Here is a 70334-nt window from a genome sequence, read left to right on the forward strand (position 1 = left end):
TTGAATTCAAGTTATTAATCAAAGTGGTCCCAAGGTGTTGAGCTACCATTGTAGACCTTTTGTCACTACTTGTTAGATTGGGTTGGACTCCCATTAAAGAAGACAAGACGTGCCTTGTTGACCCAGCAAAATTATGAGTGGATTAACTAAGATTATCATTTTCCTAAAGTCTTTATCGTGCAAGTGATCCCAAAACTATTATGGCAAATGAGGAGTCTTCACGAATGGGGAATGCTTTTGTTTGTTGAAAAAGGAGTCTTTAATGTACTTTCTCTCTATGGAGTGATTCTTGTTTGCTGTTATGGAGGGGCGGACGCAGGGAGGTGCAAGTGCGGCCGGGGCCTTTCATACTTCCTAATTATCTTACTAAACTAGACTACACTTTTAGATTAATTTGAAAAAACTATATAGGATCGGCCCCTGCAAGTCTATTAAGTGGGAATAAAAAGTTGATAAGATTTTTATATATGTGTAAAAAAAAAAAAAAAAACTCAATAATTTTTGCAACAATAAACTTTCTATGCATCTCGTCTGTCCAAAAAGAAAAAGAAATTAAAGAACTTTCCATGCATCATTGCATTAGGTGGAAAGGGTAGAATAAAAATCGTGATGGATCAAATAGGTCAAGATCTATATATAGTGAATTGTCTAGGGCAAATTAACTTTGATGGACTTTTTAGGGGCAATTTAAATCTTCAATAGGGTCTCGGGGGCAAGTTTATTATTTGTAAGGTCAAATTGCTATATGAGTATATTTTTATAAATCATTTGGATCAATTAAATACTTAGGGAGAATGGCGGTTGGCCTAATGGTGAAGGTCTGTGCTAAGACTAGTAACAAGAATCTCGGGCTTTAGATCCTCGAATATTTATAAGTTTTCTCTCTCTTAAGGTCTTAGGTTCAAAACCTCAAATTCTATCAATATTTTCGGGTTAGTTCATACGGTGCATTTGTTCCGATTTCAAAATGAATGAGTTTGCGATTCTTCAAGATTGATTGATGCCACATCCAGGACAGTTGTCCTAGCGGTCGTGTAGTTGTACTGCATACCGTGAGGTTGCGAGTTCAAATCCTCTAAAGAGGAGTTTGATATCTATTGTGATTGATTGGATTCGGGTAAAAACAGGGTTTTCTATCTATCATATGACCAATATATTAATTAAAATATGCATAAACTTACCGAAAACCTAATTACTACTCTCCAAAGAGAAATACTAAGTGTAAAAAAAATACTCTAAAAGTGTACATGAACGGCGTGAATTTGAGCCGTTCATGTACATTTTACGATTTTTTTTTTTGTCCATAGCACAGCCCCTCCCCAAAATATCATGTGTCGACGCAAATATCATGTGTCGACGCTGAGAAGTAGACGAGTCATTGGCTCATTGGCGTCCAAGAGAAGGCAGGGCATATGGATAGCAGTCGGTAGGGGACCAGCCTTCCCATCAGGACACGTGGTGCGACGAAATTTTTTTATCGCTCTGTGGGGTCCGCAGGTTTGGCTCCAAGAGCAGCGGGGACCACCCTTACGACTTTCTACACGTAAGGGGACCACGTAGCACGCGCGAAAATCCCCTTCGCCTTAGCCGCCGCCGCAGAAGAAGATGTCGACAACCCGCGTGTGTACAGTGTACTAATATGAGATTTTAAATTCTTTCTGCCTGTCGGTGAAAACAGTAGATTTTTCACCACCGTACATCGTGGATTTCACCGTACGTTTATTGTTAAAATTTAAATCGTTCTTGTTATAGGGTTACTAGTGTAATATATTAACATGCAAAGTTAATTTGATTAGATATCGATAGATTAATTAAAAATTAAATTTTAATTTATAAAACGGACGATCTAATCTTGACAAGTTAAACTGTTCATAACTATTTGTTTTTATCAACCAAAATTTAATTTTAATTTTGATATATCCATTGATGTCCGGTAAAGCTAATTTTTTAAATGAGAATATTACTCTACGGGTCGTACAAGATGATTAGTTAGGAGTGGCAATTACCGCACCATGGAACCCAAAATGATGGTTGTGGAAAACCCATAGTTTCTCCCGCTAGTGGAAGAAACTTTAATCCCTAGTAATGTATATACACATTTTTTTTAGGCAATTCATTTTGACACTTCACGAATTAATCTTTCATACTATTAGAACTTTGGGTGTTTTGATCAGTATACGTGAACTCCGATCTGTATATGAGTAATCCATCTCAAAGTAATTTGGGGGCCATTTGAAGTCGGGTCTAATATAACAATATCCCGTGTGATGCAGAAAAATATAGTAATGTATAGGTTATTGGTAATGCCAAAACAATACTCTCAGACCCTCATATGTAAGAGAACCTTGTTGTTGAGAAATCTTTACTTGCATACAAAATATAAAAAAGGATTAAAAAGGTGTGATCTAACAATATTTGTTTGAAAATAAATAATCAAAACGTCGAACATTTATTTTTCAACCTAGAAATATGATTCGTGTGGATGATAACGATCTCCGAATCAACTGACTTTTCGCATTGACGATTCGACATATGTATCAACATCTACAAATTAAAAAAAAAAATCTACGAATTAAATTAACTGTTAAAGGAATCATTCAAATAGAGTCACTAGATCCCAATTGACATTATATGTGAAGTCATGCTAGGAATCATCTCGTTAAATATTTCGAGTGAGGTACAAAGTTTGGATTGATAAATGAGAAAAATGAGACGATCAACGAATTGTTCAAACTTAAATTTATTTATTAAGCGAGTCGTTAACTTCATTTATTAAGCGAGTCGATGTTAACTGCTTTGTAATCGAAGAAACTTTTACTAAATATGCATTTCCATTGAGCCAAATGGTAATTTATTCAAATTTTGGTTTTAAAATTGTATAAGCTATCTAGTTTATATGTTACAAATGATCTTAAAAGTATATAATGTTTAAAGAACTAGCTAGTTAAAACGAAATCAGATTCGAATAACTTGATTTGTGTATGAGGAATCAACCCCTTAGAAGGAGTTGATTGTTTTTGTGAGTTCTTTTCGGGTTGTCATTAATGATTAGATCCGTTTCACATGTCGATGAGTCCATGATAAAAACACATTTGTATGGAGATAATAGCTCCGATTCCATGTGTGTTTATCACTTTTTGAAGATGAACACTTTTTAAAATCATGCCAAACGATATCTGACTGATATAATTTTCGTGACGTTTTTGATAGCCATAAAAGTAAAGAGTAATTCTTTACAGAAAAATCTCTTTACGGCTGTTACCGTAAATAGTATTTACGGTGCTTAATCGCGTGCATTCAAATACATTTTGAACGGTTCAAATTAAAATCAAACACATTTTAATAATTAATTGTGTAAATGAACGAATAAAATGGTGCGAAATCGCGAACTCACGACTCCGTCGTCGTGAATAAAAGTTACTTCCAGAAAGACCACAAATGATGGAAGGAGAGTTGTGGAGAGGGAGAGAGAGACAGGAATAGTTGCGGGGGTCCCCACAAGGAAGTCGATGTTTTTGGCTGATTGGGTGAGTGATGGCGCGTGCTCCGACGTGGTCCCCTGATTGTGGTCCATGAAATCTGGGGCTGCCGCGTGGCACGTGTACGGATACGAAGTCGTTGTCTGCGGGCTGGTCGAGCTGCAAAAGGAGTCTACGTCACAGGTGCGTAATCGCCTGTTCCGGGGTCTCTCTCACGTGTTCCTAGGTTCGGCTGTCGTGTTCACTCGAATTCCTCTCCGATGACGTTCTCCTCAAATGCCTCAAGTCACTTTTGAAGCAAGAAGCTTGTTCTTGCTTTGATCTTTATTCAACTTTTTTTTTTTTTTTGAAATTGTTGGCTTTGGTTAAAATTTTGTGAAATATTTTTATCGTGAGAGAAATAAAAAAAATAAAATATTTATTCTTCTACCCAAATGTTTTGAAAACATCCAAAATAAAGCCTAAATAGAATAACAAGGCCTAAATAAATCACTTATCAAACAACTATGGTGCTCGCTTTGGGTTTCTAGAACAAACTTCTCTCCGCGCAAGATACTTAATAAATTTTTTCTCTAATTGATGCTCTCATTTATACTACCACCTTTTCCGAAATCTGAACCAAACAAAGCTATTTTGGTTTCATTTTTCAAAAATGAAAGGATCCATGAAACTCGATCTATGAAAGTGTTCATATATGAAATAAAATGAATGGCTCAAATTCATAACACTGTGAATCTGAGTTATGCATTTTCTTTCACGGACATTTTCATAGACCAGGTTTCATGTAATTTTTTACGAGAAAATTTTTAGTGTCCACGTGGTGCTTGAGCAGCGCATCCAGGCAGTCTAAAATTCAGTTGGACGGTTCAGATTAAAACCCTCTCTCTCCTCTCTATTGACCACTTTCACTTTTCTTTTTTTCTCTTCAAATTCGAGCTGTCCAAAATCAGAATGAACGGCTGAAATGTACTGCTCGGGCACCACATGATACCTGAAAAATTTCTATTTTTTCACTGAGGATCCACTAATGAAGAAATGGTACTACTCCAATAGTACGACTTTAGGAGTAGCATAGGCTCATAGGTGCACAGTCACTGAAGCCGCAACACAAGAGTTTCACACAGAAGGCTACTTTCGGTCGAGTTCAAACCTTTCAAAGCAGCAAAAAACTATTCACGTGATATAGTCACGTGGTTGCTCACCGTCCCCAACAATCAGCAGTGACTCATTTTTGTCTCTTTGCCACGTCCCACAGACATCTAATCACAGTTCTATCCACGTGGAATCCCATGAGCCCGGAAGAGTTTATTAATACAGACAATTAATTGCCGAAGTGGACGGTGCGGATCCTATGAAAATCCTCACATCATCCTCAACAGAGAGAATCCTCATAAGGATCCCGATTAGTCTCATGGTGCTCCGGTTCCATGGCAACCTCTAAAATGGTGCATTCGCATACAATTGGTCATACATTCAACCATGAAGTTTCTGCAAAATAATTAGCGTTGAAAGATTTTAAAACGCCATGTGACGGTGTTCTGAATAATTTTTTTGACTTGCCTAGCAGCTTCGAAAGAACTTTTTCACACCATCTCCCTCTGGACCCTCTCACTTTGTTTCTGTCTAACTTGGCGGCGCCGGGCTGGTTGCCGACCGACCAGTTGTAGCTCCGCGTTGCACTATTCCAACGCTAGTCCTTCTATGAGTAGGATGGGAGGGTACAAAAATTAGAGAGAATTTGGACTCCCTCCTCCATCCACTAGTGGTGACCAAGATTCGAGTCCCGAGTCCCATGAGAGACGAGACTTTGGGGGCCAGGGCTATTGATAGTCTCTTGACCCCTATATGCTAACCCTAACACCCCACTAATTCTGCAGATGTATATCGATTGACAAAAAAAAAAAAACTTATAGCGGAGGAGTAATTTTTGACTTTAGTAAAATTCTTTCTGTCAGAACAAAATGAATCATATAAGTAAAAAACTATGGACCGAACTAGTAGATACTAGCGGATCTTAAAAAAAAAAAAAACTAGTAGATACTAAAAAAAGACAATCACAATTCAAGAAATTTGATCAATTTTCAGTCATTATCGTCTGCATTGTTTTTTCACTTCTCAATCTTGATTCCGCTCGTTAAGACAAACATCAACGAAAATTTAGAAGATACAAAATTAAGTTAAGCCAAACCTAACCTAACCTAACCCAACCCAAACTTATTCGATAAAGTATTGTATTTGTTGATTTGGTTAAAGGATATTATTTTAAAACAACGCAATATAATTTATACAATATACTACTCCAAAATAAGTTGAAAATCCAATGATAAGAAAAGAGAATGCAAAAGGTATTTTGGTCAGTAGTTTATCCTATTTTTGAAAAATGACCTACTTCGGATCGAAAGAAATTAACAAGTGATCTAGAGATACCGCTACATGGTGCCCAACACCGCTTAATACCACATGTTTTTTAGAGGCTTTAAAGCTCCATCACAGCACCCCTAAAACCCAAGGGCGGCTCCACCAAGGTCTTAGGGAGTTCAAGCGAACCCTCTAAGTTAAAAAATGCTCTAAAATTATGCATATAATTTTGATAAATTAGTCAAACAAAGCAAGAGTAAATGAAAATTTACTAAAATATATATGAGAGTAAGTAGATCATATAGCTCAATAAAATAAAATAAACCAACCCTAATAAGTTGCCAATCAAAATAAATATTGTTGGTTCATACAGTGTTTTGCATGTAGATGTTTTTTATATTTAATTTTTGTCACCTCTAATTTGGTTATTTTCAAAGATATTTGGCCTTTTTTTTTTTTAATTTTTCGATTCGTCTCGACGAGACGACAAATCAATAATACACATGAACTTATGCAAAACTAACAAACACGTAAAGTGTTGAATAAAGACAAAAGGGAATGACTTCGGTGTTCCCGGTCATTTTGGGGACACCGTAACTTTTGGCATAACAAAATCATTATGAGTATAACCAAAACCCATTACAAGCATAACAGAACCATAGCAAAGCATAACCAAAACCATAGCAAGGCATAACTTATTTGTTATGCCTTGGTTGGGTTTAGTTACGCCTTGGTTGGTTTTTTGGATATTCCTTGATTATGCCTTGTTTGGGTTCTGTTATACTTGTAATTGATTTTAGTTATGCTACTAATGGTAAAATTATGCCAAAAATTACGGTGTCCTCAAAATGACCAGAGACATCATAGTATCATCCCAAAATTCAAAACTCGGACTTTTGTTAGTACATTTTTCTTACAGAGAGATGCTTCGGTGTCTACCCTTTTTTGGGGACACTATAATTTTTGGGCATGACGGAACCATTAGAAATATAACAAAAACCAATTAAATATATAACCAATGCATAACAAAAAAGTGGGATACCTATAGAACTGGTCACTGGTCTGGTAAAAAAAAAAAAGATAAGTGGGGTATTGTTATGGTTTTAGAGGTTATTGTTATGCATTTTTTGAGTTATTGTTATGATATTATGTGGTATTGTTATGTTTCTTCTACTTCTGGTTTTAGTTATGCCTTTTATGATTTTTGTTAGGGATTGTTATGTTTTTCAATGGTTTCTATTATGCCTATGTTATTATGACCCACCAATTATGTCATTTAATGGTTTAGTTATATCCGTTTGGGACTCATGTTACGCCATTAAATTCATGTGTTATGCTTTTTTGAGTTTCTTTTATGTCAATTAGTGGTTTTGTTATGTCAATTCGTTGACCTGTTGGGGATACTGGTTTGACCAGTTTTGGTCAACTTGCATGTGTGGCTAAATTTCATCCGTCGGATTGGGAGTTCTGGTTCTGCTTTGTAATGGTTCTATTTGTACATTGTAATGATTCTGTTATGCTTATAATGTGTTTTGATTATACTAAAAATGATTTTGTTATACCAAAATTTACGATATCTCTAAAAGGAGAGAGACACAAAAGTGTTTCCCTTTGTTACATATAGACGAGGAGAACATGGCCAAAGTTGAAATCCTGAGTCGCACAGCAGGGTACAATGGATTAGCCGCACAACATCCGTCCCCTCTCGCTCGTAGTAATATTTGTCTCTATCTACCTGTATATGATCAAAATTTACACACAACAATCATATTGGAATAAATCTACTCTCCCTCTCTCTCTCTTCGCTTCTCTCTCTACAATCAGTTCGTCAATGGCGTTCCACGACCACCTCTCCCACGAAATGGCACTCCACCACTTCACCGACCAGCACTTGACCGACAACACCGCCGTTCTGCGGGGAATATTCCCGGAGCACTCACCGGAGGGCGCCGGAAAGCAGCCGCATATCACCGGTGGCAGCGGAGGCGGAGGAGGAGCCCCGACGTGGCTGAACAGCGCTATTCTCAGACAACAATCCGGGCACCACCACTACGGCGGCGGGGGAGGAGGAGGTGGGGAGGGTAGATTCCTTCACTTACAGACGACTAACAACAACATGACGAACTCCGACTCGTCGGCGTCGAACAACCAGTGGCTATCTCGGTCGATACACGGGGACAACGACGACGTTCCGACGGCGGCGATGCTGAGTCATCGTCAGCAGGTAAGCACGGACCGATGTGCGGATGAGCCTGGCGATCGCTCTACACACGTTTTAATTTTCGTTGAAATTATAAAAAAATTCAAAATTTAATCAAATCATATAAATTCGCCTTTTTCAACATAATTGATGTTGTCACCCCACTTCTTAATAACCCCACTCCAATATTCGTCCCCTAATATTTAAAATACACATGGCAAGAACAATAAGACCCCGTCTGTTTTAAGATTTTGAATTTAAATTTGTAGGTAATAAGTGTAGAGAAATAGAACAATAATTAAAAATAAAAATAATAATTAAAGAGATAGAAAAAAAAATGAGAGTAATAATTAAAAAAATAAGATAATAATTAGAATTCAAAATTCAAAACCCTTAACCAAACACAAGATCTAAAAGACAAATATTTAAATTGTAGTTATCAAAAAATGAAGTGCCAAATCCATTGTCCATTTTTGTCAGTCTATTGGCGATGAAAGTCCGACCGCCGGATCAGTCTAGGCATTGATAAATGGAGTGCCAAATCCATTGTCCTTTTTTGTCGGGTCTATTGCAGCGATGAAAGACCGACGGCCGGATGAGTCTGGGCCTTACTCCCGTTTTAAAGTTTTGGTGAAATTATAGAAGTTTTTCCCCCCAAACCTGACAACTACATAAATTTGCCTCTCTAACATCGTTTTGAACAATCTGACACCCGCCCAACCAAATATTTTTTCAAAAAATTAAGTTATTTTAGTAACAATTTAATTTTTCAGAATATTATTTTGCTTTTGGAATGGATAAATATACTTATGATAATCCTTTAAATCTCTTGCCAATTTGTATTGGCAGCATTGTAAATATCACCTTTCATAGGTTCCGAATTCTTGTCTTTATGTTGGATCACCGAACCGCAGGAGAAGAAGACCGAGAGTGATGGCGGCGGCGGGGGAGAAGATCAGAGCAATTGGCAAAACGCAAAGTGCAAGGCGGATATACTGGCTCATCCTCTGTACGAGCAATTGCTTTCGACTCATGTCCAGTGCCTTCGAATCGCCACACCGGTGGATCAATTGCCGAGGATCGACGCGCAATTGGCTCAGTCGGAGCACGTGATGGCCAAGTACTCTGTTCTTGGTCATGGGAATCAGCCTCTCGATGATAAGGACCTCGATCAGTTCATGGTAAGTTTCATGGTTAAATTCACCCTCTATATATGGTTTGTTTATGGAGAAGCAATGAAAAATTAGATACAACGGTAGTTTGTAACGTCCTTCTCCATGTTGTGAGTTCCGTGTATGTGTAGCCTCTCATCTCATGTGGAATAGCTTTACAAATGACTGTTGTACCTGAATTTTTATGATAATGCTAATGACACAATACTACACCACAACACCAACCACATCCGTCACGCGGCACTGCATGATTTGTGGTTGCGAAGTTGTTTCAAAGTGGTTGTCTACACATTACTAATTACCAATCATGCACTGCACCTAGACAAGTGTGGTTGATGTTGTGGTGATGTGTTGTGTTGTGTCTCTAGCATTACTGAAAAATTCTATCCGGCTTCTCGGGTTGATTCTACTGATTCGAAACGTTCATGTTTTAGAACCCCTCAAAAACTTCTAGCATTTCAAAATTCAAACACCAAATGATTTTAAAAACACATTTATCTGGCCAAAAACTTATGGAGATACACTAATTTGGAACTCATTTATGTTAAGGTAAATGTCTTTGCAATCATGGATATTCGAACAACATGATTTATTTTCTGGACGGGAGCTAAAAAATAAAAGATTCGGGGAAACCCCCGAAAAAAGTCCACAAAGGCCCGTAACAGGACCATGCAGTCCCAAATTGAAGTTTTTGTGTATATCCAAAATCTGTATCTCTCCACGCTTTGGTGAAATTCAATTGGCATAGTTTTTGTAGTTTAGGTGATTTATTGAATTGGGAGAAAAAGTTTCAAAAATCTAGTTGTTTTCATAATCAATTTTGTGGAGAGAGAGAGAGAGAGAGAGAGAGAGATGACAGGATATTTTGGGGAAGATTCGAGTCAGAGTGAAGAATCTCTGTTTCATATTTTATGCTTGTGAAAATCTTTGTATTAGTAGATACAACTGTACTGGATTTGATTTAAAAGACAGTTAATTATTTGTTTGATTGCGAAAACCACCTTTCTATGTCAATTGAAATGCCCAGTTGTCGCATCATGAGAGGAATCATTAGGTACAAATACTCCAATTATTGAGACTTTGGGAGTGCTTGGGGGAATATTTTCCTTTGGTACTTCTCCACTTATTATTGGATGGTTTGGTCCATATCCAGTGTGTTCTGGGAGTCGTTGTTCTTGTTCCGAAAATGACCGATCAGCTTCAAGTTCTAACTTCTCTTCAAACCGAACTTTTCACATCGGATTCGTTTTCAGGAATGAGAATCACAAATGGGGTTCCATTTTACTTTTGCGCTATTGTGTTCGTTACGACATTTACAGTTGTCATGCGCGAAAAATGGCTTTTGAAACTGAATTTGAGAAGCATCGTGTTGAAAGATTTTGGATTCTTAACTTTGCAAAGTCTAAAGTAATGCGAACGCCAAACTTGGAAGTTGTTTGGCATATTTCATCTCATATCCATTGTAGTCTTTACTGTCATATCATTTTCACGCTATGACTGCTATTTCCATGTACATACCTACGTTTTTCCAAAACAAATCAGACTGTTTATGGAACATTGGTACACTAGTGTTAGCCCGTGCCTACGGCACTACGCATCCTAGTTGGAATGGGATGGCAGTTGTGTAATTTAGGTAAAAACCATGGGTACTTAATCGGAAAATGGGAGGATGCACTACAGCCTTTGGATCAAAAGAATCTAAGCCGTTCCAACAAACTTGTCCCCACACCCTTCTGTTTTATAATAGAGATTGTTTTTTACGACTCTCGGTTGTCCTTTTCAGCTGAATCTTCCTTTTTTTTACCCATCTTCTTTTGCGTTTGCTCCGTTTATTGTAGACACATTATGTTCTACTACTCTCTTCCTTTAAAGAGCAACTGCAACAACATGTCCGGGTACATGCCATGGAAGCAGTGATGGCTTGTTGGGAGCTTGAGCAATCTCTACAAAGCTTAACAGGTGATCTCATGTTGCTTTTTGCTTCGATCTTTCTTTCGTGTAAACATCCCGATTGTAGAAAATTTAGTCCCTAAAGTTTGCCATCTACCTTCACTATCACGTTTCACCTATGTCAATTTTGAAGAGCTTATGCGAGTAGCTGCATACTCCGTGCATGCACATATAGGCCATAGGGCTTCGCCATGCCTTGAGATCATTGTGATATGTCATGCTACTAGTTGGATAGTGTCGTGATAAATGTGCTGGAGTTTCACACGATTTTTGGATAATGTGATCATTTTTTGTTGTCGTTGTTGTCAAAAGAAGATTTGCTTTCTCCGAAGATCAATTTTGATTTAGAAGCTCAAATTCGGATAGCAAAACTCAGTAGCGTTTGAGTTGCAGTTGCATTAGGCATTCATGCAGTTAGGTAGGAACATTTTATGGTTGTGACTTTTGATGGGTTAAATGCTGGCTAGCTGGACAAGGATTTCGTGCACTGCATGGGAAAATCGCAACTGTCATTTTTTCCTTTGTACATCAATATGTAATTAACATATGGCCGGCGGGCGTTTATGTTTATAACATTGAAATAGGTTCAAGATTCAAAGGGTCTTATGCTTTCGGGTACTTGATAGCATGCCTAGCTATGTAGCACGGACACAGATACGGATACGGACACGGACATGGATACGGACACGGAACACAGCAATTCTAAAAAAATGGGGATACGGACACGGCGAGGGACACGCCACTTGTATAAATAAATAAATATATATAAATACATATATACATATATATTTTCTTTTCTTCCACTGTTGATGAAAACATGTCATATATGAATGTATAAGATTACCATGGTCCAAATAAAGGCATAATTACAATTTAACCCAAATATTTTTGAATAATTTCATATTAACCCCTCAAAATTAAAAATATATATTACATTTTGACCCTTAGCTGTGTCTCCGGCGTGTCCCCCACGTGTCCCCCATCAGAAAATAATAAAAATTATTGGACACGCCACAATACGTATTTGGGCGTGTCCCCGCCGTGTCCCCGTGTCCAAAATGTGGACACGGCGCCCTTTTGGAGTGTCGGTGCTACATAGATGCCTAGTGCTAGTTATAAAAATCAGGACCCATTCGGTGAGAAGAAATTAAGAATCGGTAATAAAATCATGAGCGAACTTGAACTCTCTGTTTTGGTTAGGACAAACAGCATTATTGGAGTGCTGGATAAATAAAGCTTCAAAAGTTGCTCTAGGGGAAAGCATGAAATTACATTATCCACACTGATTGTATTCCCCAGACATGCTCTGTCCAAACTCAGCTAGGTGAAGTTTTTTTCATTTTCTTCTTTCGGGATTATCTGAAGCGATGCTTGAGGCTACACAATCCGGGGTCTGTTCGGTTGGGTTTGGTTGCGACTAGCACGCGGTTGAGGTTGTCTGAACAAATTTAAATTTCTTGCTCATTTTCTGTATGTTGTTTTGAATGGATCTATTACTGCATCTGGTGGTTAAAAAGTAACTTAATTAAATGCATTTTAGGATATGGATAGTACTTTTAAGGAAAGATTAAAGTATCTTGTAATAATCAATGTGATGGAAGTAAGTAACTATGATAACATGAATGGTAACATAAATGAGTGGAAAATAAAGGGTATGTTGTGGGTCATGATTTGTCAGAAGTACCACATGATGATGCGACATGATACTCCAGGATTCTTATAATTTTGCTACGCAAGTAGAAGTAATTGGTTTAACTTGTATTCCTGACCCCAATATGCAGTTATCATGTATATAAACAACAATAAGACATGTCATCCTGTTTTTCAACCATGCTGACATAGTTGTGATTCATCAATGCATTTCATTGCTCTGTTGTTTTTGTAACTAACTGTATTGGATAAACAGGTGTAGCACCCGGTGAAGGCACAGGTGCAACGATGTCAGACGACGACGATGATGAACATACAGATGGTGACGCCAATTTATTCGATGGAAGCTTAGACGGACAGGACACCATGGGGTTTGGTCCTCTTGTCCCGACTGAAAACGAAAGGTCTTTGATGGAACGTGTGAGGCACGAGTTAAAGCATGAGCTCAAACAGGTAAAACATGTCGATGTAGCGTCATAAATAAACGATTTAGAGAACAATTCATTTGGACCAAATTTTATGCAAAAGAGCATTCAGAAAGGCCACACCTGGTGGTGTAACATTTTGCACGAAAACTTTGTTTATATTGCAGTCCTCTTGGTTTTCATGTATTCACCGCTTTTTAATCTCCTTTGTGTTTCTTAGGGTTACAAGGAGAAGATTGTGGACATTAGAGAAGAAATTCTACGTAAAAGACGAGCGGGGAAGCTGCCCGGTGACACCACGTCGCTACTAAAAGCTTGGTGGCAATCACATTCCAAATGGCCTTATCCCACAGTAAGTTTCAAATCAACTCAAATGCCAACGGCTTCATTTAGATGGAGGTTTTTCACTGGTTTTTCTTAAATAGTTGGTTTCTTTTTATGCATTTTTCTCAGTAGAAAGTACTTCTCATTACCTTTTCTTTGAGCTTTTTATGCTGTTTTTGGATGAAGAATTTGTGGAGGGAAAGGAAATGAAAGGAACATACCTTCGATTGGAATCCCTTACATTTTGTTTTCCTTCTCCAAATCTTTGCTCTAGACACAGCCTTGCTCAAAATTTTCGCTTCTTTGTTACTGTTTTTTGAACCCGAAATGCTAAAATAAAAGCCAGTTGAAAGCCGTAACATACTGCATCCAAAGCCCGGTTCGACAATTTCTTCTTCTCGTTTCGTGTGTTCGAGTATTTTGGTTTAACCTTTTTTTTTCCCCAACTTACAAGTTTGTCAAAATTCCAATTCAGGAGGAAGACAAGGCCAGATTGGTGCAAGAAACAGGCTTGCAATTAAAGCAGATCAACAATTGGTTCATCAACCAGAGGAAGAGGAACTGGCACAGTAACCCTTCATCTTCTACGACTACGAAGAGCAAACGAAAGAGGTAGTCTAATCATGGCTATGCATGCTTTCATGATTAAATCCCGTTTTCTCAAAACTCATTGTTTCGAAACTTTGATTTGGACAGTAGTAATGCAGGTGAGAGCAGAAATGATCGTTTCGCGTGAACGCTCTCGACTTCAACCCCACAAAAGCAGACATTTTCGCTTCTTTTTGCTAAGATGGTTTGTAAATCATCAGCCCCACTGCAGTAGGAGGTTGCAGTCTATTTGGAGTAAATTTTGTCCCTACAAAAACTGAATGTCTACTAAACGAGGCTGCTGTTTTGATTCCTGCATGGATGCGGTTGACTAAAAACGGAGTACGGAGCTATGCCTGTTGGTAGGTATTTTTGGGGACTATCTCATTTAGTAGATGATAAATTTTTTGCATATCGAATTTGGGAATGTACCAGAAAAACAATTTAGAATAGCAGTTTTTTTTTTTTTTTTATTCGTGTGCAGGTGGACTTGTAAATAGAAGCTTTCGTTTTATGGTAATGGGGATGGTATATGGTTTCGGGTATAAATTTATCATGATCTCTACATGGCTTGTCAAGGATTTTTTGTTGTTTCTTCTTGTGAAAATGGGACTATTTGATGATCAGAAACTCGTACGCGAACGACATTGTACTTGTTAAATGCTTTCTGTTGTCGGACATCTACTGTGAAATGTATTGTTTTAGAATCCCGAGAAATCCGACTGGGGCTAACTCACTTGGCCACCCATTTTTGTTGGGTACGTGCTTTGGAAATGAGTTGCCACCTTTTTATGTATCCATAGGAGAGGTGAGTGGATCGATTCACGTCGAAAACAAACATTTAAGTATTTCTTTCCTTGAACGGAAGTTATTTCTTTCTTCAGTGGACTGTCGGTTGGGTTTAATTAGTCTGATTGTGAGTTTATTTTCCGTTCGAGGTAATTATTCAAATACTTGTGTTCTCCTACCGCATGTGATGATGAAATTAAATAGAATATTTCCTGAGAAATTATATCCTGCTCGAATCTTTTTGTTGCATTACTTATGGATACTCCCCGTATGAAATCGTTATTTGTTTCATCTGTTTGAAAGCTTCATCTTTAGTGTCGTTTAGAATGCAAATATTCCAATTGTCACATTAACAACGGACTGTAAATTCACCAAAACTGCTGAAGCATGAGTTTTGTCATTTTGTACTACCTTCCAACTTTCAATGGATTGGTTAAGTGGTCTTGGCCTGAGACTTAGGAGCTCAGAGCCGGACCTTAAGTCCAAAAAAAAACTCAAAAAAAAGGGTTCCCCACTTCCTCTATTAGGAGAGTGTGTGTGTATATATATATATATATATATATATATATATATACGGGGCGGTTCAATGGACAACTATTTAGACACCTAAACAAACACCTCATAGTTTTCGATCAAATTTTGATGATCCGAGCCGTTTAATGTGATCAGAATGTAATTTTAAGGATACTCGCGAGAAATTAGCAAAAAAAAGACCGAAAAGTGCTTGATCTGAGCAGTTTTTAACTTAGATTTAATGAACGGTTCAATTAAAAACTACTTAAAACAAGCACTTTCAAGTCATTTTTTTTTGCTAATTTCTCACGGGCACCCTTAAAATCATATTGTACACACATTGAACGGTTCGGATCATAAAAATTTGATCGGAAACTATGTGATTGAGATTTGAGGTGTTTTTTTAGGTGTCTAAATAGTTGTCTATTGAACCGTTCCGATATACATATAGAGAGAATAAGTTATGTCAAGATCAACCGGACAAGGGGCTGTCCAGACAGCTCCCGTGTGGGCCCCCTTCGCGCAGTTTTTTAGAAAATCCGAACTGTGCATCTTATAGGACCCGCAAAATAATGTATCTATGCAAAAAAATTAGTTTGTCCGGATATCGATAAGTATGTCAAAAGTTGAGTTTTTACACGAAAAAATGGACAACCGTGAACAGTTTAACTTTAAAAACAGTTGATTGATCACGTCGTCCATTTTTTCATGTATAAACTCAACTTTTGATATACCTATTGCTATCCGGACAAGCTAATTTTTTGCATAATTATATTATTTTGCGAGCCCTACAAAATGCACGGTTTGAATTTTCCAAAAAAACGCTCGAAGGGTTCCACTCGGGGCCTTGTCCGGTTGATCCGGAAAGAACTTTTTCTCATATAGTATATATTAGCATTTCACAACACTAATGCCAATAATGTCGTTGGTTCAGCAGACAAAGAACGTTTAGTCCACACCGTGTGGCTGAGTTCAACTCCCCCAACATATTTTTTTAGTGTATATTTTGTCAAAAAATGATGTCTTGGTGAAAATTTGGAATTGTCAAGTATTGAACTTTAGAGTCTCGGAGAACACAGAAACATAACAAAATCATTGAACCAGAGCAAATTCTCTATTCAATGTGGACTAAAATTTATATATAAATAAACTATTTATTATTTAATTAAGCCACAGGTCCCACTTAACAATTCGGCCTAGGGCCCAAATACGTTGGGCCGGCCGTATAGGGGCTGAGTTTGCTCTCTCCTAAGGTATTAGGTAGTATAATTTTCTTTACCAACAACTCTTGGTGCCATCTCACTCAACGTGTAAGCATGTGAAAGGGCTGCGCGAAGAGTTATAGGGATTAGTTCGGGTGCATGCAAGTTGATCTGATACACCCTGCATTATCAAAAATAAAAAATAAAAAATAAAAAACCTTGTCACGTATGTTTAGGCAGCTCGAACCGGAGAATTTAGCGTCAAATTCATAATTATAATCTTCGTCTTTAATCTTCTCATATTTCTCTACCTTTATGAGTAAAGCCTTTTGAGACAGAGAAGTCAGTCTTTTCGGTGATAAAAATATTACGAATGGTAAGTTTTAGTCAAAAATTACCGATGATAAAAATTACTCCTTCCGTCTCAATTTAATTGTTATTTTTGAAAGTTTGTGTCACTTTTCAATTGATTACATCTTGTAATTTATAACTTTTAAGGTAATTTCGAAAATATTGTATTATATAACTAATCGAGGTTTATCAAACAAGGTCCATATTCGATATGAAATTTATTACGAATTTAAAAGATATAACTTGTTTTTAAGTCGGTTAGAATAGAACGAGGGACTATTAAATCAGGACGGAGGGAGTACTAGCATGAACTCACCCTAATTAAAGTGTTTGAGAGGGAAATATATTAGCGTGAAAAATGAGCCGTTCAATGCATGTGGACCCATGTGCGTCGAACAGCTCCGGACGCAATTGTGTCTGGAATTGTGTAAGTAGCGTTGCTCTTAATTTTGTGGGCGTCATCTTGGAATCAACATCAATGATCCAGCCGTTGACCTTGTACACTGTCAAAAAATTAACTTTAAACTTTTATTTCGTTGGCAAAAATTCTAGAACCACAAACAAATGCATAACCACTTGCATAAACACAAAAGTTGTGCGAACCCCACACAAATTGCACCGCTCGTGTGTAAGTACTGTGTTTGTTTGTGGTTCTAGCTTGCTCGTTTGCTAATACTCTTATCATATGAAGCTAATTTATTTATTTATCTATCAAATCTTTATTGTTTTCTCATTACAGAGCATAGGACGTGCCATTATATAACACAATTTTACATAACATCCGTTACGTATCACTCAATCTACACGTAACGGGATTTTAGACCCGAGAGATGTCCGTTATTTAACTGTGTATCAGTTATTACTCGTTATTGCCTGATATAGGCTGATGTAAAACCGTAAGACCAAATGATATCTTCTAGGGTGTCATACGAACCAGGTGACGCTGGTTATAGTGTTAGGCCAGCGCGGCCGCCACCTCGGGCATACACTCCGGAGGAACGTCAATGTTCAAGCGCTTGACCAGCTCCTCCGGATTCTGCAACTGGTCCGCATACTCCGGCGGAATCCCGTCCAACAATTTCGACACCGCGTCCTCGGTCGACATGGCTTCGTTGTTGAACGATTTTTGCATCATCATTCGATCTGGAAGCTCGCAATTCGACGTCATCGCATAATTAACATACTGAAAGCGTTCCGCTGCTCATTCCTCCGGCGGATATCCTCAATCGCTGCTCTGATGACCTCTTCGATTAGGATGCGAGTGAGGTCGAATGGGCTTGGGAAGATGGGGGGCATACAGCGTCCGCCGCGGAAAGGCGGGCGCCGAGGGCGGACAGGGCGGCTATTTCTGGTTCCCATAAAAGTCGGCAATTAATTTCTTGAGGGAGAGCTGGGGTGTGGAGAAGTATATATAGAGGAGAGACAGAGAGCCCGCGGATGTACGCGAGCCCAGCAGTATTAGATTTAAAATGGACTTGCGGGTCACATCTGTGTCCGAAGCAGTTTGAAGCACACATACGAGAATGCAATGGACGTTCGCATGCGTGTATAGAGATATGTGGTTTATAATTTTGTTTCTAAAGTTTTCTTTTTTTTATAACTTGAGTGCTCGGATTAACTTATGCAGCATCCACTAGCGGAAGGCCTTTAGAGCGAGGATAAAGTCCACTAATCACACCATCCATTAGCAGAAGGCCAATTTAATAGTCCATCGATTAACCTACGCCCAGGATAATACTATTATATACTCCATTCGTCCCAATTTAATAGTCTATCGTTCTATTCTAACCGGATAAAAACTTAGTTATATTTTCAAATCGGTAATGAATTTTATATTCAACATGAATCTTGTTTAATAGAGTTCGATTAGTTCTATAATACAATATTTTCAAAATCACATAAATATTATAAATTATAAGATATAATCAATTAAAAAGTGATACAAACTCCCAAAAAAATGACTGTTAAAGTGGGATGGAGAGAGTAACACTCAATATGGTCCATATTGCGTTACGGATTTTGGATGGGGGCGAGGGAGTTGAATTTTATCCGTTTGGAGTGCTTTTAACTCATTCTTTTTGGTATTTTACTTATTTTCATTTTTTTTGGTAAATATTTATTTTCGTCTTTAATAAATGTTTTAATATTTTCCAATATTTTCCCAGTTTTGCTCATTCAAATGATATGTTTCGAAGAATTAAAAATAAAAATTTACTCCAAAAAAACATATAAAATAAAAAATAAACGCGAAAGTCATTATTCTCCAAAAAAATTATTTACGTTTTGGATTCTTCTTCTCCAAAGAATCTGAAAGATAAAACCGAGAAAAAAAAAAAAAACTGAAATAAGCCTTTGTGATTTTGATGGTCCAACATGTAAAAAGGTGGAAGCGGGGGCCGCTGTGAGCAATCAGTGAAGCGTGCAGCTGTGTCTATCTTACCATCCATCTTGGCAATCAATGGTTCAGATTTTAAAAGAACTCTCCCTAAAAGAGTTTTTCTAAATTTGAACGGTGATATCGAGGCGATACATAAAATTTTGTTGAGGTCAGCATGAATCGTATGCTTATATATTCGTTTATAGGTCATTCTCTTTTTTTTTTGGTCAAAAGTGAGAAGATTGTATTGATAAACGCGCGACACTTACAAAACGGAGATCATTACAAAGAATTTGAACAAAGACAAACTAATCGTCTAACAAATAGAAAACAAGTAAATCACAAGGCAATCGATGTCTTTCATCCTAACCCAGACATGACTTGACGCAATAGTGACACTTTCAAACTGCCTAACATCTAATTAGGATTCTCAAATGAGAAAAAGTGCAAAGGATAAAAGACACCTAATCCCAAACTTGACTCTCTCTCTCTCTCTCTCTCTCTCTCTCTCTCTCTCTCTCTCTCTCTCCAGACTCTCTCCCTTCTCTATAAAGGTCTTCCTTCCTCTGCCACCGCCTGGGGGGGGGGGGGGGGGGGGGGGGGGGGGGGGCTCCACCCCCCTCCTCCCTCGAGCTTTCTCTTCTCCTCCCCCGCACCTTACCCTGTACCAGATCGTCTTCTTCCTCGACTGCTCTCGCCGGTGTGCCTTTCGTGGTTGTTTTCTCCTACCGCTTTTCGATTTCGTCGTTTTCTACCGACCGATCCACTCCTGGGTGGTTGCAGTTTCATGCTTAACGGCGATGGTGGGGCGGCGTTTCAGGTGGTGGGTTGGGGCGGTTTGAATCCCGCTGGTTGGTATCATCTGGGCTGACTGGTTTTTGCGCCTAACGGCCTGGGTTCTCCCGTTTCTGCTAATGAGCACGGCAGTTCATGTTCTTGCTTCAGATCTGTTTTTTCCGGCCTAACCTTGGTTTGCTTTGGCGGTTAGGAGCGTGTGTGCTAAACCGCTTGGTTTTCCCCAATTGGTGATGATGATGGCGGTTAATGGTCATCATTTAGCCCGAAGGCCCGCGACCCGCCCAAAGCCTGCCGGGCATTTACCCGGCTCGAGCCCGTAAAACGGGTGGGCTAGCAACGCCCGTAGTTTGTAATGGGCAGGCTCAGGCCTATGAATTTTTACTCGGCCCGCCCGTAGGCTCGGCCAGTGAGCCCGCCCTTGATACCCGCCCAAAAGCCCGTCAACAGGCCCGCCTATTAGCCCAAAATCCCACAAAACCCTTTCTTTTTTCCCTTGATTTAGTTTTGCCCAAGGAAATTTAAGCCCGCCCATTGGCACGCCCTGCTTTTGGTCCGTCGGCTCGCCAATTGGGCTAGCCCGTGGGCTGGGCTTGGGCTTCAATTTATGGTAGGTAGCCCGGCCCGCCAAAAAGAAAAAGCCCGGTCGGCCCGGCCAGTGGGCGGGCTTGGGTAGCGGCTTGGCGGGCCGGCCCGGCCCTGCCCGATGATGACCCTTAGTGGTGGTTGATGGCGGCGGGTGGTGGTTGGAGGTTCTATGGGCGGCTGTGCGTGTGCTGTGAATCTGGGGAGGAGTTGTGGACTGTTTGTGTTTTCTGTTGGCCAGTGTGGCGGCGGCGGCGACGTTGGGTGGTTTGTGGTGTAGGGTTTGGTTTGGGTGGCTATTGGTGTTGGGGTTGGCCCGTTTTAGGGGTTTTTTTAAGGTTTGTTGTTGGTTCCTTACCAACTTTGGATTTTAGGTGTTTGTTTCTTCCTGATTTGGACTCAGTTTGTTGGGTTTAAATCGGTTCCTCCGTGTGGTTAGGAGATGAGGGTTTTGGGTGGTTAGACCGGTGTACCCATGACCCTATTAACTATGTACTTTGTGTTATGAGTTAATGAAATCTATCTTTTCGCCGATAAAAAAAAAAGGAAAAAAGACACCAAATCCCCAGACGATCAGATGCACTCCACCCAAGTAAGAACGCATCAATGAACTCTCAAGAACTATAGATCCGCCAAGCCACCACAGGTTGCCTCGCCAAAGATATTGTATAAGGATAGAACGCTGAAGCACAAATATCGTTGTGAAGTGTAAATGAAAGTTTTCCTTTGACAAGAAGAACATGCATGTTCCAAGTCAGGTTCAAGGAAAATTCTGATTTATAATGTCCAATATATATGCTCCCTCTTTGCATATATAAAGAAGTTGTTCTTTACAGAGGTGAAAAAAAAGTGAACTTATAATTGTTTTCTACTCAGGTTTTAGATTCAATTCTATCTGCTCTTAGAAAATAGAGTCAAATAGCAACTTATTTTTTGTTTTTATTCAATTTTTTTTTTCCATTTGTTAGTTTTGCAGCATCAAACTTTTGTAACTTATTGATTCTTTTCGGTGAGAGGAATAGAAAAAGTATAAAATTTTGATCAAAACTCAAATTTTTTTTTAAAAAGATAAAAATAAGTAAAAAAAAGTTGTCTTTTTAACTTATTTTTGTTTTTATTCAAAAATTATGAGTTTCGATCATACTTTTTTACCTTTTCGATTCCTCCCAACGAGACGAATCGATAAATTACAAAAGTTAATGCAAAACAAACAAATGCAAAAAAAGAAAATTGAATAAAGAAAAAAAAAGGTCACCGGCCTGACTTTCTAATCCAAACCTACCCTTAGCAGCTAGCAAACAAATCTTTATGCTATTCTGATCAACCAAGCTTAAAATATAGCATCAAGAAAGTATATATAAAAAACTACAGTACTTCTTGATGCTATTCTGATCATCCAAGCTTAATATATATATATATATATATTGTTTGGTTGCTATTATTTGTTGAGAAGGAAAAAGAAGAGGAAGTTAAATTTTACTTCTATTACCCAAGAGGAAAAAGTGAAGGTAATTCATTTGCTGGAGAGAAAAAAAAAAACAAATATCATTCCTGATTTACTTTGAAAAATATGAACAGGTCAAATAAGTGTTCATTCTGACTATTTCAGACACTTCAATTGCCATCAACACCATTCGGGGGTGATTTTTTTTAGAGAAGTGATTTTCACACTTCCCTTTTTATCAGCGATATTAACTGTAAATAATAATAATAATAATAATAAGCCCAACCAGTCAAATGCTATTCTTTATTGTAAAAAAAAAAAAAATACAGTAATTGGAAATGTGAAATATTCCCTATAACCATACTACCAATAAGCCTTTTTTTTATAACTGGGTTGTATGGTTGAGCTTTCGCACAGCTCGACTAATTCTCCTGAAGTTAACAACCGGTCAAATGTTTAATTGCTCCAAGGTTTAATATGTTTGTCGTTCGTGGGATTCGAACTTGTAACCTGTTAAGGAAAAACTGTTTAGTTGTTTCTTATGCCCACTTGGCCAAACCACTTGGGGCATGGAAATTGAGTGAAAATGGAGTAGTGTTTTTAATTTAAAAAACTTGTTTTGCTTATATTCATCTTAGTAAATTTTTAAATATTTTCCAATTTTTTCCCAGTGTCGCTCATTCAAACATATTAATCGAAGAATTAAAAATAAAAATTTACTACAAAAAAATCATAAAAAATAACAAATAAACGCAGAAGTCATTATTATTCTCCAAAAAACTATTTACTTTTTGGATTTTTCTTCTCAAAAGAATCTGAAAGATAAAACCGGAAAAAAAAAAACTGAAATAAGCCTTTGTGATTTTAATGATCCAACATGTAAAAGGTGGAAGTGGGAGCTGCTGTGAACAATCACAACAGTGTGCAGCTGTGTTCATCTTACTGTCCATCTTGGCAATCAATGATCCGGATTTTAAAGAACTCTCTTTAGAAAAAATTTGGACGGTGACATTGAGGCGTTACATAATGCTATTGTGATTCGGTGTCTATGTTAGTACTGATAAACGGGTCGGCATCAAAGGAATTCCAAACACAGAAGGGGCTAAGACAGGGTGATCCTTTATCGCCCTTTCTTTTCAATATTGTGGTCGAAGGGCTCAACATTTTGCTAGAAAGAGCAAAGGAACAGCACATCATCATGGGAACAAGATTTGGGCCGAATGGATCAAATGGGACTGTGGTGTCACACCTTCAATTCGCAGATGATACGATTATTTTTGCAACAATGATAGGGAAGAGTTGGCAAACATCAAAAGAATTCTTCGTTGTTTCCAACTTATGTCGGGACTGAAGATAAATTTTTGCAAAAGCTCTTTGTGCGGCATTAAAGTTAGTCATCAGGTTGTAAATTCCCTTGCTTTGGTTTTGGGATGTAAAGTCGACCACCTGCCAATAAAGTATTTGGGTTTACCGTTGGAAGCCAATCCGAAATAGAAGACATGGGATCCAGTGGTTGAAAGAATGGCAAAAAGGCTTAGTGTATGGCGCAGGAGATTCAACACTACGTGGGGTAGGCTTACCTTATTGAACTCTTCTCTTGCCAGTCTACCTATTTACTTCTTGTCTTTATTTAAAATGCCGGTGTCAGTTGCAAAAAAGATAGCTAAGATTCAGAGACAATTCTTCTGGGGTGACTCGTTGGACAAGTAAAGGTTATGCTTGGTTAAGTGGGAAGTAATCACTAAAAAGAAAGAATTTGGAGGGTTAGGGGTAAAAAACTTGGCAATCCAAAACCTTGCTCTTTTGGCCAAGTGGTGGTGGAGATTCTATAAAGATCGTGACTCGTTATGGGTTAAGGTAATCAAAAGCAAGTATAATCTAGAGCAAGGCTCTTGGGTACCCCGTGTGCCACTTCTGGTAAGGTTTCAGCTTTGTGGAGAGATATCTGTTCGATCGGAGATTCATCCTCTAGTATTGGCTCCATTATTCAAGACGGGTTTAGGTTGGTGGTTCAATCTGGTCGGGAGATTTCTTTTTGGAATCAAGTGTGGCTAGGGGACACAACTCTTAAACATGAGTTTCCTCGCCTCTACCTAATATCTATTCAAAAAGAGATGGTGATTAGCGAAGTTAAAGATGCAAGAGGGGAAGGTAGATGGAACATACTTTTTAGGAGAAGGCTTCGGGAATGGGAAGTGCAGCAATTTGAAGAATTGATTTTGAGATTACAATCAGTTATTTTGGATCAATCCAAACGGGATGAGCTAAGGTGGAGATGGGCTTCAGATAATTGCTTTTCAGTTAAATCAGTCTATAACAAATGGGAGCAATCGGGATTTTCAAACAACTGGGCGATGGGATCGATTTGGAAGAACATTAGCCCCCCGAAGGTGGAAATTTTTTCGTGGTTGGCTCTCCAAGATAGAGTGGCATCGAGAACAGTACTTTTCCATAGAAACTTGCTTCCCGTAGGCCAGTCGGTGTTGTGCCCACGCTGTTCATTACACCTTGAATCGCCTGAGCATCTATTCTTACTGTGCCAATTTTCTTGGGAAGTTTGGTCTCTGGTGTTGGACTGGTGGCATGTCTTTTAGGTGTGCCCTGCTTCCCTTTTAGATCTGTTTAATTGGTGGCTGGGTATGGGTTTCAAAAATCTGGAGGAATATCTATGGGAAACAACATTCCATGCCACTACATGGTTTTTATGGTTGGCAAGGAACGATCTTGTGTTCAAGAATATTTCTTGGCATGTGGAGGATCTTGGGGAGTTAATTAAAACTAGGGTAGCAATGTGGGTTAAAGTGAAGTTCGCTATAAAGGTGTACTCGGTGGAAGACTTTAAGGGATATCTTGATGGCACGAGGAAGGTCAAATTGTAATGTATTAATTTGAGGAGCGGAGTGGTCCAATTTTCTATTGGACGATCCTCTATACCTTTGTGCCTTGTTTTGGGTCTTTTACTCTCTTTTGCTCGTAAGCGTTTTGTGCTTAACGAGTTTTCCTCTCGATGTACCCCTTTCGAGTTAATAAAATCTTCATTTTGCCGAGAAAAATAAAAAAGCCCTATGCTTCCGTAAAAGGTGGACTATCATTACTAAGGACATCTGTAAGCCCTAGTGCCCTACGCCCCTAACCCTCCAAATCTTTCACTTCAATTCCTCTCACTCAATCCAAACAGCATGTCAATTAGAAAAATTGAAAATCGATCAACGAGGTGTGAAAAAGTGGGAATATATGATGTCAATTTACAATTTACATAAAATTTTCTCTAGGTCAGCACGAAGACGTATGCTTATATATTCGTCTTTAGGTCATTCCTCAATCTATATTTGAAGAGTAGAAGACAGTTTTTCTTTGACAAGATCAAGAACATGTTCCAAGTCACGTTCAAGGAAAATTCTGATTTATAATCCCTCTTTGCACGAAATATTTGTTCTTTACTAGGAAAAAAAGTGAATTTATTCTTTTCTACTATTAAAGTTTCAGATTCAATTCTATCTGCTCTTAGAAAAGAAAGATTTGTTTGCTAGATGCTAACTCTAGTACTTCTTGATGCTATTCTGATCAACCAAGCTTATACGTATATATACAGTTTGTTTTACGTGAGGTAGTCCTCATTTTAATTAAAATGCGAATCTTTCTATTTCTTCTATTTTTAGATCGAATTTTGATGATCCGAGCCGCTCAATGTGATTAGAGTGTGATTTTCAGAGTACTCGCGAGAAATCAGCCAAAAAAATGACCGAGAAGGGCTTGATCCGAACAGTTTTTTATTGAACGGTTCGGGAAAAAACTGCTCAAATCAAGTCATTTCCGGTCATTTTTTTTGCCAGTTTCTCGTCAAGACCCTTAAAATCACATTTTAAACACATTGACCTATTCGGATCATCAAAACTCGATTGGAAAATGAAAGTCTGCATTTTAAAAGATTTTCATTTGAACTTTCTGAACACTTTGGACTTTGCCCTAAAGTAAATACAAGAGTCATACACAAGATTCGTAAAACCCATTCGAGCCCATAAAATCAAAGTGATTGTAGCATTGCTTTTGAGACTATCTCAAGTCTAGCTTCATCAACAAACATACCTTTAACAGCTTGTGCGATCCATGTGGATCCATGTATGTCGAACAACTCCGGACATAATTATATCCGAAGTTGTGTAAGTAATTAACATTGCTCTTTGTGGGTGTCATTTTGGAATCAATATCAACGATCCAACCGTTGATCATGTACACCATCAGAAAATTAACTTAGATCTAATGTAGACAAGTGGTACACTAATAACATTGTATAAAATGGACTATCAATATAATTTTAATTTTAAGCCTTCATTTCACTAGCAAAAATTCTAGAACTGCAAACAAATATTGCACAATCACTTGCATAAACACAATTACAGGTTGTGCGGGCTCCACAAAAATTGCACCTCAAGTATGTGCGGATTCCACACAACATGTGAGCGTGTTTGTATATTTATTCGTGGTTCTAGCTTGCTCGTTTGCTAATATCATATGAACTATTCCTATGTCGGACTTATCCAGATCCTATCAAGCTAATTTTCGGCAAAAACGTTCTTTTCTGGGAGATATTTGAGGGGTCAAGGAGTACGGTGGAACCGTGGAAATAAAAAATTAGATACCTCGATCTTCAAAATATCAGCACCAAAGTAACCGTGGTGGTGGTGTTTTATTTATCAAATCTTTATTTTTTTTTTCTCATTACAGAGCATATGACGTACACACGAGCGGAATATATGTTCCATGTAGTACACAATTTTAATAAATATAAGCCGTTCGTTAGATTTTGGATCCGAGAGACGTCCGTTATTTAACTGCGTATCAGTTGTTACTTGTTACTGCTCGATATCGGCTGATATAAAACTGTAAGACCGAATGATATCTTCTAGGGTGTCATACGAATCAGGTGACGCTGGTTATAGTGTTTGGCCAGTGCGGCCGCCACCTCGGGCATACACTCCGGAGGAACGTCAATGTTCAAGCGCTTGACCAGCTCCTCCGGATTCTGAAACTGGTCCGCATACTCCGGCGGAATCCCGTCCAACAATTTCGACACCGCTTCCTCAGTCGACATGGCTTCGTTGTTGAACGATTTTAGCCCCATCACTTGAAACGGAAGCTCGCAATTCGACGTCATCGCACAATTAAGATACGGATAGCCGTTCCAACGGATATCCTCGATCATTGCTCCGATGGCCTCTTCGAATAGGATGCGAGTGATGTCGAATGGGCTTGGAAAGATGGGGGGCATACCGCGGCCGCCGAGGGCGGAGAGGCCGGCTATTTCTGGGTTCCATAAGTCGGCAATTTCTTGAGGGAGAGCTGGCCTGGGTGTGGATGATGAGTTTAGAGCTCGTTCCAAAATCTATAGTTGATGTTAAGAAAAAATGCCAAAGTGTGCGTGCAAGCTAAACTTACTAAAAAACCGTATAAATCAGTTTTTAGAGACACAATTTTATTAGAGCTTATACATAGTGACACTTGTGACAGTAATAACGTGCTTGCCCGTGGTGGTCAAATATATTTTATAACCTTTATTGATGGTTTTTCAAAATTTTGCCATGTGTATTTAATCCATCACAATAGTGAGCTTTTTGAAAAATTTAAAGTCTTCAAAGCACGAGTAGAAAATCAGTTGGAAAAGAAAATAAAAATATTAAGGTCCGATAGAGGAGGCGAGTATGCACCAACTGAAATGGAAGTTTTTTGTGAAACGCATGATATAATTCACCAACGAACTCCTTCTTTTTCACCTCAATCAAATGGAGTAGCCAAACGTAAAAATTGTACATTAGTAGACATGGTTAACGCGATGTTAGCTAGTTCTGGTTTACCGAATAACTTATGGGGTGAAGCTTTATATTCTGCTTGTCACATTTTGAATAAAGTGCCTTGCAAAGATTGTGATAAAACTCCTTATGAACTTTGGAAAAATCAAAAGCTTAGCTTAAAATATTTCAAAGTGTGGGGGTGTTTGGCTAAAGTTTTAGTATCACCTCCTAAGAAAAGAAAATTGGGTCCAAAAACTATTGACTGCGTTTTTGTGGGAGTTGCCATTGATAGTGTTGGTTATCAATTTTTAGTTATTAATTCTGAAGTTTCTGATATTTCTAATAACACTATCATGGAATCAAGAGAACCTAAATTTTTTGAATATATTTTTCCAATGAAATATAAGCCTTCAAGGTCTATTGGTGATTGTTCCATCTTGAGAAGTAGTGTTGATTCTCAAAACAATTTTGAACCAAGGAGGAGTAAAAGAGGTAGAATAGAAAAGGTCTTTGGTAGTGACTTTCAGACTTAATTTCTTGATTGAAAATGATCCTCAAACCCATAGTGAAGCTATGACTTCCGTAGATGCTACCTTTTGGCAAGAAGCTATAAATAGTGAGATGGATTCTATCATTTCTAACAATACGATCTTCCTCCTGGTTGCAAGACAATAGGGTGTAAATGGATATTTAGGAAGAAACTTAGAACTAATGGAACCATTGAAAAATTTAAGGCTAGACTAGTAGCTAAAGGCTTCAAACAAAAGGAAGTAATAGATTTCTTTGATATATATTCTCCGGTAACTCGTATCATGACTATTCGAGTTTTGATTGCTATAGCATTGATTTCTACGGTATTTTTAAACGGAGAATTAGAAGAAGAAATATATATGGATCAACCCGAAGGGTTTGTGGTTCCTCGACAAGAAAGGAAAGTGTGTAGACTTGTAAAGTCTCTTTATGAATTGAAACAAGCACCGAAACAACGGCACGAAAAGTTTGATAAAGTGATTCTTTCCAGTGGCTTTAAAATAAAGGATGCGGATAAATGTGTATATTAAGCAACTTGATGGTGCTTGTGTTATTCCTTGCTTGTATGTTGATGGTATTCTCATATTTGGCACCAATATTGATGTCATTAGAGAAACGAAAAATTTCTTGTCTAGCAATTGTGATAGGAGGGATTTAGGACCTGCTAATGTTATTTTGGGGATTAAAGTACTAAAACGTGCTGATGGAATTCCTTTGACACAAGAACATTATGTTGATCAATTGCTAAAAAAGTTCAATTATTTTGATTTAAAGCGAGGGGGTTGGATTTTTTTAATCCGTTTGGGGTGCTTTTAACTCTTTTTTTTTTTTTTGGTATTTTAATTATTTTCATCTTAGTAAATGTTTTAATATTTTCCAATTTTTTCCCAGTTTTGCTCATTCAAACATATGAATCGAAGAATTAAAACTAAAAATTTACTCCAAAAAATCATAAAAAATAACAAATAAACGCAAAAGTCATTATTATTCTCCAAAAAAAAAAATTATTGACCTTTTGGATTTTTCTTCTCCAAAGAATCTGAAAGATAAAACCGAGAGAAAAAAAAAAACTGAAATAGGCCTTTGTGATTTTGATGGTCCAACATGTAAAAGGTGGAAGGCGGGGGCTGCAGTGAGCAATCATGTACAGCAGCGTGCAACTGTGTTCATCTTATCATCTATCTCAGTAATTAATGGTCCGGATTTTAAAAGAACTCTCCCTGGAAGAGTTTTTCTAAATTTAGACGGTGACATCGAAGCGTTACATAACGCTGCTGTGATTTCCTCATAGAAGGCTTAGCAGCCCTCCGCTTCCGTATAAGGCGGGCTATCATTACTAAGGACATATGTAAGCCCAAGTGCCCTACGCTCCTACCCCTCCAAATCTTTCATTTCCTCTCACTCAATCCAAAAAGCGCGTCAATGAGAAAATCTGAAAATCGATCAAAAAGTTGTAATATATGATGCCAATTTATAATTAACACAAAATTTTCTTTTGGTCAGGACGAAAACATATGATTATATATTCGTCTCTGGGTCATTCCTCAATCAATATTTAAAGAGTGGAAGAAAGTTTTTAGTTCTTTGACAAGATCAAGAACATGTTCCAAGCAGGGGCGGACCTATTCAATGGCAAGAGGGGTCAGGTGACCCCACTGGATTGAAAATTATGCTGCGATAGCTATGTGTAGTTTGGATATTTTGGTAATTTGAGAAGTCATACTTTACCCAAGTTTCTCAAGAAAATTATAGTATTTGCCCCAACATATGATAGTCCCCATAAATAAAGCTGACCCAAATCTCTCTCTCCTCCCGAAAAAACTTGAGAATTATTAACTTCTAGTCCACTTTCAAGTACAAACTCACCCACACTTTGTACTCTCTCTCATTTTGAGGAAGGCAAAATAACACCATGATCATTATCTAGTAAAATTTAATTCCTGGGCTCCAATTTGGAAGCTATAAACTGAAGAAAAAAAATTTTGAACAACAAATATAAAATTGAATTTTAATGGGGGCAAATTTGATTATCGCTCAAATTGACTTTGGGGGGTTAACTTGAGGAATTATACATATTCTGTTTGGTTGCTATTGAGAAGGAAAAAGAAGAGGAAGTTAAATTCTATTCTATTACCCAAGAGAAAAAAGAGAAGGTAATTCATTTGCTGGAGAAAAAGAAACAAATATCATTCCTGATTTACACTCCCCTTTTTACCATCCGCTCTCTGTTTTTTTTTTTGGTCTTCATCTATGTGAATTTACTATGTTGCCCTTTTTTCGATACACTTTTTCACACATCCAAGGCCAACGTTGTAAATTTATGTGGATGAAGGCAAAAAAAGAAGAAGTGTGAATGGTTAAAAAAGGTGTGTGAAGATCTTTCATGTTCATGTTCTTTAATCTTCTTCGGGAAAATGACGGCTCATGACGTGTTTTGATAATCTTTCATGTTCATGTTCATTTTTCCACGTTCTTTACATTCATATGAAAAAGAAGATTTTCGGGCCTGAGTCTGCTGGTGGACTATAATGATAGGTTGGGCCAAGGCCTTAGAACCCAACCCGTTCAAAAGGAGAATGACTTGGACCAAGCCCAGCCCAATCGACTAGATGACGATCGTCTACAGGCGGTAGACCAATATATCCATATATTGGTCCAACAATGTTTAAAGTACAACTATACTCCATGTTTCTCTGCAAATTAGGTCAAAAGTAGAGGTTGCAATTTGCAACCCATGCCATGAATTCGCCCACTTATGACCCAACCCAACCTAATCCGTTCTTATTGTATGATGGGTTGAACCCATATGATCCTATATTTACATGGGTTTAGATAGATTGAAAATGGGTTTAATATGGGATGAATTGGTTTGGGTATTCAAGGGTAGAGTGACAAACGGTGGACGACGATGGAAGGAGTTGGAAGAAGACAAAGTCGGTGAGAGAAACTTGAGAAAGATAATGTGAGAACCCCTTAAGGAGTCTCACATTGGGGAAAAAAGGGAGATTGATGTAATATACACTCCTTCCATCCGGATTAAATTGTTCCTAATTCTATTCTAACCGGCTAAAAAATAGATTATATCTTTGAATCCGTAATAAATTTCATATCAAATATGGATCCTATTTTATAAATCACGATTAGTTCTATAATACAAATGTTTTTAAAATCAAGTAAAACATTATAAATTGGAAGATATAATCGATTGAAAAATAGCACGAACTTCAAAAAAAGACTATTAAATCCGACGGAAGAAGGAAGTAAATAATTGCGAGCACTTACTATATAAGCAGAATGAAAACTACTCATGACATTATACCCTCTTCTAATTGGTTCTAGCCTATATTGAACCTATTTTCAAAATGAACCTTGCCACATCTAACTTGTATTATACCCATCCCATATTATATTACATATAGCGGAATGAAAACTACTCATGGCATTATACCCATCCTCTTTTAATTGGTTCTAGCCCATATTAATGAACCAATTTTCAACTGAACCTTGCCACATCTAACTTGTACCATAGCAAAAAAAAAAAAAAAAACTTATCCCAAACATAATTTTCATATTCTGCATATATATCGTTTGCGATTATAATTAGCTCCCAAACACAATTGTTGGCGTGCAATGCATGCTCCTAATTGCGAACTGAATTTTTGTAATACAAATTCCAACCGAACTATGAAAACCAATTTAGATTCCAATCTAGTATAAAATATCGCAAATTCAATCAGTGAACTAGATCTACACGCATGAGATTCTGGCCTTGGCCGCCGTCTTTAGCGGCGGCAAAGCCGAAACCCTGGCGGAGAATTTCCGCCGTGGAGCCGCCTTGGCCAGCCGCTCGTAGTCCTCATTGAAGTCGCCTTCGTCGAAATTCAAAGCGTAACTGAGAGGATCGTACTTGAAGTCGGCCATCGAGCAATGCCGACGTCGTTGGAGGTGGCGGCCTATACGATTGATCAGGTCGCGACACTTGTTCTCCAGGACCTCGCGTCGGTGGTAGTTGTTGTTGGGCAAGCAGTAGGAGAGGCATAGGGTTTGTTTCAGCTTGTTTCTGAGGGATGGTGACGTGTTGCTCTGTTCTTCTTCCATATTTGTGTATGAGAGAGAGAGAGAGAGAGAGAGAGAGAGAGAGAGAGAGACTGTGGTTTTTTGTTGATGTGGTATTGGAGGAGCTACTTTTATATAGGAGGGAGATTAAGATAGACAGCGTTTGGAACACGGTTTAATATATACTCCAGTTGGGTTGGTTGGTTTTTAACCAAGGGACTCATTGTGTACAGTAAACGGTTTTCTTAAGCTGGGGCCGGGATTAAAGGATTGGGTAAAACTCCATTGAACCCCCTCAACTATAACCTATTTCCAATTAACCACCTCAAAGTTTAAAAATCAACACTTAACACCCTTAAACACTACGAATCCAAGATGTCAATGGTGCGGTCAACGGGAAATTACACTCTAGGCTCTTTCCCGTTCATCATCATCCCAATCTTTCACCTTGACCTCCATTCATAACCTCCCAAAAGCCACCACATAAAAAACCAAATGCAGCCTCCACATTCTAACAAAGGTTATTCCAACTTCAATCACTTCCTATTCGACGACTGCCCCAACAACTGCCCTCAATTTTTAGGTTATTTTACTCTTCCTTTTGTCTCTTCTAATTTTGGAAAATAACTCTTAGATAAAGAGAAAATGGTAATATTAATTCAAGAAAAACAGGATGGACAATGCTAATATTGTTTACTCTTTCTTTCTCATATCTAAGAAATCTACAGTAAATTCCTTCCCAACCCCTAATTAGGGTGCTCGCTGAATCTAAATACAAATTACGCGCTCGTTGGGCCGAGTGCCCCAAGTATATTTTAGCTTTTTCTTCCTTACACTACAACAAAAAGCACCAATGGTGACACCCTTTGACAGCTTTTGGTGACAAAAAATTGGTGTTGACACAGAATATACTCAATGGTGACAAACAATTTTACTGCTTGTCACAGAAAATCTTTGGGTAACCAGCAGACAACGTGGCAAATAATGAAGAGATTTGGTGACAAAAAATTTGTCACCGAAGACAAGTTTCGGTGACAGGCATGTCACTGAAAGATCTGAATTTTTGTTGTCCCGGGCTGTTGTTCATTTAGGCGCGCTTATAAAAAGTTAAACAAAAAAAATTTCATTCGAAACGACGTCGTTTCATGCTGTTTTGTTTGTCACCAAAAACAAGCCCTAATTTTACCGTCCCACGATTGAAACCCCTCCCCGCCTCCCTCTCTCTCTCTCTCTCTCTCTCTCTCTCCATAGTCGACAATAGCGAGCCGGATCGATGTGCAATAATCTCCTCCGCGTGACCTCTCGACGTCCGTTAGCGACCCTCTACATGTTTCTCCTCTCTTTGACTGGGTCTCTATGCTCGCGATTACAATCGAAGGGTTCTCGACTCACCACATCGGAGCCCTAACTGGTCAAATCGTTCTCTAGACGGTACTGAGAGGCTCCATGGTTGAGGTTTCAAAGCCCTAGCTATGGTTTTTTCGAAGTCTGAATTCTGCTCTTCCTTGATTTTATTTTCATCTTTTCTATTGGTAAATTGTGAGTTTGATAAGATTTTTCAAAAAGAAATCAGAGTTTTTAGACATAGTAGTTTTTTATCGATTCTATCACGAAGAACAATAGTGGTGATCTTCCTTTTTTATTTGTCTTTGTGATACGGTGGTGACCTTCTAGGCATTTTTTTTTTTATGGTTTTGATAGTCCGCATTTCTTAACTACTGATATATTTACCATTGAGGAAATACGACAAATTTGGGCTGGATGTGATTCATTGCAGGAATGAATTTGGTGATGACACCAAAAAAATTGCAGCTGAAGACATGAATTGCTGATTATTATAGAACCTAAAGATATTCTAATGGTTTGTTGTCTAGGGTTTTGTTTGTTCAACTCATGCTAGATTCAAGAAATTGGTTCAAACTTCTAAGAAATCTATTCTAGTTGAGCTGTTAGCATAAAAGTATCAGCTGGATTGATTTTTAAGTGGTTTAGCCTTTTAGCTTTGATGCTTAACTTCTGAGTTTGCGGCTTGAACTTCTGGAGTTGTCATTTTAACTTCTCAATTTGTCACTCTTTTTTTCATAGCATGTTACCCTTGGCGGTTCATAGTGCCAATCGATCTGCTAATTATGATGTCGTGTCCTTTTGCAGTGCTACCCCTCAAGAAAGTGTTGGTTAGACGGGGTTTTTGCAAACAATGTTCGTTAGAACGGCACCCCAGAATTTAGTCTTGCTGGTGTATCTCTATATAAGGTTCAAATGTCATTTATCTTCAATGATTTGATTAATGATGTTTATGGTAGTCTGTTTGTCTAAGTAGTGCAAGGATAATAGATTGTTTGTGTTACCATTTGCAGATTTAACAAGTCAGACACTCAGAGTTGTTTCCTTGTGTTTTATCAGCATTGGATACACAACCAGAAGGGATGGCTTAGATGAGGAGTGCTCTGCCATTGGAGAAAGGAAGAAATTGGGTTCAATTAGGATGAAAGTATGGCCCAATCTTTCTATTCTCATAGTTCATAATTTCATAATGCTTCAACCTTAATGTTGGTAGTCATTGTACTCTGTTACTAGTGTGATATATAGAGTATATGTTTGTCGAACTAGGACTTCAATTGGATTCCTTTTTCGGAAAAAAGATAGCTCCTAGATTTATTATCCTTTTGATGCTTGCAACTTTGACTGGTATAGGTTGGTTGTTGCTTACGATACATTTAGAATTTAAAAACCAGTACACTGATTTAGTTGCATTGCGTGTATCGGTGTATACAATTTGATATTGTCCTATCATTCTTTGGGCGCTATGGGATGTTACATGTGTCCATAATCTGTAAATGTATTTTGTTAGCTCTCATGTGATTTTTATCAAATAACTATAGCCAATATTAGCACATGTATTGATGTACCTTTTCTGAAGCTGAACCTGTATGTCAGTATGTGTTGTTTGGCCCATAAGGAGAAGTTTACTGGGCCTTAGAAACACCAACTTGGTGTTAGATTTGTGTATTTCTCTTAGATTTGTTTAGGTTCCTTGGATATTTGTAATATGAGCAGTTTTTTGGAATTTATGGTTGGGAACTGTGCTAGATACCTTCCTATGGTATGCCATTTTTATGAGGATATCTTTAGCAACTCTTATTGTGTGCATGTTCCTGACTTTCTGTCTTAGATTCTAGAAAAGTTCTGAGTTTAGATAAGTTTAGTTTAATTATCAGGTGACATGGCATTTGCCTCTAGCATTTGCCATGATATCAGTCTTACATAACATCATTCTGGTTTATCATAGCCCCAAGATTGACATCTGTGTTCAGCCCTTGGATTATATGTATGTATATTTAATCTTGACTTCTCCTTTTGACTTGGATTTGCTTGGATTGATCTCTAACTGAAGTGAACACAACTAAGGTTGGTGGAATTTGGGTTTCTGGTTCATATATCTAGAGGAGAACACAAAAATATTTTAGAGGTTTGATTAGTTCACCAACTTAACAAATGAATCTTTTCCCTTGAAGTTCTGTTATGTCTTTTGTTTTATGCTTAAGATAGAGATTGCATTTTAGTCATATCGTTTCCTTCTTGTATAGGTACAATGTGCCTGATAAGATACATCCCTAACCAACATAAGATGTGAGATGGACGTATAGATAGATCTCATCACGACACTTTTTTTTCTTGTGAAAAAGATGAAACAAAAGAAATAAAGACGGGGAATTTACAAAGACTGAAACAATAAAAGAAATAGAATTGGGGGATTCGTTAGTTTTGTGGGTTCCGGTCAGATATAAGTCACCGAACAATGACTCTTTGGAGGGTTGGCATTGAGGTAGTAGAGGTACAGAGTCCCATCTTACTAGTTTATTTTGTTTCAATTAAGTTAAAGGTTCACTCAACTTTGCATCCTAACTAGATTGATGGCATCATGTAACATATCTTAATTGCTGAATCTTGTTAACGTGAGTTTTCTCCTTTGTGTTTTCTGTAGTTCCTTTTTTGTTTTATGTTCATGGGGCATATGTGCTCTATTCGGTGTTGTATGGTTTCCTTTTTGAGACATGTTGAACAGTTTTTTTTTTGGATTTAGGATTATCTATTCTAATAGATAAAGGGGGAGAATCTCTTCGTGTCAACACTTTTTTGAAGCTGTGTCACAAAAGTAATTTCCACAATTGCCCAACAAGAAACAATTTTTTTACAGTTATTTTCGTGTAACAAATTAACCGTTGGGGCAAAAATGTAAAAGAACCCTCCCAACATTTTATGTCACGTCCTAATTCAGTTTCTTGCCGACTCCCTCCCTCTTTATCTCTCCCTCACATTTGTCTCGCTGCTGAGGTTTCTGTTTTATGGTTGAACTACTGCTACTGTAACTCAATGGATACTCCAATTTGATGGTGTTATAAGGTATCACATCCAATGCCAGCAGAGCTTGTGGCTGTTGTACAGCAACTACTGTTGCTAATGCATTTTTATAGCTCTAGACTCCCCTGAAAATAAAGGTGCTACTTGAAAGTTCTTGTACTAGTACATGAAAAGCTCAAAGTAGAGCGACATTCCTTGTTTGATGACATTTCTTATCTGTTATCTTTTCTTATTTTTCTAATTACCTGATGTCCCCGGTTTATAATTGTTTGGTTGTATATCATGGATTCTTCCACCATCGAAAAGCTCCAAAATTAACTCCGATTTCCACTATCGTGGAACACTTAACTGCCGCGGTGCCACCACTTTCTAGGGATATTACGGCAAAGAATATGCTATAATAGAAATTTGAGTTTTTGAAAGTTATCGATTTGTTCAATTTACTGTATCCAACTTAAAAGACATCTAGTCAATAATTACTGTATCCAATTTACTGTATCCAACCGTGAGGAAAGTAACCATGAATTGCACTCTCTCCTACAGATGTACTGCATGCTTTTGAGGATGCTAATCATCGTACTTATGTGAGACTTGAAGGTATGAAATCCACTTGCTAGCTTTATCCATAGTCGTTAGTCAGAACTAGTGTGGATGGAGTTTAACTTGAGCTAGAATGTTGGGAGCGTCTTTGAGAGTGACGGATTGGGTGTGAATCTTAGTGATAAACATTCAAGTATGATATTCATTGAATACCATTTGATTGTGCATTTCTTATAGACACTATCGTTTTCATGCATTATATTTTAGTACAGCCAAAAAAAAAAGGACAAAAAGAAGAAGAGATGTGGATGACCCATCTAAATAGATATTTGTAGTGTTTTTGAGGTTGACAGATTGGTTACACATCTAAGAAAAACAATCTAATATAATTTCCTACATGAACAGAAAGCACCATTGATCCTCTGAAGTAAGTGTCGTCTATCTTCCTTCAATTGATACATATACCTATTGATGTATGTGTTTATAGTTGAATTTTCATTTATATTTTGCTTATATCCATGTTCAGTAAAAAGGCCTTAAACTCAAGTTCCCCTGATAGGCTAGACCAACTTCTAGCTTTTTTTTAGCTCCATTGGTTTTTATGTTTGTACACCTAGATTCATCTGAAAGTGTAAGCTCAGTTAGTAGTCATTAATGGGTTTTCGGTAGCGGTAGACTGGGTACAAACCTAACCTTGTCGATGGCTCAAAATCTTTTTAGTTACATGAAGCTTTTCTCTCTCTGTTCATAAACCATGGACTGCAATGTTTTATCTTTCAGTCACAATTATGTGGTTTAACAGCTAGCAGAAGTATACATATGTGTGCAACTTGTCTAGATGAAATCGTATGGGGCAAGGAAATTGCTATCTTCTAGATCTTATCTTAGCTGATGTTAGTTGAATGATGCGGGTATTATCATAACATTACATCAAATACTAGTCACTAAACTTAATGGTAGCTATCTAGACATGCCCCAATTATGATCGAGTTGTCATTTCAACTCCTGACCCGTGAAAAAAATAGATGGCGAGTGTTGTCTAGTTCAAAAGTTATTTTATAGCATGATTCCATGTCCATGTTTTCATATTGTTCTTGTTCAGTTCTCCATACCGTTGAACTTACTATGCATGTATCGTTATCTTGGATTTATGTTTATAAGATTTCTGGAAAAGTAAATTTCTTGATCCATAGTTCTATCAAGTTTCAGAAAGTCTGAACATCGTGTGATATGAATTTTTTTTTCTTGCAATTTTGTACAGGTAAGTAAGGAGATGAAGTTGCTTTCTGGCAGTTAACCAAGATGGAGTTGAAGACTTTTTGGTAGTTAAATGGAACACTTGTTTTGAGTTCTTTTTGTCATTAGACACACAATGGATATGGATAGTTTTGGTAATGTTGTTAAGTTTGAAGTGGCTATTATTGGAGGATGAATGTTTTGAAAGGTTTTGAAGTTGGATGATGAATGTTGACTTATTAGATATTTGATTTGAATGATATTTTGTTTCTTCACAATTTAAGTTTTGCTAAGTTGAATCATAAGATACAAAAAATCTGAAACTTTGTATGCAGGTGAAAACAATATATGGAATAAAGTATGTATTGCTGCTAAAGTCTTATTTTTGGGGACAAAAGAGATTGTCATTGTTGTATGTCTACTATGATAGGTTATTGGTGACATACAATTGGTTGTCCTGGTAGATACTTTTAGTGACAACCTTTGTCACAGAAAAATCTCTCTTCTGTGACAATATGGTGCTGTCATCGTTACTATCCGTGACATAATCAATTTTGTCATAGAAAATCTCTCTTTCGTGACACCATATTGTTGTCACTGTTACTTTCGGTGACAATTGTGTCACGGAAAATCAATCTTCGGTGACATCAAATTCTTGTCACGGTTGACAACATTCCGTGACAACTACACAATTTTGTCACCATTGACTTTCAGTGTCATGGATACAATGACACCTCTTCCTGTGTCACCAAAGATAATGGGTGACAAAATTTGGACTTTTGGTGACATTTTTACATGTCACCGAATGTGTTTTTTGTTGTAGTGTTATTTTTACCTATTAAACCTCAGCCTTCGATTTCAAAGAACAAAAATATGGGATACTATTTCTGTTCTTTGGATCGGAGGCGGGGCGAATAGAAAAAGAGTTTGGATAAGGGACTGACTAAAAAAGAGTCTCCTTTTCTACTTGGCTGCACGAGAAGGGAGGGAGTGAGTCCCTATCCCAAAAACGGAGTGAGTGAGTGGCCGACATTTTATTATCCCTAGGCCAAAAGGCTTGTATAGTGTCATCCATATGCTCTAGGTGTTGGGTTATGTTTGAAATGCAAAAGGATAGTATTTTTTAGGATGTTCTAATTGTTAATGTAATTTTCAAAGAAACTAATTTGAATTTCTCTCATTGTGACGTAGCACCGCTATGTTTCACCGCACAACATCTGTCTCGATAATCAACGATTCGGATTTTAAATAACTCTTATAGGGAAGAGTTAACTGGAAGGATTTTTTTAAAATTCAAACCGTCCAAAACACTTTTGGACGGTGAAAATGAAAGCGGTGGGAGGAGTGATAAAAGTTGAGAGGTCAGCGTAAACTTTTTTGGACAAAAAAAAAAAAAACACTATGCATTGGTGAAATCCTTTGTCATCTTTGCCTTTGTTATCTTCACTTTTTTTTTCTCAAAAGTAGAAGAACGTATACAATCCTAATCAAAACCTACATCATATAGACCACTATATGGCATTTCTTCATTGACACTCTATTCAAACTCTATCTTCTTTCAAAGCAGTTTGTTGCCGTCAAAAGTTTCTCCCAACCAAAAGTTGAATTATAACTAATCCGTAGAATTTAAAAAATATTCTCAAATTTTATTTTAAAAAAGCTAATCCTAAGTGCCTTTTTTTTTTAAAATAGTTTTGCAATAATCCTAATCTAAAATCTATTTCACAATTGCTGCAATCACGCCCGAAGGCTCGAGGCATGACGACATTAATCAGTACCTCTATAATTCAAGAAGACTTTTATTTGTCTCCATTTTAATTCAGAACATCGTGGCAAATTATCAAAACCAAAATAAATTTTTTGTTAGCAAGATTGGCAAATTAGATAATCTGTGATGACGTGAAAGTTTCACAATCGGTTGCATCCACCTGGCATATATTTGTGTGTCTCTAAGACTGGGAGAGAGAGAAATGACTAAGCATTGACTCAAGGCTGATAAGGACACAAGGTCCTTTCTTGTTTTTTTTTTTTGGGGGGGGGGGGGGGGGGGGGGGGGGGGAAAAGAGAATCATGAAAGGGTCATATTTCTTGTTTTTTTTTTGGGTGGGGGAAAATGAGAATCATGAAAGGTTCATATTAGTAAATGAATTTTTCCCTAGTTAAAGTCGAGTTGGTTTTCTCATTTTTTCCTTTTATGGAGGCCTCGGTTTGAGCCCCAAGAGGGACGGATTTTGAGGGCCAGGACTATGAATAATCTCTGAATCTGAAATCTCCTATGCCGACTCTAATGTACACTCTACTAATTCCTACCAATATATACAATATTGGCAAAAAACGAAAAGAAAAGCTGAGTTGTAGTTAAACCAGTCATTAATGTACGCTCCACTTTCTTAATTTCCCTTGTTAAGCAGAACTTTTGTATTCTGCATTTTATCTCGTTTGCAAAATAGTAGATTTCGTAATTAGCTCCTGAACACAATAAATTGGAAAAGATACAATGTACGCTCCCAATTGCGAACTGAATTTCTGATAAAAATTCCGACCAAACTATGAGAACCAATTAGGTTCCAATCTGTACAATATCCCAAATTAAATCAGAAACCTAGGCCTACAAGCACGTGATCCCGGCCTTGGCCGCCGTCTTCAGCGGCGGCAACGCCGAGACCCTAGCGGAGGATCTCCGCGGCGGAGCCGCCTCGTAGTATAGGTCGTGGAAGTCGCCTTCGTCGAAATTCAAAGCGTAACTGAGGGGATCGTACTTGAAGTCGGCCATCGAGCAATGCCGCCGTTGGAGCTGGAGGTGGCGGCCGATACGGTTGATCAGGTCGCGGCACTTGTTCTCCAGGGCCTCGCGTCGGTGGTTGTTGGGGAAGCAGTAGGAGAGGCATAGGGTCTGTTTCAGCTTGTTTTTGAGGGATGGTGACGTGTTGCACTGTTCTTCTTCCATGTGTGTGTGAGAGAGAGATAGTGAGAGGCTTGAGAGGTTTTCTGTTGATGTGGGATTGGAGGAGTTGCTCCTAGTCCTATATAGGAGGATATGGGAGATTAAACCGCGTTTGGAACACGGTTTAATATTATAGTACTGTACTACTCCAGTTGGGTTGGTTGGTTTTTTAATCAAGGGACTACTAGCTAATTTGTACAGTACACGGTTTTCTGAATAAGCTAGCTGGGGCCGGGATTAAAGCATTTCTTGGATAACGTAATGAGTCACACCTTTCTATACTTTGAATGCACGCTTACGTTTTCACTAATGAATAATTTATTGTGAAAGTATTTTTTGTAATTAACTTATTAGTTATTTTTTTGTAGTGAATAAGTTGGTGAGATCGGTTGTGAATAAGTTGTAGTTGAAGGGTTTGTGAATGAAATTGTTGTATCAACATTTTTTTTTTGTTGTTGACAATTTTTTTATTAGTGTGAACGAAATGAGAAAGACTGCATAAAAATAAAACGAAAAAAAAAGATAATTTTTTTTTTCCTTTTCTTGCTTGTGGAAACATGGGCTGAGCGTATGATGAGTAACGACCGACTTTATATTATATCCATATTTAATTTGTATTAACATTATTTTTTAAAGATGGGGGACCGACTTTATTTATTGCACAAATACTTTAAGGAACAAGGAGATAGTAACGTGATCACATGGCCGAAAGGCTAGTGATGATGTGCTTTTAGGTACATTTGGGATGTACCATGAAATAGTGAAATGCTTGTTTCAAGAAAAATTTACTTTGCCCCGGCTTGACGACTTCGTTAGTGTGGAACGTTTACTTTTCCAAGTGAAGTCTCATGCGAGAGTAAAAAGTACTTTTCAACTTCATGATGATTGTATATATTCCAGGCCGAGCAAATCAATGACTAATTAGGGTGTCTCTATGAATCTAAGTATAACTACACATCCGTTAAGTCCGGTGACCCAATTACTGTTTACGTGATGGACAATGCCATTCTTTCTCATATCTAAGAACAACTTAAAATCTACATTAAATTCTTTTCCAAACCCCTAATTAGGGTGCTCACTGAATCTAAATACAAATTATGCACTTGTTGGGCCGAGTGCTCCAAATATTTTTTAGCTTTTTCTTTCTTATTTTTACCTACTAAACCTCACCCTTTGATTCCAGAGAACAAAAACATGGAACATGATTTCTATTCTTTGGATCGGAGGTGGGGCGAATAGAAAAAAAGTTTGGATAATTGATTGACTAAAAAAGAGTCTAGCTCCTTTTCTACTTGGCTGCACGAGAAGGGAGGGAGTGAGTCACTATCCAGAAACGGAGTGAGTGGGTGGCCGACATTTTATTATCATCACTAGGCCAAAAGGCTTGTATAGTGTCATCCATATGCTCTAGGTGTTAGGTTATGTTTGAAATGCAAAAGGATAGTATTTTTTTAGGATGTTCTAATTGTTAATGTAATTTTCAAAGAAACTAATTTGGAATTTCTCTCATTGTGATGTAGCACCGCTATGTTTCACCGCTCAACATCTATCTCGGTAATCAACGATTCGGATTTTAAACAACTCTTTTAGAGAAGAGTTAATTGGAAGAATTTTTTAAAATTCGAACCGTCCAAAACACTTTTAGACGGTGAGATTGAAAGCGATGGGAGGAGCGGTAAAAGTTGCGAGGTGGGAGTAAACTTTTTTGGGAAAAAAAAAAAAACTATGCATTTGTGAAATCCTTTGTCATCTTTGCCTATGTTATCTTCACTTTTTTTTTCTCAAAAGTAGAAGAACGTATACAATCCTAATCAAAACCTACATCATATAGACCACTATATGGCATTTCTTCATTGACACTTTATTCAAACTCTACTTTCAAAGCAGTTTGTTGCCGTCAAAGTTTCTCCCAACCAAATGCATGTTGAATTATAACTAATCTGTAGAATAAAAAAAATATTCTCAAATTTTATTTTAAAAAAGCTAATACTAAGTGTTTTTTTTTTAGTTTTGCAATAATCATAATCTAAAATCTATTTCACAGTTGTTGCAATCACGCCTGAAGGCTCAAGACATGACGACATTAATCAGTACCTCTATAATTCAAGAAGACTTTTATGTGTCTCCATTTTAATTCAAAACATCACGGCAAATTGCCAAAACCGAAAATAAATATTTTATTAACACGATTGGCAATTTAGATAATCTGTGATGATGTGAAAGTTTCACAATCGGCTGCGTACCTGGGATATATTTTTGTCTCTAAGACTAGGAGAGAGAGAAATGACTCAATTGACTCAATGATATAGGGACACAAGGTCTTTTTTTTTGGATTGAGAATCATGATAGGTTCATTTTAGTAATGAATTTTTCCCAAGTTAAAGTTGAGTTGGTTGTCTCATTTTTTCCATCTGTGGAGGCCTCGGTTTGAGCCCCATGAGAGGCGGGCTTTGGAGGACAGGATTATGAATAATCTCTGGCTCTGAAATCCCATGTGCCAACTCTAACGTACACTCTACTAATTTCCGCAAATGTATATAATATTGGCAAAAAACGAAAAGAAAAGCTGAGTTGTAGTTAAACCAGTCATTAATGTATGCTCCACTTTCTTAATTTCCCTTGTTAAGCATAACTTTTGTATTCTGCATTTTAAGTATTTCGTTTGCAAAATAGTAGATTTCGTAATTAGCTCCCGAACACAATAATTGGAAAAGACACAATGTACGCTCCCAATTGCGAACTGAATTTCTGATAAAAATTCCAACCAAACTATGAAAACCAATTAGGTTCCAATCTGTACAATATCCCAAATTAAATAAGAAACCTAGACCTAAAAGCACGTGATCCCGGCCTTGGCTGCCGTCTTCAGCGGCGGCAACGCGGAGACCCTAGCAGAGGATCTCCGCGGCAGAGCCGCCTCGTCGTATAGGTCGTGGAAGTTGCCTTCGTCGAAATTCAAAGCGTAACTGAGGGGATCGTACTTGAAGTCGGCCATAGAGCAATGCCGCCGTTGGAGCTGGAGGTGGCGGCCGATACGGTTGATCAGGTCCCGGAGGCACAGGGTTTGTTTCAGCTTGTTTCTGAGGGATGGTGACGTGTTGCTCTGTTCTTCTTCCATATGAGAGAGAGAGAGAGAGAGAGAGTGAGAGAGAGAGAGAGGGAAGTTTGAGAGGTTGCTGTTGATGTGGGATTGGAGGAGTTGCTCGTAGTCCTACTATATAGGAGGAGATTGGAGATTAAGATAGATAGACTGCGTTTGGAACACGGTTTAATAAAAAACCGCATACTGGACTACTCCAGTTGGGTTGGTTGGTTTTTTAATCAAGGGACTACTAGCTGATTTGTACGGTACACGGTTTTCTGAATAAGCTAGCTGGGGCCGGGATTAAAGCATTTCTTGGATAAGGTAATGAATGAGTCACACATTTTTTTTAAGATGGGGAACCGACTTTATTTATTGCACAAATATTTTAAGGAACAAGGAGATGGTAACGTGATCACATGGCCGAAAGGGTAGTGATGATGTGCTTTTAGGTACATTTGGGATGTCCTATGAAATAGTGAAATGTTTGTTTAAGAAAGATTATACTTTACCCCGACTTCATTAGTGTGGAACGTTTACTTTTCCAAGTGAAGTCTCATGGAGAGTAAAAGTACTTTTCAACTTCATGATCGTATTCTAGGCAGAAAGTCTATGGGTACAGAAAAATTGGTATAGATTTTGTACATAATTTTTTATGGGGCTCACTACGGGTTCCATACAAATGATCCGAGCCGTTCACTAAATGTAAAATATTTTTTCAAGGGCTCCTGCAAAAATTTAGCTCAATCCGCTACTTATAGGATATGAAAAAGTTAGATGATTAGATCGAATATCTATAAGTATCGGATTGAGCTGAATTTTTGCGAGGGCCCTTAAAAAAATGTTTTACATTTAGTGAACGGTTCGGATCATTTGTATGGAACACGTAGTGGGCCCCACAAAAAATTATGTACAAAATCTGTACCAATTTTTCTATACCAGTAGCTGGACTCATCTAAGTATAACTACACATCCGTTGAGCCCAGTGACCCAATTATTGTTTACATGAGAATAATAGGAAAAATTACTCTATGTTCCCAGAGTATAGGAACAATATACTCACTCCTTACACATAACATATATACCCTAGACGTGAGTCTACATGTAGTCCCACAAGTTAGATGAGATGAGGGGGTTTACTTCCGGTTTATACTAGCTAACTAATTACTTAGAAATTGGAATATAGTTCCTGTTATTTGGATAGGAGAAGGGGCCTATTAGGAAAGGAGTTAGGATAAGTGATCATTTAGTTATTCAATGCTGTTGTCTATTTGGCTTATATTTTTCTTTATAAAAGTTTATTTGAGTACAGATCACAATTTTTTATTTTTTCGATTTCTCGTCGAGAAGAATCGATAATTCACAAAAATTTGACGCATAACTAAAAAACACAAATAAAAAAGCCAAGTGAGCCAAACCAAAGTCTCATTTTTCCACTAGCTTACACAAAGAAGAGAGTGAGTCCCTACCCAAAAAAGGTGTGAGCGAGAGGCCGACGCTTTATTGTCATCGTTAGCTCAAAAGGCTTGTGCAAGGTCATCCATATGCTTTAGGGTTTATATTACGTTTGAAATGCAAAAGCATACTTTTTTAGGAAAGAAGTTAGGATAAGGTTTTAAACTCGATTTTTCTTGCCAACAATTTTTGAGGCCACCTCACCCCACGCGTAAGCGTATGAAACGGCTGTGGGAGGGAACGTAGAGAATAGTTCAAGGTGCGCGTAAGCTGATTCAGGACATTTTGCATTACCGGAAAAAAAATTCACGAAAAGCAAAACAAGATTGCACTTAAACTAAACTATGCTTATGGTGAAATCCTTTGTCATCTTTGCCTTCTCTTATCTTTTGCTTTCTTTCAAAAGTAGAAGGCCACGTATATAATCTTCATACGTACCGCACTTTATTAGAATTCTCTCTTTTTCAAAGTAGTCTGTAGCGGTCAAAATTTCTCCCAACCAAATGTAGACTATAATCAGAAAAATAATCTCAAATTATATTTTAAAGAAGCTAATGCTAAGTGCATTTTTGTATTTTAGTTTCGCAATATTCATAATTTCTAAGTTTTGTTGCAGCTTAATTCCATAATTCAATAACTGCAAACAAATTTATCATTTTTTTACTGTAATAACAAATCTGTAACGTAAAACAGTTTTTTTTAAAAATATTATATCTAAATCATATTTCACAGCTGCTGCAATCACGCATAGACCTCTGTATTCAAAAGATTGTTCTCCATTTTAATTCAGAATAATGCTGCAAATTATCAAATCCAAAAATAAGTAAATTTTTTTTTGCCAATATTGTAGTGTTAGTACGTTAGTCCATAGGAGGTTTCAGATGTTATCTACAACCCTGAATCCCATAAAGAGTAAGCATTTTATTAACCCCATAAAGAGTGAGTTTTAAAATGTCCTTAATTGGAGAAATAACAGTAATAGGCCGATCAAAAAAAATAAAAAATTCTAACAGTAATAGATTATTTATTTATTTATTTTTGACGACGTGAAAATTTGACGATCGGTTGTATTCACCAGGGATATTTTTTTTGGGCTTTATAACTGGGAGAGAGATAAATGATTAAGAGCATTGACTCTCAATGATGATAACGTCTTTATTTGTTTTTAATTGAGAAATTATAGTAGGTTCATTTATATAGTTTAGAAATGAACCTATCATTGCGTATGCTTCACTTGCCTGATTTTCGTCAATATTGCTCGGCCTAATAAGCCAAATGAATTTTTTTTATTATTATTCAATTTTTTTCCCATTTGTTAGTTTTTCGTCAATTTTTTGTGAATTATTGATTTGTTATGACGAAAGGAATCTAAAAAGTATAAAATTACAATTGAAACCCAATTTTTTTGAATCAAGACAAAAAAAATTGGCTTATTGACTTATTTTTGTCTTTATTCAAAATATTTAAAAAATGCAAAAAATTAACTTAGCGAAGGTTCATTACTAAAATTTGAAGGCTTGGTACTCGGGTTTGAATCAAGTGGGGATGCTCAAGTTTTATTGGACTTTGGTTGGTGCTATGCAGTGAGGTGCCTAGCACCATGTTGCGCACATTCGCGCCATCGGATCATGCATCCAACGGTTCGGATCTCATCTCGGCAATCAACGATCGAAAGCTATTTATTGCCGAGATGATATATGAGCCTTCGGATGCACGATCCGACGGCTCAAATGTGCGCACAATACGGTGCTGTGCACATCACCATCCCCCAATTAGTTTTATCATACACATTAGTCTTGTAACATTTAATATGCATTTTGCACCCATGCTGAGATTAACAACTTTTTCCCAGACGGTTATTAGGAATTTCTAGAAACCCTTGGTGGATGGCCCGTGCTAGAACAAGGATTTTTGTGCCCGTTGCTTTAAAGCAACATACTACTCATGCTAGAATGAGGATTTTCGTGCCCGTTGTGTTGAAGCAACATAATACTACTCGTGCTAGGACGAGGATTTTTGTTCCCGTTGTTTTGAAGCAACATATTACTAAATCAGTTAAGAGGATCTATGCTTAGATATGTCGTTTGCAAAATACATTTCGTAATTAGTTCCCGAATACAATAATTGGAAAAGATACATTGTCTGCTCCCAATTCCGAACTGAATTTCTGATACAAATTCCTACCAAACTTTGAAAACCAATTAGGTTCCAATCTGTACACTATCCCAAATTAAATCAGTAACCTAGACCTACACGCACGTGATCCCGGCCTTGGCCGCCGTCTTCAGCGGCGGCAATGCCGAGACCCTGGCAGAGGATCTCCGCAGCGGAGCTGCCTCGTCGTAGTGGCTGTCGAAGGCGTGGAAGTCGCCTTCGTCGAAATTCAAAGCGTAACTGAGGGGATCGTACTTGAAGTCGGCCATCGAGCAATGCCGCCGTTGGAGGTGGCGGCCGATGCGGTTGATCAGGTCGCGGAGGCACAGGGTTTGTTTCAGCTTGTTACTGAGGGATGGTGACGTGTTGCTCTGTTCTTCTTCCATATGAGAGAGAGAGAGAGAGAGAGAGAGAGAGAGAGAGAGAGAGAGAAGTTTGAGAGGTTTTCTGTTGATGTGGGATTGGAGGAGTTGCTCCTAGTCTTATATAGGAGGAGATTGGAGATTCCCTTAATCGTGCATTTAGGTATAGAGATAGTAGAAAGGTGTGACTCATGAGGCCTTATCCGAGAGATGCTTTTAATCCCGGCCCCAGCTAGCTTATTAAAGAAAACCGTGTACTGTACAAATGAGCTAGTAATCCAACCAAACCCAACTGGAGTCTGGAGTAGTACAGTACGGTATATATTAAATCGTGTTCCAAACGCGGTCTATCTTAGATCGTATTCCAGGCTGAGGTAAAAGTACTTGCAACGCCAGAAGAATTTATATTGTCTGCAATTCTTTTCCAAATTCCCAGATTAGGGTGCCTCTGTGAATCTTAAGTATAACTACGCATCCGTTGAGCCCGGTGGCCCAATTATTGAATTATTGTTTGCATGAGATTAGTATATAATGATAATTATTTAATACTCCTGGAGTTTATAAACAGTACCACACTCATATCTCTCTTATAACATGTGTATCTCACACATGAATCCACAAACAAGCCTCACATGGTATGTGAGGAGAAGGAGTATACTTCCATTCCCGGATTACTGAATAATGACTTGGAATATAGTTCGTGGTCTTTGGATCGGAGGTGGGCCTGTTAGGAAAGGAATTTGGATAAGTGATTTAGTTATTCAATGCTATTGTCTATTTGGCTTATATTTTTCTCTAAAATTATTTTTTTTGAGTTTGAATCATAATTTTTTTTTTCAATTTTTCTTATCGAGAAGAATCAAGAATTCACAAAAATTTGACACAGAATTAAAAAATACAAATAAAAAAATCAAAGTGACTTATTAAGCCAAACCAAAGTCTTATTTTTGGAGTATAGCTTACACAAAGAAGAGAGTGAGCCCCTATACAAAAAAGGTGTGAGCGAGAGGCCGACACTTTATTATCATCGCTAGGTCAAAAGGCTTGTTCAATGTCATCCATATGCTTTAGGGTTTAGAATATGCTTTGGAATGCAAAAGGATACTCCCTCTGTCCCAGTTTGCTTGTCCAATTTTGACATACGTGTCTTTTAAAAAATTATCTATATCTCACGATCTATAATGTTTTACATAATTCGAAAACGTCATATTTTAGATTTAATTGAGATCTATCAAATAAGATCCATATTGCATATAAAAAACATTATAAATTGAAACATATAGATAATTTTGTAAGAGGTCCCAAATAGTGAAAAGAAACAAACAAATCGGAAAAAAGAGACAAACAAATCGGGACGGAGGGAGTACTTTTTTAGGTGTTGGCCTGATAATAATACTGTAATTCCTTACCAGCATCTAATAAATTAACCTCAAGGCATTGGCCTGAGAATTAGGTGTTTGTTCCGTTCTGAGATTTTAAGTACGATTCTTCTTGTAAACAACTCTTGGGAGCACCTGAGATTTTAAGTACGATTCTTCTTGTCAACAACTCTTGGGAGCACCAGACCCTCATGCCGTAAGCATGTGAAACTGCTGTGCGAGGAGCTGTAGAGATTAAGTCTGAAGTGTGCGCAAGCTGGCTTAGAACATCGTGCATTGCCAAAAAAAAAAAAAGAAAAGAAAAAAAGAAGACAAAAATCACGAAAAGCAAAACAAGATTGCAATTAAACTAAACTATGCTTATGGTGAAATCCTTTGTCATCTTTGGCTTCTCTTATCTTTGCTTTCTTTCAAAAGTAGAAGGCCACGTATGGAATCTTCAATCAAAACATACATCATAGACCACTATAATCTTCGTACATCATAGACCATTATTACTTTTGTCGATAAAAAAATAAAAATTGTAGATTATAATACAATCAGAAAAATAATTTCAAATTATATTTTAAAGAAGCTAAGGCTAAGTGCTTTTTGGTATTTTTTAGTTTTGCAATAATCATAATTCTTAAGTTTTGTTGCAGCTTAATTCCATAATTCAATAACTGCAAACAACTGTATCAACTTCTACTATAATAACAAGTCTAAAATGTAAAATAGAATTTTTTTAAATTATACATAAAATATATTTCACAGTTGCTGCAATCACGCCCAAAGACCTTTGTATTCAAAAGCCTTTGTTTATCTCCATTTTAATTCAAAATATTGCAGCAAATTATCAAATCTAAAAATAAGTACAGTGTAAAAACAAAATATACACTGATGTTGCCAACAACATCACAGTATAAAAACAAAAAGGTGAAGCGCTTGCAGTAAATCTTAGAGCGCGAAAATCACTTCTCTTTTTTTTTGATCCACTCAACTCTTTCTATGTCATACATCGTCTGCAATTCTTTTCCGAACTCCCTAATTAGGGGCGGATCAAGCCCCTAATTAGGTGCCTCTATGAATCTAAGTATAACTACACATCCGTTGAGCCCGGTGACCCAATTACTGTTTACATGAGAATAATAGGAAAAATTACTCTATGTTCCCGGAGTATAAGAACAATATACTCACTCCTCACAAATAACATATATGCCCCATACGTGAGTCTACATGTAGGTCCCACAAGTTAGATGAGATGAGGGGGTTTACTTCCGGTGTATACAAGCTAACTAATTACTTAGAAATTGGAATATAGTTCCTGTTATTTGGATGGGAGAAGGGGCCTATTAGGAAAAGAGTTAGGATAAGTGATCATTTAGTTATTCAATGCTATTGTCTATTTGGCTTATATTTTTCTTTATAAAAGTTTATTTGAGTACGGATCACAATTTTTTATTTTTTCGATTTCTCGTCGAGAAGAATCGATAATTCACAAAAATTTGACGCATAACTAAAAAACACAAATAAAAAAGGCAAGTGAGCCAAACCAAAGTCTCATTTTTCCACTAGCTTACACAAAGAAGAGAGTGAGTCCCTACCCAAAAAAGGTGTGAGCGAGAGGCCGACACTTTATTATCATCGCTAGGTCAAAAGGCTTGTGCAATGTCATCCATATGCTTTAGGGTTTATATTATGTTTGAAATGCAAAAGCATACTTTTTTAGGAAAGGAGTTAGGATAAGGTTTTAAACTCGATTTCCTTTGCCAATAATTATTGAAGCCACCTCACCCCACACGTAAGAGTGTGAAACGGCTATGGGAGGGACTGTATGGATTAATCCAAGGTGCGTGTAAGCTGGTCCGGGACATCTTGCATTATCGGGAAAAAAAATCACGAAAAGCAAAACAAGATTGCAGTTCTAAACTATGCTTCTGGTGAAATCCTTTGTCATCTTTCCCTTCTCTTATCTTTTGCTTTCTTTCAAAAGTAGAAGGCCACGTATATAATCTTCATACGTACCGAACTTTATTAGAATTCTCTCTTTTTCAAAGTAGTCTGTAGCGGTCAAAGTTTCTCCCAACCAAATGTAGACTATAATTAGAAAAATAATCTCAAATTATATTTTAAAGAAGCTAGTGCTAAGTGCTTTTTTGTATTTAGTTTCGCAATAATCATAATTTCTAAGTTTTGTTGCAGCTTAATTCCATAATTCAATAACTGCAAACAAATTTATCAATTTTTACTGTAATAACAAGTCTGCAACGTGAAACAAATTTTTTTTAAAATATTATATCTAAAACATATTTCACAGCTGCTGCAATCACGCTCAAAGACCTCTCTGTATTCAAAAGATTGTTCTCCATTTTAATATATTCAGCATATTGCAGCAAATTAACAAATCCAAAAATAAGTAAAAATAATAATCGCCAGTATTGTAGTGTTAGTACGTTAATCCACAGGAGGTTTCAGATGTTATCTACAACCCTGAATCCCATATGCTGACGACGGAGCTCGAACCCTAACCTTCCACATGGGGAGAACCAGAAAATACCAACTAGACTAGAGTTCATTGGCCAAAAATAAGAATTTTATTAACCCCATAAAAAGTGAGTTTTAAATTAATGTCCTTAATTGGAGAAATAACAGTAATAGATAATTTATTTATTATTTTTGACGACGTGAAAGTTTGACGATCGGTTGTATCCACCAGGGATATTTTTTTTGGTCTTTATAACTGGGAGAGAGATAAATGATTAAGAGCATTGATTCTCAATGATGATAACGTCTTTATTTGTTTTTAATTGAAAAATTATGGTAGGTTCATTTAGTTTAGAAATGAACCAATCATTGCGTATGCTTCATTTGCCTGATTTTCGTCAATATTGTTCGGCCTAATAGGTCAAATGACTTATTTTTTTTGTTCTTATTTAATTTTTTTCGTATTTGTTAATTTTTCGTCAACTTTTTGTGAATTATTGATTTGTCATGACGAAAAAAATCTGAAAAGTATAAAATTACAATTGAAATCCAATTTTTTTGAATCAAGATAAAATAATTGGCTCATTGACTTATTTTTATTTTTATTCAAAATATTTTAAAAAAATGCAAAAATTTAACTTAGCGAAGGTTCATTACTAAAATTCGAGGGCTTGGTACTCAGGTTTGAATCAAGTGGGGATACTTGAGTTTTATAAGACTTCGGGTTGGTGCTGTGCAGTGAGGTGCCTAGCATCGTGCTGCGCACCTCTGAGCCGTTGGATTGTGCATCCGAAGATTTGGATCTTATCTTGGGAACCAACAATTGAAAGTCGTTCATTACCGAGATGAGATTTGAGCTATCTGATGCACGATTCGACGGCTCGAAGTTGCACGCAGCACGGTGCTGCGCACGTCACTTCACAGCACCATCCCCCAATTTCAGTTTTAACATACGCATTAGTCTTGTAATATTTAATATGCATTTTACACCCATGATGAGATTAAACTTTTTCCCAGACGGTTATTAGGATTTTCTACTTACGCTTGGTGGACGGCCCGTGCTAGAACGAGGATTTTCATGCCCATTGTTGTTTCAAACGACATAGAACGAGGATTTTCGTGCCCGTTGTTGTTTCAAACAACATAGAAGGAGGATTTTCGTGCCTGTTGTTGTTTCAAACAACATACAACATAGAGGATCAAAAAAAAAAAAAAAAAAACAACATACAACATACTACTCGTGCTAGAATGAGAATTTTAGTGCCGGTTGTTTCGAAGCAAGATACTACTGAATCAGTTAAGAGGATCTATGCGTAGATATGTCGTTTGTAAAATACATTTCGTAATTAGTATTCTGGATTAGTATGTCGTTTGCAAAATACATTTCGTAATTAGTTTCCGAACACAATAATTGGAAAAGATACATTGTCTGCTCCCAATTCCGAACTGAATTTCTGATACAAATTCCAACTAAACTATGAAAACCAGTTAGGTTCCAATCTGTACAATATCCCAAATTAAATCAGTAACCTAGACCTACAAGCACGTGATGCCGGCCTTGGTCGCCGTCTTCAGTGGCGGCAACGCCGAGACCCTGGCGGAGGATCTCCGCAGCGGAGCTGCCGAGTCGTAGTGGCTGTCGAAGGCGTGGAAGTCGCCTTCGTCGAAATTCAAAGCGTAACTGAGGGGATCGTACTTGAAGTCGGCCATCGAGCAATGCCGCCGTTGGAGGTGGCGGCCGATGCGGTTGATCAGGTCGCGGAGGCACAGGGTTTGTTTCAGCTTGTTTCTGAGGGATGGTGACGTGTTGCTCTGTTCTTCTTCCATATTTGTGTATGTATGAGAGAGAGAGAGAGAGAGAGAGAGAGAGAAGTTCGAGAGGTTTTCTGTTGATGTGGGATTGGAGGAGTTGCTCCTAGTCTTATATAGGAGGAGATTGGAGATTCCCTTAATCGTGCATTTAGGTATAGAGATAGAAAGGTGTGACTCATGTGGCCTTATCCGAGAGATGCTTTTAATCCAGGCCCCAGCTAGCTTATTAAAGAAAACCGTGTACTGTACAAATGAGCTAGTAGTCCAACCAAGCCCAACTGGAGTATAGTACAGTACAGTGTATATTAAACCGTGTTCCAAACGCGGTCTATCTTAGATCGTATTCCAGGCTGAGGTAAAAGTACTTGCAACGCTACAAGAATTTATATTGTCTGCAATTCTTTTCCAAACTCCCCAATTAGGGTGCCTCTGTGAATCTTAAGCATCCGTTGAGCAAGTTGGCCCAATTATTGATTGTTTGCGTGAGATTAGTATATAAGGATAATTATTTAATACTCTCGGAGCATATAAACAGTACTATACTCATATCTCTCTTATAACAAGTGTATCTCATACATGAGTCCACATATAGGCCTCACATGTTATGTGAGGGAAGGAAGTATACTTTCAGTCCCGAATTACTGAATAATGACTTGGAATATAGTTCCAGGTCTTTGAATCGGAGGTGGGCCTATTAGGAAAGGAATTTGGATTAGTGATTTAGTTATTCAATGCTATTGTCTATTTGGCTTATATTTTTCTCTACAAATTTTTTTTTGAGTTTGGATCATAATTTTTTAGTTTTTCAATTTCTCTCATTGAGAAAAATTAATAATTCACAAAAATTTGACGAAAAATTAAAAAATACAAATAAAAAACCCAAAGTGACTTATTAAGCCAAACCAAAGTCTTATTTTTCCACTAGCTTACACAAAGAAGAGAGTGAGCCCCTCTCCAAAAAAGTGTGAGCGAGAGGCCAACACTTTATTGTCATGGCTAGGTCAAAAGGCTTGTTCAATGTCATCCATATGCTTTAGGGTTTAGATTATGCTTTGGAATGCAAATGGATACTTTTTTAGGTGTTGGCCTGATAATAATAATTCCTTACCAACATCTAATAAATTAACCTTTGGGCGCTAGCTTGAGAATTAGGTGTTTGCTCCGTCCTGATTAGATCTTAAGTTCAATTCTTCTTACCAACAACGTCTTGGGAGCACCAGACCCTCACACGTAAGTATGCGAAACTGCTGAGGGAAGAGCTGTAAGAATTAGTCTGAGGTGCGCGCAAGCTGGCCCATGACATCGTGCGTTACCAAAAAAAAAGAAGACAAAATTCATAACAAGATTGCAATTAAACTAAACTATGCTTATGGTGAAATCCTTTGTCATCTTTGCCTTCTCTTATCTTTGCTTTCTTTCAAAAGTAGAAGGCCACGTATGTAATCTTCAATCAAAACATACATCATAGACCACTATAATCTTCATACCGCACATCATAGACCACTGTTACTTTTGTCGATTAAATTTTTTTTTTTTGTACGTTATAATATAATAACAAAAATAATCTCAAATTATATTTTAAAGATGCTAAGGCTAAGTGATTTTTGGTATTTTAGTTTTGCAATAATCATAATTTCTAAGTTTTGTTGCAGCTTAATTCCATAATTCAATAACTGCAAACAACTTTATCTGCTTCTACTATAATAACAAGTCTAAAATGTAAAATAGAATTTTTTAAAATTATATTTAAAATATATTTCACAGTTGCTGCAATCAGGCCCAAAGACCTCTATATTCAAAAGCCTTTGTTTATCTCCATTTTAATTCAAAATATTGCAGCAAATTATCAAATCTAAAAATAAGTACAGTAATTTTTTTGCGCCAATATTTTCTACATTAGTTGGAGTTAATGGAGTATTAGTATGTTAGTCCACAAATAATTTCAAAAGCTATCCATAACCCTGAATCCCAAATGTCAAGGACAGACTCGACCCTGACCTCCGCATGCACCATGGGGAGGACCAAGAGATGACAACTGGGTTAGAGCCTGTTGGCCAAAAATAAATATTTTATGCGTGAGTTTTAAAATGTCCTTAATTGGTGAAAAAGTAACATGACTAATAGATAATCTCGGATGACGTGAAAGTTTTGACAATATCGATCGGTTGTAACCACCAAGGATATTTTTTTTTTGAGAAGAGTTTTTGATTTGATTTGATTTTATTTTAAATCTAGACCGTCCAAACACATCTAGACGGTCAGAATTAGGCGCACAACTGTTGTGTTGGTTGTGCGCGTAGCATTTTTGTAATTTTTTTTTTGTTTTTGTTTTTATGACTGGGAGAAAGATAACTTAATGACGATAACGTCTTTCATTTTTTTAATTGAGAAATTATGATAGGTTCATTTAATTTAGAAATTATTAATCTTCGCCGAGTCAAAGTCGTGCTGCAGTTAAACCAACCATTACGTACGCTTCATTTGCCTGATTTTCGTCAACAAGTAGTAGTATACGCTTCTTCTTTCTTCTTTTCTCTTTTATTAATCCATAAAAATCATATTCTACACTATTCTAGGGGAAACGGGATGCTTCACTTGCCTGATTTCCGTCAATTTTTTTTTCTCGGATTTCCATCAAAAATTGAGGGACTAGAAACTTGACAAGAATTCAACTTAGCGAAGGTTTATTATTAAAATTCGAAGGGCTTAATCTTGAATATTTCTAAAAATATTTGGGTAAAAGCAATAGTAATTTTTAACTTTTCTGATTTATCTCGTCAAGACGAATTAATTCACAAAAGTTAGATGCAAAACTAATAAAAAAAAAATTTCTTTTCAAAAAACATAACAAAGAAAAAAGTCCAAAAATTTTAACGGAACTTAGCCTTGAATGACTACTTAGGCCATCACTTAGCTGAGTAAAGTTTATGTTCAAGAGGAAATGGGCCACTCCTCCAAGGTACCACTGGGCCACATTTTTTCCTGCTTGGGCCATTTCAAAGTTTCCTTGGGCTGCTTTACCTTTAGCATGATAAATATTGGATAGTCATTGATCACTTTATCTTTCATCAAAAAATTGGTTCACTGAAAAATAAAAGGCAAAGGATACATCGAAGAAGAGATCTAAAAACACATCAACATGCACATCTTGCATGATATGCTTACACCGCGGTGTTTCATTGGTGGTTGCAAACAAGCAATTCATTATCCATCTAGTCGTCGCACCAATAAAACACTGCCACATGAGCATGTTGCGTAAAATATTGTGTATATGTTGTTGTGTTCGCAGACTTTCTCTACTTCAAATTCGGTGCTGGTAATTTTCTCTTTAGAATTTCAATTCTTAGATGCTCTTAGCCTTTGTTCAAATTAGTGATGTCTAAGCTTTTTGAAATCTTGTATGACAACTTGACATCTACAAAATCCTCCCTCTCCAGCAGAACTGTCAAAGTTATTGTTTACCTTTCATCTTTTTTTTACCTCCTTTAGTGTAACTTTCAACAATTTTGAAGAGTATCACATTGCCAAAGAGTTACTCGACAACAAATTTGTTTGGCTCCAACAAGGAATTCTCAATATTAAATGTCAAATACTTACAAGATTTTACACCTTTTTGTCAACTTCCTTGGAGCTAAATGGAGTGCACATTGTAGTAATATGTAGAAGGAAAATTATAATACCAAAACAGTTTTTGTTGATACTAAAATTTTAGTGCACAAAAGGCTTGTAGAATAGTCAACGGATTTGGGGCCCTATTAGTTAGTGAAAACTGATGCTCTAGGCGGTGGCCTAATGGACCTGTGATTGGATTGAATACCTATAAGTAGCGGATTGAGCTGAATTTTTGCAAGAGCCCTTGAAAAAATATTTTACATTTAATGATCCGTTTGGATCATTTGTGTGGGACCCGTAGTGGGCCCCACAAAAAATTATGTACAAAATCCGTACCAATTTTTCTGTACCAATAGCTGGACTCATCTAAGTATAACTACACATCCGTTGAGCCCGGTGACCCAATTACTGTTTACATGAGAATAATAGGAAAAATTACTCTATGTTCCCGGAGTATAGAAACAATATACTCACTTCTCACACATAACATATATGCCCCAGACGTGAGTCTACATGTAGGTCCCATAAGTTAGATGAGATGACGGGTTTTACTTCCGGTGTAATCTAGCTAACTAATTACTTAGAAATTGGAATATAGTTCCTTTTATTTGGATGGGAGAAGGGGCCTATTAGGAAAGGAGTTAGGATAAGTGATCATTTAGTTAATCAATGCTATTGTCTATTTGGCTTATATTTTTCTTTACAAAAGTTCATTTGGGTACGGATCACAATTTTTTATTTTTTCGATTTCTCGTCAAGAAGAATCGATAATTTACAAAAATTTGGCGCATAACTAAAAAACACAAATAAAAAAGCCAAGTGAGCCAAACCAAAGTCTCATTTTTCCACTAGCTTACACATAGAAGAGAGTGAGTCCCTACCCAAAAAAGGTGTGAGCGAGAGGCCGACACTTTATTATCATCGCTAGGTCAAAAGGCTTGTGCAATGTCATCCATATGCTTTAGGGTTTATATTACGTTTGAAATGCAAAAGCATACTTTTTTAGGAAAGGAGTTAGGATAAGGTTTTAAACTCGATTTTTCTTGCCACCAATTCTTGAGGCCACCTCACCCCCACGCGTAAGCATATGAAACGGCTGTGGGAGGAAACGTAGAGAATAGTCCAAGGTGCGCGTAAGCTGATCTAGGATATTTTGCATTACCGGAAAAAAAAAATCACGAAAAGCAAAACAAGATTGCAATTAAACTAAACTATGCTTATGGTGAAATCCTTCGTCATCTTTGCCTTCTCTTATCTTTTGCTTTCTTTCAAAAGTAGAAGGCCACGTATATAATCTTCATACGTACCGCACTTTGTTAGAATTCTCTCTTTTATTTCAAAGTAGTCTGTAGCGGTCAAAGTTTCTCCCAACCAAATGTAAGACTATAATCAGAAAAATAATCTCAAATTATATTTTAAAGAAGCTAATGCTAAGTGCTTTTTTTGTATTTTAGTTTTGCAATAATCATAATTTCTAAGTTTTGTTGTAGCTTAATTCCATATTTCAATAACTGCAAACAAATTTATCAATTTTTACTGTAATAACAAGTCTGTAACATAAAACAGTGTTTTAAAAAAAAAATTATATCTAAATCATATTTCACAGCTGCTACAATCACGCCCATAGACCTCTGTATTCAAAAGCTTTTTCTCCATTTTAATTCAGAATATTGCTGCAAATTATCAAATCCAAAAATAAGTAAATTTTTTTTTTGCCAATATTGTAGTGTTAGTATGTTAGTCCATAGGAGGTTTTAGATGTTATCTACAACCCTGAATCCCATATGCTAGAGATGGAGCTCAAACCCGGCCTTCCACATGGGAAGAACCAGAAAATGCCAACTGGACTAGAGCCCATTGGCCAAAAGTAAGCATTTTATTATATATAACCCCATAAAGAGTAAGTTTTGGAATGTCCTTAATTGGAGAAATAACAGTAATAGGCCGATCAAAAAAAATAAAAAATTCTAACAGTAATAGATTATTTATTTATTTATTTTTGACGACGTGAAAATTTGACGATCGGTTGTATTCACCAGGGATATTTTTTTTGGTCTTTATAACTGGGAGAGAGATAAATGAGTAAGAGCATTGACTCTCAACGATGATAACGTCTTTATTTGTTTTTAATTGAGAAATTATGGTAGGTTCATTTATATAGTTTAGAAATGAATCTATCATTGCGTATGCTTCACTTGCCTGATTTTCGTCAATATTGTTCGGCCTAATAAGCCAAATGAATTTTTTTTTTGTTATTATTAAATTTTTTTTCCTTTCCATTTGTTAGTTTTTCGTTAATTTTTTGTGAATTATTGATTTGTTATGACGAAAGAAATCTAAAAAGTATAAAATTACAATTGAAATCCAATTTTTTTGAATTAAGACAAAAAAATTGGCTTATTGACTTATTTTTTTCTTTATTCAAAATATTTAAAAAATGCAAAAATTTAACTTAGCGAAGGTTCATTACTAAAATTTGAAGGCTTGGTACTCGGGTTTGAATCAAGTGGGGATGCTCGAGTTTTATCGAACTTCGGTTGGTGCTATGCAGTGGGGTGCCTAGCACCATGCTGCGCACCTCCGAGCCGTCGGATCATGCATCCAACGGCTCGGATCTCATCTCGGCAATCAACGATCGAAAGCTATTTATTGCCGAGATGAGATATGAGCCTTCGGATGCACGATCCGACGGCTCAAACGTGCGCACAGTACGATGTTGTGCACATCATTGCACAGCACCGTCCCCCAATCAATTTTATCATACACATTAGTCTTGTAACATTTAATATGCATTTTGCACCCATGCTGAGATTAACAACTTTTTCCCAGACGGTTATTAGGATTTTCTAGTAACACTTAGTGGATGGCCCGTGCTAAAACGAGGATTTTTGTGCCCGTTGTTTTGAAGCAACATACTACTCATGCTAGAATGAGAATTTTCGTGCCCGTTGTTTTGAAGCGTTGTTTTGAAGTAACATATTACTCGTGCTAGAACGAGGATTTTCGTGCTCGTTGTTTTAAAGCAACATACTACTGAATCAGTTAAGAGGATCTATGCTTAGATATATCGTTTACAATATACATTTCGTAATTAGTTCCCGAATACAATAATTGGAAAAGATACAATGTATGCTCCCAATTCCGAACTGAATTTCTGATACAAATTCCAACCAAACTTTGAAAACCAATTAGGTTCCAATCTGTACACTATCCCAAATTAAATCAGAAACCTAGACCTACACGCACGTGATCCCGGCCTTGGCCGCCGTCTTCAGCGGCGGCAACGCCGAGACCCTGGCAGAGGATCTCCGCAGCGTAGCTGCCTCGTCGTAGTGGCCGTGGAAGTCGCCTTCGTCGAAATTCAAAGCGTAACTGAGGGGATCGTACTTGAAGTCGGCCATCGAGCAATGCCGCCGTTGGAGGTGGCGGCCGATGCGGTTGATCAGGTCGCGGAGGCACAGGGTTTGTTTCAGCTTGTTTCTGAGGGATGGTGACGTGTTGCTCTGTTCTTCTTCCATATGAGAGAGAGAGAGAGAGAGAGAGAGAGAGAGAGAGAGAGAGAAGTTTGAGAGGTTTTCTGTTGATGTGGGATTGGAGGAGTTGCTTCTAGTCTTATATAGGAGGAGATTGGAGATTCCCTTAATCGTGCATTTAGGTAAAGATGGAGAGGTGTGACTCATGGGGCCTTATCCGAGAGATGCTTTTAATCCCGGCCCCAGCTAGCTAGCTTATTAAGAAAACCGTGTACTGTACAAATGAGCTAGTAGTCCAACCAAACCCAACTGGAGTATAGTACAGTACAGTGTATATTAAACCGTGTTCCAAACGCGGTCTATCTTAGATCGTAGTCCAGGCTGAGGTAAAAGTAATTGCAACGCTAGAACAATTTATACTGTCTGCAATTCTTTTCCAAACTCCCCGATATGGGTGCCTCTGTGAATCTTAAGTATAACTACGCATCCGTTGAGCCCGGTGGCCCAATTATTGATTTATTGTTTGCGTGAGATTAGTATATAAGGATAATTATTTAATACTCCTGAAGTATATAAATAGTACTATATTTCTTATAACGTGTATCTCACACATGAGTCAACATACAGGCCTCACATGTTATATGAAGGGATGGAGTATACTCCCAGTCCTGAATTACTGAATAATGACTTAGAATATAGTTCCTTGTCTTTGGATCGGAGGTGGACCTATTAGGAAAGGAATTTGGATAAGTGATTACTGATTTACTTATTCAATGCTATTGTCTATTTGGCTTATATTTTTCTCTACAATTTTTTTTTTTGAGTTTAGATCATAATTTTTTATTTTTTTTCGATTTCTCTCATCGAGAAGAATCAATAATTCACAAAAATTTAAAGCAGAATTAAAAAATACAAATAAAAAAACTAAAGTGACTTATTAAGCCAAACCAAAATCTTATTTTTCTACTAGCTTACACAAAGAAGAGAGTGAGCCCCCGTACAAAAAAGGTGTGAGCGAGAGGCCGACACTTTATTATCATCGCTACGTCAAAAGACTTGTTCAATGTCATCCATATGCTTTAGGGTTTAGATTATGCTTTGGAATGCAAAAGGATACTTTTTAAGGTGTTGGCCTGATAATAATACTGTAATTCCTTACCAGCATCTAATAAATTAACCTCAAGACATTGGCCTGAGAATTAATTGTTTGCTCCGTCCTGAGATCTTAAGTACGATTTTTCTTGCCAACAACTCTTGGGAGCACTAGATCGTCACGCATAAGTGTGTGAAACTGCTGTGAGAGGAGCTGTAGGGATTAGTCTAAGGTGCGCGCAAACTGGCTTAGAACATCGTGCATTGCCAAAAAAAAGAAGAAGACAAAAATCACGAAAAGCAAAACAAGATTGCAATTAAACTAAACTATATATGCTTATGGTGAAATCCTTTGTCATCTTTGCTTTCTCTTATCTTTGCTTTCTTTCAAAAGTAGAAGGCCACGTATGGAATCTTCAATCAAAACATACATCATAGACCACTATAATCTTCGTACATCATAGACCATTATTACTTTTGTCGATAAAAAAATAAAAATTGTAGATTATAATATAATCAGAAAAATAATCTCAAATTATATTTTAAAGATGCTAAGAATAAGTGCTTTTTGGTATTTTTTATTTTTGCAATAATCATAATTCTAAGTTTTGTTGCAGCTTAATTCCATAATTCAATGACTGCAAACAACTTTATCAACTTCTACTATAATAACAAGTCTAAAACGTAAAAAAGAATTTTTTTTAAAATTATATATGTAAAATATATTTCACAATTGCTGCAATCACGCCCAAAGACCTCTGTATTCAAAAGCCTTTGTTTATCTCCATTTTAATTCAAAATATCGCAGCAAATTATCAAATCTAAAAATAAGTACAGTAATTTTTTTTGCGTCAATATTTTATAAATCAGTGGGAGTTAACGGAGTATTAGTACGTTAGTTCACAAATAATTTCAAAAGTTATCCATAACCCTGAATCTCAAATGTCAAAGAACGAGACTCGAACCCTGACCTCCCCATGCCACATGGGGAGGACCAAGAGATGACAACTGGGTTAGAGCTCGTTGGCCAAAAATAAATATTTTATGCGTGAGTTTTAAAATGTCCTTAATTGGCGAAAAAGTAACATGACTAATAGATAATCTCGGATGATGTGAAAGTTTGACAATATCGATCGGTTGTATCCACCAGGGTTATATTTTTTTGAGAAGTACTACACACATAACGGTTGTGTAAAACACTGTTACACAATCAATCTCTAAATAAATGGTCAGAATTTGCTCAATCTCTTCCCCAGAAAAGTTAAACTTTTTCCTGGAAGAGTTTTTTTTTTTTAAATCTAAAACGTCCAAACACATCTAGACGGTCAGAATTAAGCGCACAACTGTTGGGTTGGTTGTGCGCGTATCATTTTTGTATTTTTTGTTTTTGTTTTTATGACTGGGAGAGAGAGAACTCAATGATGCTAACGTCTTTAATTTTTTTTTAATTGAGAAATTATGATAGGTTCATTTAATTTAGAAATGATTAATCTTCGCCCGAGTCAAAGTCGTGTTGCAGTTATAACCAACCATTACGTACGCTTCATTTGCCTGATTTTCGTCAACAGGTAGTAGTATATGCTTCTTCTTTCTTCTTTTCGCTTTTATTAATCCATAAAAATCATATTCTACACCATTCTAGGGGAAACGGGATGCTTCACTTGCCTGATTTCCGTCAATTTTTTTTTTCTCGGATTTCCGTAAAAAATTGAGGGACTAGAAACTTGACAAGAATTTGACTCGGCGAAGGTTCATTACTAAAATTCGAAAGGCTTCATCTCGAATATTTCTAAAAATATTTGGGTAAAAGTAATAGTAATTTTTAACTTTTCTGATTTATCTCGTCAAGGCGAATTAATTCACAAAAGTTAGACACAAAACTAATAAAAGTGAATTTTCTTTGGGAAAATGACGGCCCAGTACATGTTTTGATAATTAATACCCGTCAAGGACATGCTAAGAACATTTGAGAACATTTGTTAATGTTGAAAATGACATTGGAGGGTATTAATTATCAAACACGTTCTTGGCCGTCATTTTCCCATTTTCTTTTGGAAAAACATAACAAAGAAAAAAGTCCAAAAATCTTAACGGAACTTAGCCTTGAATGACTACGTAGCCCATCACTTAGCTGAGTAAAGTTTATGTTCGAGATGAAATGGGCCACTCCTCCAAGGTACCACTGGGCCACATTTTTTCCTGTTTGGGCCATTTCGAAGTTTCCTTGGGCTGCTTTACCTTTAGCATGATAAATATTGGATAGTCATTGGTCACTTTATCTTTCATCAAAAAATTGGTTCACTGAAAAATAAAAGGCAAAGGATACATCGAAGAGGAGATCTAAAACACATCAACATGCACATCTTGCATGATATGCTTACACCGCGGTGTTTCATTGGTGGTTGGAAACAAGCAATCCATTATCCATCTAGTCGTCGCGCCAATAAAACACTGCCACATGAGCATGTTGCGTAAAATATTTATTGTATGTTGTTGTGTTTGCAGACTTTCTCTACTTCAAATTCGGTGCTGGTAATTTTCTCTTTAGAATTTCAATTCTTAGATGCTCTTAGTCTTGGTTCAAATTTAGTGATGTCAAGCTTTTTGAAATCTTGTATGACAACTTGACATCTACAAAATCCTCCCTCTCCAGCAGAACTGTCAAAGTTATTGTTTACCTTTCATCTTTTTTACCTCCTTCAGTGTAACTTTCAACAATTTTGAAGAGTATCATATTGCCAAAGAATTACTCGACAACAAATTTGTTTGGCTCCAACAAGGAATTCTCAAGATTAAATGTCAAATACTTACAAGATTTTACACCGTTTTGTCAACTTCCTTGGAGCTAAATGGAGAGCACATTGTAGTAATATGTAGAAGGAAAATTATAATACCAAAACTGTTTTTGTTGATACTAAAATTTTAGTGCACAAAAGGCTTGTAGAATAGTCAACAGATTTGGGGCCCTATTAGTTAGTGAAAACTGATGCTCTAGGCGATGGCCTGATGGGCCTGTGATTAGAGCATCCACAGTAGTATAATCAAAACCAAAAAGGTTGCTAAGTTTAGCAACATTTGCTAAAAAAAGAGCTCACATTGGAATAACCAAAACTTTGCAACCTCTAAGCAACTCATATTTTGGCCATTGGATAATCAAAACTAGCAACATTTTGCCAATAATCAAATTTAGTTGTCCCCACATTTCCTCAATCAAGTACGCTATCATTACATAAAAACCTTATCTCTTTTATTTTCAACATGTTTTTAAGAAAAATACTTTTAAAATACTTTTTATTTTTTTTTGCAAAAAACAGTTTTTTAAATTAAAACTATTTCCCCCAACAGTTTATTTCAAAAATAGTTTTTTATTAAAACTTTTTTTTTTTCAAAAATTGTTCTTTTGAAAAAAAAAACTGAAAAAAACATTTTTTATTCAAAATCTTTTTTTAAACTTTTTCCAGAAAACTATTTTCTCTTTTTCTAATAACCGGTTTTAATTAGTTTGAAAACTATTTGAAGAAAATTGTTTTCTATGTCACAATTTCTAGATTTTTATAAGTTGAAAATGTGATATGACAAGTTTTCGTTATTCAATTTCGATTGTACCAGACCTCTACATTGCTAACCTTAGCAACCTCTTAAATGGATAACAAAAGGTGATGTAATAACTTTTGATTATTTCACTGTGGATGCTCTTATTAGGGTCAACCAGTGGCGGCTCCAGGATTTCTTGGGAGGGTGTTCAAAAAAAACTTACAAAGTTACAATATATTATTTAGTATTTTAAATGGCGCTTGCTGCTAGTTGGGCGGCAACCCACCGCCAAGCACCAAGCCCACCTAGGTGCCGTTGAGCAATTCGACATTTTGTGAAAAAAAAAAATCAGGAGATTATGTTTAAGACAATATGGACTGAAAAAAGAAGAAGACTAACACTGTTTTTATATTAAAAACTATGGTTAAAAAATTAAGTGCTTCAATTTTTAATCTGTTTCAACTGGTGCGAAGATCTTATTTTTAGGATCATTTTATCCTAAAAGGTCATAATTAATATTTGTCTTTAGGGCTCTCATAATTAAGTATCTGCTCTTCATTTGATTCTACGGCTTTCTTAGGGCTCTCATATGAAAGTTCTAGAGCCAAAAATTAATTATGACCCTTCATGATAAAATAAGTGAAAAAATACTATCCTCGCACTGGTTCAAACAGATTAAAAATTGGAGAACTAATTGTTTTTAAATTGTTTATATATTAAGAAATATGATGGAAAATATATAAACAGTCTCAAATAAAGAGATTAAAGAGCCATAATTTTACCACTGATCAGTAGTCATTGATGTATGGATTGGGTGTTCAAAATTTTGTGAATTAGGTATTCATTGATGTATAGAATGGGTGTTTAAACTACTTCAAAATATGGGCTCTCCAAAAATTTCTACATGAATTATAGCAATTTTTTTTTTTTTTTTTTGGGGTGATCATGTGACAATGGTGTTCTGTATGTGGAGCCGGCACTGGGGCCAACGCTGCCTATCATATTGAGTATTTTTTTTAATAGATATATAAGCCTCGGTGATCATTCCGTCCCGATTTGTTTGTTCTTTTTTTGACTTATACATATTCTAAATTGACTATTCAATTTCAAAATCAATAGATCAGACTATGTAAATTTTCAAATCAATGGATTAGATTTTATTCCTTAATAATTTAGAAATCTGAAATTAGACAAACAAATCGGGACGGATAGTACATAATTTAATTTATAGTCATATTTGACCAAACGAACATGTGAAGATGAAGAAATCAATCATAGGCTCAATAAATGTAGGTGTTGGGATCTTGACTGATATTATCCGCTCACAAAAAAATGTACTACTCCTTCGTCTCATAAAGCTGGTCTCTTACGAAATTATGTGCAATTTTGAAATTTAAAAATAATATATTTAATAAAATATTTTTTTGTTTTTTTGTTTTTGCACCGTTCAAAAGATCTTATCGAAATCTACCAAATAATATATCCATATTGCACAAAAAATTATTTCAATAAGTACATTATTTTTAAACTTAAAAATTGCACATAATTTGATAGGAGACTATTTACGGGACGGAGGAAGTAGGTGTTTTTTTTTTTTTTTGATCCTCAGGAAGTAGGTGTTTGATACTCATATTTATACATAACTTAATTGGGCTTTCATTGATATTAGTAACTTAATATAATACTCATATTTGACCAAAAAAACATGTGAGGATGAAGAAATCAATCAAGGCGCAATAAATGTAGGCGTTGGGATTTTGAATGATATTATCCCCTTAAAAAAAGGAATAATTCCACTTCCTTTTTTTAACAAAACAAATTTTCTAATCGAGGGATCAAGAGGAGTGATATTAACAAAAAGAAAAGTGACAAAATCACTCAAAAAAAAAAAATGTACGGTGTTTATTTATTTATTTTTGATTATTAAAAGGGTGAGATGGGGCGACCAGCGTAGCAACTCTCCTTGGGCGTGACCAAAGGGGCTCTCTACTCGCCAATGGAATATCCGATTTGAGCCATAGCTACTGTCCGGGAGGACGGGCCATCACCACGGCACCACTTTCATGCACAATTGGTGAAAACTCCCCCCCTTTGGTTCGCAAACGAGATTTGAGTACCTGTGGGAACTCGAACTCCCGCCTGTGTTAAGGGAGGTTGTAAGCCTCACCAACTGGGCTACCACTCCGGTGGTTGGTGTTTTTTAATTGGAGGCGGCTTTTCTCTGCAGTTTGCCGAAAGTGCAACCTGTGCAATTCGGTATTTTTCGGGTCATAATGTGGATCTCGTTGAAATACATGAGCTTGATTTGAAATTAAGTTCATTTGGCACCAATTAGTATCAAATTTGAATAAAAAACAAATCATAACTGCATTCTGCGAATTCAGAACCCATTAATTAAAATTTAGTTATGAGTTATTTTTGTGTTTCAAAAACATAATAATTGGTATCCAATTGACATAATTTAAACTAAATCTGATCGTTTCGACGAGATTCGTAACATGAACGAAACTGGTAAGGGGTCGAAAAAGGCCGAACTGGACAAAACAAGGGTGCGATTTCAGTAAAGCTGCTGAGAAGCCACATGTTTTTAATTACATATTCCTTAGATTATTTGCAAAAAAATCGAAAATATGACAACTAATAATACCATGGAATATGGATATCTTGTGGCCCTGTGGGACTCTTATGATGGAGTACTATCTTATTCGCATCTTGCTGGCGCATTTAAGAAATTTGTCCTAGGAGTCTCCAAACAGGTAATAAAACCAAAATTAGCTTAGCCATCATTTTTGGTCCCATTAATACCAAAACCAACTTGTTAAACTGAACACGGGGGCGTGCTGTGCAGTGTGCTGTGTAATCTCGATCAACCGTTTAAAAGTGTTTTGGATGGTCCAGATGCAAATGAAACTTTTCCGGGGAATAGTTAAACTCTTTCCTCCGGAAAAGTTTTATTTAAATTTAGATCATTAATTGTCGAGATGGACGATCCGAATGCTGCACATCACATTGCGCAACATGCCCGGAATAGTCGAACTATTTTGGACAATCTGGACTACTTAACTTCATTATTAATTGCACAATATATATATCAATGAACCCTTCTAAGAAAATGTTTTCTATTAATACTAGGGCCCGTTCAGTTGCACGAAAAGGATGAGAAATGATGGAAAAATAAAATTTTCTGCCACAGCTTCAACTTTTTCATTGAAAAATATTTTCCTGCAAAATATATAGGTCTTGACAAAATGAAGAAATTTTAGTTTTTCCTCAAGATTTCTTTTAAGAGAACACATACAGAAAAATTAATTTTGTTTTCCTTTACTTTACCTCACTTCACTTTTTTCTAGAATATATTAATTTCTCACAAAATATTTTCGACAACTGAACGGAGCCTAGAGATAGACAAAAATTAAGTTATTCGATTGAGTTTGTATTCGATTTACTAATTTATGAAATAAACAATCCATATTGAATTTTTCTAAAGCTCGTCAAACCAAACTTGAAAAAGTTACTATGTACTTAATTTGGTTGTTCAACTTATTATGAAATTAAAAAATTTAGGCTATTCAAGATCAACTCTATTGAAACTCGTTTGAGACTGCCTTGTGGCCCACAGCGGGCCAATGGGGAAAGATAAGCTCTTGGATAAAATGTCAATTGACAAGTGGAATTTCTCTGTGCTTCACTGTCTCACAAGTCACAAGCACTACAAGAATCCATTAAGAAAGAAAACGAAGTTGTCTCTTTCCATCTGGAGAGAGGAACATATGTCTTATTTGGCTTTAAAAGTGGAACAGTAACTTTTTTTTTCGTCTTTATTTAAAAAAAATTACATTTATTAGTTTTGCGTCAAACTTTTGTGATGTATTGATTCTTCTAGGCAAAAGGAATCGGAAAAGTAAAATTTTTTTAATCGAAACTCATAATTTTTTTTTCAGAAAGACAAGAATAAGTAAAAAAAAAAAGCTGACTTATTGACTTATTTTTGTCTTTATTCAAAAAATTATGTGTTTCGATCAAAATTTTTACTTTTTCAATTCCTCTCGTCGAGACTAATCAATAAGTCACAAAAGTTTGATGCAAAACAAACAAATGAAAAAAAAAATTAAATAAGAACAAAAAAATAAGCCACTCAACTTTTTAATCCAAACCCACGTAACTGTCCAAACACTCCCATAAAACAAACTCCATTCTTGAAAGATAAGTGGCGCCACAAAAATGTTACCATGACCAAAGGTCGTTTGGATAAAACA

The 70334-nt window shown here is 36.8% G+C and overlaps 2 protein-coding genes and 1 long non-coding RNA gene across 9 annotated transcripts; 2 read left to right on the plus strand and 1 right to left on the minus strand.

Moving 5' to 3' along the window:
* Positions 1-7489: 7489 nt before the first annotated feature.
* Positions 7490-14695, plus strand: LOC131299280 (homeobox protein knotted-1-like 2). Of its 3 annotated transcripts, none has more exons than XM_058324927.1 (7): positions 7490-8061; positions 8952-9218; positions 11048-11168; positions 13066-13262; positions 13455-13586; positions 14034-14170; positions 14255-14695. In XM_058324927.1, the coding sequence occupies exons 1-7, from the start codon at positions 7579-7581 to the stop codon at positions 14292-14294; spliced, it is 1377 nt and encodes a 458-aa protein (XP_058180910.1). In that variant the 5' UTR covers positions 7490-7578; the 3' UTR covers positions 14295-14695. The 3 variants fall into 3 exon arrangements, with proteins under 3 accessions (XP_058180910.1, XP_058180913.1, XP_058180916.1); XM_058324930.1 differs by having other exon boundaries at positions 14258-14695; XM_058324933.1 differs by having other exon boundaries at positions 8958-9218.
* Positions 14696-33417: 18722 nt separating this feature from the next.
* On the plus strand, positions 33418-38994 carry LOC131299326 (uncharacterized). Of its 5 annotated transcripts, none has more exons than XR_009190719.1 (4): positions 33426-34831; positions 34982-35069; positions 37484-37537; positions 38742-38994. It is a non-coding gene; the product is annotated as an uncharacterized LOC131299326 (long non-coding RNA). The 5 variants fall into 5 exon arrangements; XR_009190731.1 differs by having other exon boundaries at positions 33427-34831; positions 34936-35069; XR_009190737.1 differs by lacking the exons at positions 37484-37537; positions 38742-38994 and having other exon boundaries at positions 33425-34439; positions 34730-34831; positions 34936-35184.
* Positions 38995-41216: 2222 nt separating this feature from the next.
* LOC131299310 (uncharacterized) lies at positions 41217-54382 on the minus strand. The gene is made up of 2 exons (XM_058324934.1): positions 54311-54382; positions 41217-41579 (listed from the first exon to the last, which is right to left on the minus strand). Exons 1-2 carry the CDS (start codon positions 54380-54382, stop codon positions 41325-41327), a joined length of 327 nt encoding a protein of 108 aa, XP_058180917.1. The 3' UTR covers positions 41217-41324.
* Between the last annotated feature and the right edge of the window lie 15952 nt (positions 54383-70334).

The sequence above is a fragment of the Rhododendron vialii genome, chromosome 1a, assembly GCF_030253575.1.
Source record: "Rhododendron vialii isolate Sample 1 chromosome 1a, ASM3025357v1".
In the NCBI taxonomy this organism is placed as follows: domain Eukaryota; kingdom Viridiplantae; phylum Streptophyta; class Magnoliopsida; order Ericales; family Ericaceae; genus Rhododendron; species Rhododendron vialii.

Bases quoted from the DNA above. Each gene is read 5' to 3' on its own strand.
- LOC131299280 (XM_058324927.1), top strand. From the start codon at position 7,579: ATGATCAAAATTTACACACAACAATCATATTGGAATAAATCTACTCTC. The intron at 13,263-13,454 runs GTAAAACATGTC...TGTGTTTCTTAG, and splicing joins TAAAGCATGAGCTCAAACAG to GGTTACAAGGAGAAGATTGT. The intron at 14,171-14,254 runs GTAGTCTAATCA...TGATTTGGACAG, and splicing joins ACGAAGAGCAAACGAAAGAG to TAGTAATGCAGGTGAGAGCA.
- LOC131299310 (XM_058324934.1), bottom strand. From the start codon at position 54,382: ATGGAAGAAGAACAGAGCAACACGTCACCATCCCTCAGAAACAAGCTG. The intron at 41,580-54,310 runs CTGATCAACCGC...TGCTTCCCCAAC, and splicing joins AAACCCTGTGCCTCCGCGAC to AACCACCGACGCGAGGCCCT.